Here is a 72,089-nt window from a genome sequence, read left to right on the forward strand (position 1 = left end):
GTGTTCTGGATTATCAGATGAGTGTGGAGAAGTGTATAATATTTGTTTTTATTTTTGAGAATGAAGACGCCATCCCTTTTAAATGTTCTATCTATATGTGACATGGGTTTTTAATGTAAATGTGTAATGTAGAAATACTTCATCATATACAGTATGTACAAGACAGGATACGAGGCACCAGGTAAATTATCCAGAAACCACTCTCACCTTCTCATTCATCTCAAGGAGCGGAGCAGGAGGTGTTCGCTGAGGCTTGTAACCTGGCGAAAGGTAAGCCCGGCCAACATTTACACTGACTCTAGGTACGCTTTTGGCATCACCCACAATTATGGGCCCATTGGTAGTAGGAACTTTATTGGATCATCGGGTAAGCCAATTGAGAGAGTAAGAGAAGACAGAACTGACAACAAGACTGTGTGCAGCCAGGCATCAGTAAATTGGCTTGTCCCTGAATACAATAATGCCACCACTAGGTTTGTAGCAGTCTGTATGATGTGCGCACGGCATGACATAGGTAAAACAGCAAAGGTACCTGTGAAAAGTGCAGCCCGGCCAGATTACCCGTCCCAGCGCCTGCAGAACATACAACTACCCGAGGTAGAAGTGTATGAAAAGGTGCTCGTGTGTGTAGACCTGTTCTCAGGGGGGCCTGAAGCCTGGCCAGTATCTTCCCCACTGCAGAACTTGTGTGTAGTGACAGGAGAACAGTGTTATCCCAAGTATTGAACTGGTGTTTGTACAATGATAAGATGTCAGCAGTTCTCCAGATGTTGTTCCAAAGTTAGTTTGTTTAAAAATGATATTCAAAAAGTGTTGTGGGAATATTAAATACTGAGGTTAAGTTTTATATGAAGTTCTGGATCAGCCTTAGCATTGGACTATTGGAGGTGTCAGTATTATGTTTGTGTAAATGAGAACTTCTCACTGCAAGTAGATTCCCATTTTAAAGTATATTTGTTGTGAAAGGAAAATTTTAGAGCAGAGAATTCTGTGCAGTGTATATGTGTATGTATAGATATATATAAAGAGAAGAAGGATCAGTTTGTATGTATCAGTTTTAGTTACTGCCCAGTGTGAACGTTTAACATAAATATGTAATTGTTAATGTTTTTCTTCAACTCAATTATCTGATTAAGATCAATTACTGATTATGCGATGAAAAGCTTGTTCTCCACAGGAAGTGTCCAACTGGGAGCGAAAGGTGTGAGAACCAGATTCTAACAGAATGTGGACGGATAAAGGAAGGTAAACTGGTAGCACCCAAGGCACTCTTGATGGCACTTGCATTGATGGTGTGACCTCACATATGCCCCAAGACTGCAAGGATCGATGTGGTAAGATCTAATTGGTATGTCCCAGGTTTTACAGCTGATGCTGCTAAATTCTGTTAAAGCTGTTTGATTTGCCTACAGAACAGTCCTGGCAGACCGGTGCCAACCTTATCATGACACCCGCCTCCCACAAAGAGAACCGACCTTGAGAGGGCCTTCCTAGGTAAAACAAGTAGGGGGAGAAAAATTGGCTTGAGACACTTGTCAGATAAACATATGGAATCTGTGTATATTTCTGTGAAAAGGAGCTGTTCCAGGTAATCGGCTGAGATCAAGGTACAAATCCTGCTGGAAAGTGTGACACCAAGTGCAAATACAATGTACCCAGTAATTACACATCTTCTAGGTGCCCTGTCCAGTGGAACAGAGACGTTTTTCTTATATAAAGGTGTTTGATGTCGTTTAAGGGCCTGTCATTATTATTGTATGTACTTAGAACAACGTTTATAGTGTATGCGGATGATGTTATCACCAGATTAGCATTTATTTTAACAATTGACAAGGTTTGGGTCCCCGGCAAGTGCCAATCAACATGAATTAGAAGACTTTTAATATGATGAACTTCATCACTGAGATGCGGCAGGTGCAGCCTGAGCCAGTACAACGCGTTTTTTATGAACTGACGGCAGTGTCACAATTCTAAGCAGCCGCCCAGACAAGTAACTTACCGGAGGAAGAGGACAGATGCGGAGGGTTTGCGGTAGTCACAATAAAACTCCACTACTGCATCTACGTGGGATCTCACCCCAGGCTCACAGCATGAGGTGCTATGTACAGCCCGGTGACGTATACTAAAAGAGACGGTGTCTGAAAGATGAGAAGGACCAAACCAAGTCCTGATGACATCAGCAAAGTGAACTAAAGACCAAAGACCTGAGTGAATCCGTCAGCAGTATTAAGTGTTTTAATAAGTAAGTGACCAGGTGGAGGATAGTAATAAATCCCCCACTGGACACCAATGTGCAGTCTGACTCGACAGAAGACAGAAGAAGAAGAGGACGATGATATACAGGACTTGCAATGAACTGATGGGACCCAAAACCTGAGGGTGATAGCATGAGATTGGTGATAGCATTATATTATTAGTTGAGGCCCTATTGTTTATATTGTCTGAGGTTTATAATTATAATGTGTGTAAATATGCCGCGGCACTGCAAATTACAATCTGAGGAGTTTTATGTGGTGGTGTGAGGTGAAGGTCACTGGTTGTTGTCACTCATATGTAAGAAGTACATGGCAGCAATGAGAGCCCGGAGGTTATGTTACCCGGGTGTCTTTAGGTTTGGGGAAGATGATGCCCATGACCAGTTGTGTCTGCAGGGGTAAAAGTCCAATTAGGACAGTAAGTGACAGTGCGACAATTATTACCATTAATAAAAATGTAGACTGGATTAATTATATATATTACAACCAGCAGCGGTTTGTAGATTATACCAAGACAACCATCCTGTATCCTGAGGAGAATAGGGAAAGTTAGGACCACTCCGAAACCTTGGAAGTCCAGGTACAAAGGGGGGTTACTCATAAGGAGTAGCTCGTCTCAAGCTGGTGAAGAAATCCAAAACTCCTACCCGCCTGGTTCGAGTGGTCAGTAGTAGGTTGCTAGGCAAGACTCAGGGATAGAGTAATAATATTTTTAGGGGGGACTGTCAGGGATCATTACCATGTATATTGTTTGCAAAAATATTATCCTTACATACATATATATATATATATATATATATATATATCAGTATATTACACAAAGAAATCGAACCTATGGAACAATGGAGCCTGTATAAGGAACACGCCTATGGAAGACACCGCCCCTGGAATGCAAGAGGAGTGTACAGATGAACTTACAGCTGAATAGAGCCAATGGGGCTTAAGCACGCCCCACCTTCCTACAGAGAAGATTTTTTGTAACTCTTTGTTCAATAAAAGTTTAGTTCTTACTTCCTACTTCCTACTTCGCTGAGGGAGGATGTGTACCAACATTTGTCTGCTTGGTATAATTCTTCCACGCATGCCCTCAGTTTCCAATTTATAGAGGTGGCTATTCGGTGTGAAATAACAGGGAAAAGGAAGTTTAACCCTGACAGTACCTGCCATCACTCCCTCTTGGGATAGGGCCTTCCATAGTTTGACTACTCTAACTGTAAAATAAAGCTTTCCAATATTGATGTCTGAAATGTCGTTTTTTTCCCACATGCAATGAATGTCCTCTCGTCCTTTGTAAAATCCTTGGAAACAACAGATTATGTGCTAGTTTTTTGTATAGACCACACTTTTTTTTAAGAAGCATATTTATATGCTGCATTTTTTAACTAAGCGGTCTAAAACTACGGTTTGTATTATTCAGGCGGAATTCATGTGTATTTCGTTGCATAATACGAGAGTTTTACTCGTTGAAATACACTTGAAAATATGCAATGTGAACACGGCCTAACCCTTTTTTTTTTTTTTTTATTGAACATTTTTTTAAACAATTAAGTTTGTTGGGAAAACAGAAGGAAAGAAGGGAGGGGGAACAATGCAATACAATCAGTAGTCCAGAGGATCATTGAAATTTCCAGTAAACACAAATTAAACATCATCAAAAGGTTGACCTAACTGGTCAAGCAGGATAAGTAGATGGGGAGGTGGGGAAGGGGAGGAAAAAAGAAAACAAAATAACTTCCATTTTTATCACGCTGTGCTTATGAAGGAAACAATGAAGATAAAACACTCACATTTGTTTTAAATTATAAGCAAGTTCCCCTACCCCATTGAATTTAAAAAAAGAAAAACATAAACATAAATCGGGGATGGAGGCGTCCGCAGAAACCAGCCCACCGCACACCTCCACCCCAACAGAACCCATCGTATCTATGCGGGGACAGGGGAAAAATTAAAAAGACATGAAGAATAAACATGGCTCTCGCCCACACACTAGTAAACCACAAGGATCCTAACCACATCTTACACGGGTACATTCGACCAGGAGCACCTGTTCGTGGAACCAGACCGTTGGTTCAAAGCATTTCCTTATTTGTATTTGAATGTTTTGTGGGAGTAATGCAATGAATGTTTCCCATGTTTCCAAAAATTGTTGGACCTGTAATTCCTTATGGATAGAGGCCTCTACCCAATCCATTTTCAATAGATAGGATAATTTATCCAGGAATAATTTAAAAGGTGGGGGCTGATTAGCAAGCCAGGTTTGTAATATGGCTTCCGTCCCCGCCGCCGCCACGTAATGCAACAATTTGTGTGCCCCGGGGGAACACCCGTGAACTTCAGGGTCTATGTACCCAAACACCGCCCACATCATCGTATCAGGGACAAAATTTGTGAGGTGAGTAGTAGTGAATGTGCGTATGCGAGACAAAAATACACGAATGTGTGAGCATGACCACAAACAATGGTAGAGATTAGCTGCAGGCGCTTGACATTTGAGGCAACACGACGATTTATAGATACCAATTTTATGCCCCACACTTGGGGTCAGATATGACCTGTGGGCTATTTTAAGTCACATTTCCAGAAAGCGAGCAGAGGGAAGAAATTTATGTGCCTGCTTTAAGGCCGCCAGTATTGTGGTAGGAGTTAGAGTCTGATCATCACCGTGCCATTTCGTTAGAGGAGTCCGGGATTGTGAGTAATCAAGGGGAACATGAAGGAATTGGTAGTTTCTAGTTATTTGGCCCTTCGGGGAGTTTGGGCTGGAGAATGTTAGGAGCAAATAAGGATTCCATTCAAGGTCCGGCAGTTGCGGTAAAACTTTGTTTATATAGCTGTTGACTTGAAGAAAACTGAAGTGGTCGATGGGTAACTCGGGATATTTAGAGCAGGGTTCTGAAAGTGTAAGAGTCCTACGGTTTTCCTTATATACAAGCTGTTTTAGGGAAGTGATTCCTAACGTGCGCCATCCGTGGAAAATTTCCCGTGGATTACCATCCTGAAAAAGGTTATTACAGATTAGTGGTAAGTGGAGAGATAACAGAGGAGAAAGCTGGTGATGTCGCCTGATTTTCTGCCATGCTTTCCAAGTGGAGAAAAGTAGTGGGTTAGCTCTAGTCTCAACAGATAAACCCTCAAATGGAAGGTGCAGGAGTCCCGACAAAGCTCGCCCAGAAAATAATCTGGAATCCAGAGTATACGAGGTATAATGAGAGGTGTTCCCAAGCCAGTCCGAGACATAACAGTACAAGGCCGCCAGGTTATACTGTCTAATGCTGGGGAAATTAATGTCCCCATTGGCTCTTGGTTGTTGCAAAATCTGGTAGGCGATGCGGGATCCCTCCCCCCACGAATGTCCTGTATAGGTAGTTAATACGTTTTTCATCTTTTGGGGTGAGTTATATTGGGAGGGTGTGGAAAATATATAGGAGACGAGGGAACTCCGTCATCTTAAGAAGATTGGCCTTCCCTAGGTATGAAAGGGTGAAATATTTCCAATTTGAGAGCATCTTTTCTAATTCCTCTATATAACGTGCTATATTAAGTCTGTAGAGTTTAGCAGGGTGTCTGGAGATTTGGACTCCTAAGTATTTGATCGCCTGAGTGTTCCATCGAAATGGAAAGGCGGCCGCCCAAAGGAGCTTAGAAGGCCCTCTCAACATATAGTAAGGCCCTAAAAAGTTGAGGTTTTGGAACGGTGACGCAGTAAGGGATCTATGGAAAGATTAAATAGAAGGGGGGAAAGGGGGCATCCCTGCTTGGTACCTCTAAAAATATCTATAGGGGTAGAGTTATGCCCATTGACCGCCACACAGGTCGCCGCCCCCACACGTTGGGACTGGAAGAATTGGGTAAAAATAGAACCCACCCCCGTACGGACCAGCACCTTATCCAAAAACGACCGTGCCACCATATCAAACGCTTTCTCAGCATCGAGACTCATTAACATAGTCACCTTGCTTGGAATCCTGCGCCAAGACCGTAGCGGCTATTGCAGATCTGATATTTTTTATACAAGTCCTACCTCATGTAGAACCCGTTTGAGCATCAGACACAAGATCAGGAAGGAAGCATTGCAACCTATTCGCCAGTATTCTGGCCAGCAGCTTGTAGTCGTGGTTAAGTAACGAGATAGGACGGTATGATTGAGTCAGGGAGAGATCTTTGTGCGGTTTGGGTAAAAGCACTGTGCGCTATTCCGTGAAACGGTCAATGGGCATGTTATGCAAAACCGCTTCATTATATAAATTGGTCAAAACGGGGATCAGATGAGGCGCCAAGATTTTATAGTATTCTGATGAGAATCCATCTGGACCCGGAGTCTTCCCATTAGAGTCTGCCGAAATAGCACGCCTCAACTCTTCCTCCTGTATCTCTGCATTCAATAAAGCTTGCTGCTCTACAGAGAGGGAGGGCAATTCAACCGTGTCCAGAAAGGAGTTAATGTCTGAGGGAGAGGCCTATTGCTATTTCTGTTGGGTCAGTAGAGACTATTCCTGTAAGGGGATTATGTAAGGACAAAATAGGTTTGTAGGGAAGCTTTTGTTTTGTGAGGGTCGCGAGTAGATTACCGGTTTTATTCCCCCATCTGTAAAACCTGTTATCCGTGGATTTAACCTGCCAATGTGATTCAGTATGGATAAAAGCGTCTAACAAATGTTTTGCAGTTTCGTAAATCTGTTGGTTGAGTGGGGTAGAATCATCTATGTAGGCTCTTTGGGCCACTAGTAGATCCTTGTATAGGGCATCAAAACGGACTTTCCATATTCTCAGCTTACGAGACAGATATCCTATAATATGCCCTCTCATCACTGCCTTGGACGATGCCCACAGGAGTGGTATATTTTCCACATGGGGGGAGTTATCATCTAGATAGTTGCCCTAGTGCAAGCAGAGATATTGTTTGAATTCCTCGGATTCTGCCAGATTTCTGGGAAATCGCCATATTCTAGTCTTTGGTGAGGAGTGTAAGATTGATAGTGTCATAGTGATCGGGGCATGATCCAATATGGTGATGGGATGAATTCGGGAGGAAGAATGGGAGTCAAACAAGGATGTCGATATTAGAAAATAATCTATGCGCGAGAATGAATAATGAGCAACCGAGTGGCATGTGTATTCACGTGCTCCCTCATCCAGTACCCTCCAGGGATCACATACATTGAGCCAATCCATGAAGAGAGCAAGAGAGGAAGCGGCAGCCTGAGACTGAGGGATAGGGGGGGGGGACCTATCCATACCAGGACATTGCACCAAGTTGAAGTCACCCCCGATAATTAGGCTATGTCTAGTGAGACCCAATAGTAGTTTAAGAATTTCTGGATAAAATGTCTGCTGTTCATGATTTGGAACATAGATATTGACCAACAAATAAGGGACATCAGCTATCTTTACATGTAAAATGAGGTATCTACCCTGTTTGTCACTGATTGAACTTGGCCATCCACATTCCAGGAGAGGAATCGGATGTGGGGAGAAGTGTGGTATGTGTCAAGAATGTGCGTATGTTGGGTACTCATACCGTGTCACGAAGCTGGATCCAGGTCAGATTACGAAACATCCGGCTGCACCCCGCGGTCCCAGCAAGCCGAGTGCCCAGCCTATTCCCAGTGGTGTGTGTATCAACGAGAACCATGTCCTCAGTCGTCTGCAAGAGAAAGGAGTTTAGCACAAGCGAGAATAGTAAATACATAATAAACATGTAAACAGCATCGATGGCGAACCCGGGTTTGGGTAACAACATATTTGCCATCAAAGAGAGAGAACAACCATAAGTAACAATTGTAAACTATAGGAATAGTAAGCACATGTCCATATGCCAGATGTACGAGCATTCCCCTTTCAGAGGTGTGAGTCACTCTGCACCATTCTCTTCCAGGCGAAGTCGTCTTCTGGCCTGTACGGGATCCTCAAAGATAAGTGTTTGGTCACCATCCTGCACCTTCAATTTTGCTGCAAACAGGAGTTGGAACCAAGTATTGCTGTCATACAGTATACGGCAGATTGGGACAAAAGCTTTGCCTTTCTGAGCGACCACTACCGAGTAGTCCTGGAAGATTAGGATCTAAGAGTCATGGATGAGTAAGTCCCTCTGTTGTCTGTGGGCCCGTAGGACTTTCTCCTTTATCGCCCAGTTAAAGTATTTGGCGATCACCGGACAAGGTCTGTTTTCCCCCGCATTTCGCCCAGTTTTTGGAGGGCCCATTCTGTGTGCCCTTTCTATCATGAGCAAGTCACTGCCAAGCTCGATGTTCAGAGCATTAGGGAGGTCTTTACAAAGATAATCCAGCAGTTGTTCACCAGTCACCTTCTCAGGGATGCCCACAAAACGCAAGTTATTACGTCTATCCCGGTTCTCCAGGTCGTCCAGCTTGTTTTTTAGTTCTTGATTAGAGACTTGAATTTGCAGTACATTTTCCTCCATTGCTGACATCGAGGTGTCTGTTGTTACAACCCTCATTTCCAAGTCCGCAATCTTTTGGGAATGCGATGTAATTTGTGCCATAGCTGCATTAATAGAAGTGTGCAATACCTCCAGTCTTTTGTCTCAAAGTGGCAACAACATTTTAGAGACCTCTTGAGATACCAGGATGGCTTGGTGGTTGTCCATCTCGCCGCTGTGCTGTGGACTGTAATTGTGGAGACAACCGTGGTGGTGTAATGTCCCCTCCCGTCGACAATTCTGGTGAGAACTGTGGTCGTGATGAAGAAGCTTTGGCAAACGAGAATTTGGGAGCAGGGTTGTCCCCTTTGGTGCTGCTTTTGGACTTTTGCATGTCTAGAGGATGGGAGAAGTCAGATGACTGAGAAAGCTGAGATCGGGTGTGTCTCCCTTCTGTATGTTTCGTTAGGAATTTGTTCATGACACAATCCCCAAACCGTGGGGAGAAGTGAGTGCATCTAAGGAGCGCTACAGATGCAAGCAGAGGGCTATAATGGGAAAGCAATTCAGTGATGCTTTATATATTCATTGTGGCATTATGAACATAGTGCTGCGGTCCTAAGCATGTAAAATCATGGTGAATACTGGAAGGCCGCACTGGACCCCCAGCGAGTTGTAGTAAGAAAAATAAGCAAACGTGCAACAGCGTCCCATGCTTTTAGACAGTCACAGGACTGTCCAGCCTCCGTGTGTATGTTGCTTTAAATCAAGAGCTTAGAATATCTCAGCACGAATATAGTATGGACCATGAGAAGCAGGCAGAGTTGTAACTTTCTGCAGTACAAGCTGACACAGGGGTGAAATGGCTGGACCCCGCATCCACCATATGTGGCACAAAATGTCCAGAACAAAGAGCGGACCTTCGTCCGGCGCAGTTCCCTCCGCTCTACCACCGCCGGGTTGTCTGAATTTGTTAATGGCTGAGAGGTGTGAAAGCCCAACCACACATGCTGTCCCTAGGTGTCTTCTGTCTCGAAAGACCTGGACAAGGCATCGGCCCTCACATTCTTGTCGGCCGGGGCGATAATGAAGCTCAAACAGAAACCTTGCAAAGAACAGTGACCACCTAGCCTGACGAGGGTTCAGCCGTTGGGCCGTCTGGAGGTAGGTCAGATTCTTGTGGTCCGTAAAAATCAAGATCGGTTGAGCTGCGCCCTCTAGTAGATGTCTCCACTCTTCCAGAGCCAATTTAATGGCCAGTAACTCCCGATCCCCAATCGAGTAGTTGCGTTCTGCGGAAGGGAAGGGCTTAGAGAAGTATCCACATACCCTTGACTTGCCCTTGGGACCTCCCTGGAACAGGAGTGCACCAGCACCGATAGAGGATGTGTCCACCTCCAACGAGAACTGCAGAGAGACATCCGGATGATGGAGGATAGAGGCTGACGTGAAGGCACTCTTCAGGCTGTTGAATGCAGACTCTGCCTCGGGAGTCCACACCTTGGTGTTCATACCCTTCTTAGTAAGGTTAGAGATGGGAGAAGTCAGTGAGGAGAAGTTCGGAATGAACTGCCTGTAAAAGTTAGCAAATCCCAAAAAGCGATATATGGCCCTCAAGCCTTGAGGACGTGGCCACTCCAGGACAGACTTTACCTTCTCAGGGTCCATCTTGAGACCTCGATTTGAGACGATGTAACCCAGGAAAGGTAGAGCATCCTTGTCAAATACGCACTTCTCCAACTTGGCGTACAGACGATTCTCCCTTAACCGTAGCAGAAACTGACGGACATGTTTCTGGTGCGTCACCGGATCTGGGGAGAAAATCAAGATGTCATCAAGGTAGACTACAACACAAACATAGAGGAGGTGACGGAAAATGTAATTCACAAACTCCTGGAAGACCGCGGGAGCATTACATAGGCCGAACGGCATTACTAGATACTCATAGTGTCCATCACGGGTGTTAAATGCAGTCTTCCATTCATCGCCCTGACGAATCCGGATTAGGTTGTAAGCCCCCACGCAGGTCTAGTTTAGAAAAAAAATTTGCACCACGTATTCGATCAAACAGTTCGGAGATCAGGGGCAATGGATATTTATTCTTCACCGTGATCTGGTTAAGACCACGGTAGTCGATGCAAGGACGAAGAGAGCCATCTTTCTATTTGACGAAGAAGAACCTGGCTCCTGCTGGGGAGGAAGATTTTGGTATGAAGCCCCTTTCTAGGTTCTCTTTCACATAGGAGGACATGGACAGAGTCTCTGGCAAGGAGAGAGGATATACCCTACCACAGGGAAGGGATGCACCAGGTATCAGTTCAATAGGGCAGTCATACGCCCGATGTGGAGGCAATGTCTCTGCCTCCCTCTTGCTGAAGACGTCCGAAAATGCAGCATAATGACCCGGCAATCCCGCCAATGTCCGAGGCAGAGAAAGCTGAGCCGAACTAATCCGCACCAGGCATCGACCTTGACACTCAGGGCCCCACTGGAGAACCTCTCCAGAATTCCAGTCCAGAACTGGGGCATGCAGTTGGAGCCACGGCAGACCCAGCAACACAGGGTTAACAGCTTTGGGCAGGATATAGAACGACAGAAGTTTGGAGTGAAGGGCTCCCACTTGGAGCCTCAGCGGCTTGGTCACAGCTATAACAGGGTCTGGCAGGGGTAGTCCATTCACTGAAGCAACTGTCAACGGGCTCTCCAGAGGGGTGTTGGGCAATTCCAGAAGGTCCACCAGGTCTCTACGGATGAAATTAGCCGCGGATGCAGAGTCCAGATACGTAGAGACCTGATGCGTTCTCTACCCGGACACTATGGTCACGGGTATGGACAATCTAGACGGAAGTCTCTCTTTACTCAAGGTCGTCACTCCAAGCAACCCTAGGTTTTTGGATCTTTGGGGGCACAGGCGCACAAGATGGCCATCGAGACCGCAATAAAGACAGAGTCCAGATGTGCTACTGCGTTGTCTCTCTTGAGTGGATAACTTACAATGGTCCGTTATTACTGACTTCTTAGGAGGATCGACATCAGGGGACAGCAGGGGTTGCTGCAAAGTAGGGACCAGACTAGGAAGGACCCTCTCCCATTGAATTTCTTGGAGGCGTTCACGGATCCGTATATAAATCCGGGCAGACAGAAGGATGAGGTCATCCAGGGTAGATGGCAGATCCCGGGCGGCAAGTTCGTCTTTAATTCTGGAATACAGTCCATGCCAGAATGCAGCCACCAGAGCTTCATTGTTCCATAAGAGCTCTCCCGCCAGGGTGCAGAAGTGGATGGCGTACTTACTCACAGAGATGTCTCCTTGGCATAGGTTAATCAAAGAGGCCGCTGCAGATGAGACCCGTCGAGGCTCCTCAAACACCATGCAAAAAGTCCGGAGGAAGGCAGGGAAGTCACGTGTCTCTGGTCCTTGTGTGTCCCAGATAGGGTTCGCCCATGCAAGAGCCTTGCCGGTGAGGAGAGAAATTATGAAAGCGACCCTGGCACCATCAGACGAAAAAGTCCTAGCATACAGGCTGAAATGGATCTGGCATTGATTAAGAAAACCACGACAGGTATTTGCTTTTCCACCATAGCGGTCAGGAAGTGGCAAAGAAACACTAGGATCAATACATCCAAGAGGTGTAGACTGAGGATACACATTGCCAGGAGATGTAGTAGGAGGAACGGCAGCTTGTGCCTCCTGCCGACGTGCAAGAATGTTCAACGCCTCGAGGAATTGGTCCTGTCGAGACCGGAGGTCCAGCATATCCGCTCGCATCTCCTGTGTCGTCGTCATAGTCTTGAACCGACCAGCGGGGTCCATGGCCTGAGCGTACTGTCACGAAGGGTCTGTGGACCCACTGGGCCGTACTTCCGTGGCGGTAAGGCAGCTGGCCAACAGGGAGCAGGTGACTGTCTATAGTTCTATAGGTACCTGTGGCAGCTCAGACAGCGGCAGGGCAGGCTCGGCTGGGACTTAGGTAGCAGGCGGACGTGAGGCGAGATGAAGCAGGTCAAATGTGGATATAGCATAGCACGACTTTGGCACAGCACAGTGTTCGACCAGGAAGGTATGGATTGCTAGTAACAGGAACTGGAAACAAGTATAGGTACAGGGACAAGTACAGGGATGGGGACTGGAAGAGGGACCGAAACAGGAAACAACTAGGAGGCCATCACATAGACAAACTTAGGGAACACAACAACGCTCAGGCATAGAACGAGGGGGCTGAACTCCTCTTATAGTCCAGGGTACTCACGGGTCAAAGGTCGTCCATGAGGTCCGGTGCACGCGCTGCCCCTTTAAGAGCGGGGACGAGCGTGCGCTCTCACCCTATGGGATCCGGCAGAGGTGAGGGGATGCGAGCGCTGGCGTCTCCTGAGGAGGAGGCTGGGGCTAGCGCTTGCCGACTCGTGGCTGCGGCTGTCAGGGGGAGGTTGGAGATGACAGCCCGCAGCCACGGACATTACAGCAGCATTGCCAAATCTTTGACTTCTTCACTAGTCCCATGTGCATCACAGACCCCACAATGTCATAGTTTCCGCTGCATTTACAGGGTCTACCAGTGGGGGTGCCGCCATGAGGTGATGAAGTGGGGTTTTAGGTGAAGAACTGCTGCACCTATAAATTAGTCTGGGAAGTCGTTTTGCATTAATGCTTTCCCAGAGTGATAACTTTTTATTTTTCCGTTGACAAGCAGTGTGAGTGCTTGATTTTCATGGAAAGAGCTGTAGTTTTTTTATAGTATCATTTTGGGGTACATGTGATATTTTGATCAGTTTTTATTACATTTTTTGGGAGGTGAGGATACTAAAAACCAGAAGTTCTCTCATTGGATTTAAAAAAAACTAATGTAGTTCTCTGTGCAGTATAAACAACATGTTTACTTTATTCTGCGGTTCGATGCGATTATGCCAATACCAAAATTTATATTGTTTTTAATTGTTTTACTACTTTTACACAATAAAAACACTTATTTCTAAATAAAATAATGTTTTAGTGTCACAAACCTGTAAAAAAACGGCCCGTCGGAACAGAACGCTGTTTTTCCCATTGCAATCAATGGGCAGATGTTTGAAAGCCTCCGATTTTTCGGCCGTTTACGGCCTGAAAAATGGCCGAAAATAAGCCGTGTGAACATACCCTGACTGTCATTTTACAACTTGGACAGGACCTAATAGGCTTCCTGGTAGCCATAGCAACCATCAGCACCCCACGATTTTTGTGTCAATCACTTAAATGCCGCTGTCGCAATTCACCGCCGTTTAAGTTAAACGGCGGTGATCGGAGATAACTGTGATCGCCGCTGTTGCAGCGGGATGTCAGCTGTATATTACAGCCGACACCCGCTGAAGATGAAGCGCGTACAGCTCCTGTGCCCGCTAAATCCTCATGGCGTTACTGTATGCCCATTTGCAGGAACGCACCGCTAAAAAGGACATACAGTAACGCCCATTTGCGGGAAGGGGTTAAAAGTTCACTTACCATTTAGCAAACCATTCAAAATAGAGTCATGGAGTCACATTTCATGGAACTGGTCAATGAGATAAATCCTCCCACCATGAAGCTATGGGTATGTTCATACGCTGAGTCAAAAACGTCTGAAAATACGGAGCTGTTTTCAAGGGAAAACAGTTCCTGATTTTCAGACGTTTTTAAGCCTCTCGCGATTTTCGCGGTGCTTTTTATGTCCGTTTTGGAGCTGTTTTCAATAGAGTCTATGAAAAACGGCTCCAAAAACGTCCCAAGAAGTGACCGGCACTTCTTTTTTCGCGGCCGTTTTTTTACGTGCCCGTTTTTCAAAACGGCCGCTTTAAAAAACGGCATTTTGGAACAGTACGCCGTTTTTTCCATTGCATTAAATGGGCAGATCTTTGGAGGCGTTCTGCTTCCGATTTTTTGGGCGTTTACGGAAAAAATAGGTTGTGTGAACATACCCTTAGGGTATGTTCACACGCAGTGTTTTCAGATGTAATTTGGGCGTTTTACACCTCCAATTACGCCTGAAAAAACGCCCCTAATATGCCTACAAACATCTGCCCATTGCTTGCAATGGGTTTTACGGTGTTCTGTTCCCACGAGGTGTAAATTTATGCGTCGCTGTCAAAATACGGCGTGTAAAAAGACGCCCGCGAAAAAGAAGTGCATGTCACTTCTTGGGACGTTTTTGGAGCTATTTTTCATTGACTCCATTGAAAAAAAGCTCCAATAACGGCCGTAAAACACGCCGCGAAAAACGTGAGTTGCTACAAAAACGTCTGAAAATCGTATTTTCGTAGCTCCGGATTTTCAGACGTTTTTGGTCACTGCGTGTGAACATACCCTTAGAATTAGCTGTGTAAATTCAGTAGCATAAAAATGTACCGCCATTACTGCTATTTATAGAGCCGAATAGCATTTACTTATCCCAAATAAAGATTTACATGTATTGTAACTGCATTATGGGACACACAGCACCATGAATAGTTTCATGAGGTGAATAAGGTTATGTTACAAGCCAATTCACTTTTCCCTAATGTCACTTATGAAGTGTAGCAGTATTTCATACCAGCAGGTGTCTCTTTCAACACCGCTCAAAAAAGTAATTGCACAAAGCATATGAATACATTTCACAGCACTTACAGTAAAGCACTTCAATGATTTCTCCATATGCACATCTTTTATAGTGGGTTCTCAATTACTAAATATATATGTATTTAGCATTCTTTGCAGTGTGATTTGTGATATTACAGAAGGGAAATATTTTGTGTAAGTTGAAATCATTCCAGATTGTATTGCTTTTATGGTTTTAATTGCCTGGTACTGAATCTCAAAACAAGTCATGATACTGATGTCAGAACTTGGTTTGGATCCATAAGTTTTACTGTGACAAAACCATTAGAGTGATTTATGTTATCTTAGGTTGACAGTGGAGTTTAGCAAGAGAGTAGATTGAAAATTGTATCGGTAAAAGGTGATGTGGAACCTGGGGTGATATCTCTCTGTGGACACCTGTATCATTATTACACTATGCAAATGTAACATTAATATATTACAGATTGGTCATACTGTGTTGTGTTTAGTGAGCTTAAAGAGGCTCTGTCACCAGATTTTCAAACCCCTATCTCGTATTGCAGCAGATCGGCGCTGCAATGTAGATTACAGTAACGTATTTTTTTTCAAAAACGAGCATTTTTGGCCAAGTTATGAGCATTTTTATATTTATGCAAATGAGCCTTTCTTAAGTACAACTGGGCGTGTTTAAAGTTAAGTCCAAGTGGGCGTGTATTGTGTGTGTACAGCTGGGCGTTTTTACTTGTTTTACTAGCTGGGCGTTGTGAATAGAAGTGTATGATGCTGACGAATCAGCATCATCCACTTCTCTTCGTTAACACCCAGCTTCTGGCAGTGCACAGACACACAGCGTGTTCTCGAGAGATCACGCTGTGACGTCACTTCCTGCCCCAGGTCCTGCATCGTGTCGGACGAGCGAGGACACATCGGCACCAGGCGACAGAGGCTACAGTTGATTCTGCAGCAGCATCGGCGTGTAGAGGTGTGGAAATGCCCTTTCCAGAGGGAAATTGAGCAAGCTGCATTTGGGAAAACACAAAACTAATGGTGGATTCTCCTGTTGCTACAGAACTGAGACTTCTGATAGGCCAGGTTAGCTATTGGTGCCAGGGGAACGGGGGTGCAAACAAACCACTGTTCCTTTGCCAGGGTATTTAGATACAGGGCTAGGGTGGTGAACTGAATCTTTGCTCTGAGTGAAGGAATACCTCACTATGACTCTGCTTACAAAAATGTTAGAAATACATAATAATCCAATGACTCTTTAGGTATGTGTACAAACTTAGTATGTTACTTGTAAATACTGAAGTAGACCTCAGTGGACTTGGGAAATTAATAGGCATATCTAGGCAACATACAGATTATTTATTTTATACAACAAATGCACAAATAGCTTTAATTGCTACTTACGAGCATCTGATTTTGATAACAAAATTGCAGCATTTACCAGGAAATGCAACTTTGAATTAGATGTAGACTACCAGTGGTAAAAGAAATATGTTTTATTTTGTAGACAAAATCTAATCTGATAAGAAGATGGAGAGGCAAATTCTTTGCCTGTGTTCTTTGATTTGTGAATGGACATTTTCCATATAATAAAATTGTTTCATTCTGCATCATCTTCTCTGATGTTTCTATTCTTGGGTTCATGCCACTACTTTTAAAGTGTACCTACCTTTTCAGTAAATCTGTTGACTGTATATGCCCTTTTGTTCAGAAGAACTGGCTGTTCCTCCTGGTTTCCTGCTCCACGGTGTGTAAATCTCCATGGTACCCTTACTCCATTTCTTTAGTTTCCATATTCACTGTGAGCTCTTTTTGGCACTTATTGAAAAAAGAAACCGGTCCATCAAGTTTAACCTTTTACAACCAATTACACCTCTTTCATTGCTCAATTAGTTTTAACCCTCAATGCCAGTAGTCAGTAAATAAACATCTAGCCATTTTATAACTGCTAAAATACAGGTCCTTCTCAATGAATTAGAATATCATCAAAAAGTAAATTTATTTCAGTAATTCAATTCAAAAAGTGAAACTCATATTATATAGATTCATTAAACATAGAGTGATCTATTTCCAGCATTTTTTTTCTTTTAATGTTGAAGATTATGGCTAACAGTTAATGAAAACCCACAATTTAGTCTCTCAGAACATTTGAATATTGGGTAAAAATTGAAATTGTAGACTCATGGTGTGACACTCAGCTAAACAAAAATGGTCCAACAGTCTGGTTCAGTAGGCTACACAATCATGGGGAAGACTGCTTACTTGACAGTTGTCCAGAAGACAGTCAGTGACACCCTCCACAAGGAGGGTAAGCCACAAAAGGACATTGCTAAAGAAGCTGGCTGTTCACAGAGTTCTGTATCCAAGCATATTAATGGAAAGTTGAGAGGAAGGAAAAAGTGTGGTAGAAAAAGATTCACAAGCAACAGGGATAACCGCAGCCTTGAAAGAATTGTCAAGAAAAGGCCATTCAAGAATCTGGGGGAGATTCACAAGGAATTGGACTGTGGCTAGAGTCAGTGCTTCAAGAGCCACCACACACAGACGTACCCAGGACATGGGCTACAACCGTCGTATTCCTTGTGTCAAGCCACTCATTTCCCAGAGACAAGATCAGAAGCATCTTACCTGGGCTAAGGAGAAAAAGGACTGGTCTGTTACTCAGTGGTCCAAAGTCCTGTTTTCAGATGAAAGTAAATTTTGCCTTTCATCTGGAAATCAAGGTCCCAGATTCTGGAGGAAGAGTGGAGAAACACGCAATTGAAGTTGCTTGTGGTGCAGTGTGAAGTTTCCACAGTTAGTCATGGTTTGGGGAGCCATGTCACCTGCCGGTGTTGGTCCACTGTGTTAGTCCAGAGTCAACGCAGCCATCTACCAGGAAATTTTAGATCACTCATGCTTCCCTCTGCTGACAAGCTTTATGGAGATGCTGATTTCATTTTCCAGCAGGACTTGGCACCTGCCCACACTGCCAAAAGTACCAATACCTGGTTTAATAACCACAGTATCACTGTGCTTCATTGGCCAGCAAACTCGCCTGACCGAAACCACCTAGAGAATCTATAGGGAATTGTCAAGAGGAAGATGAGAGACACCAGACCTAATAATGCAGACGAGCTGATGGCCGCTATCAAAGCAACCTGGGCTTCCATAACACCTCAGCAGTGCCACAGGCTGATCGCCTCCATACCACGTCGCACTGATGCATAAATTCATGCAAAAGGAGCCCTGACCAAGTATTGAGTGCATATACTAGACATACTTTTCAGTAGGCCATATATAATATAAAAATTTTCTGAGAGACTAAATTTTGGGTTTTCATTAACTGTTAGCCATAATCTTCAACATTAAAAGAAAAAAAAATGCTGGAAATAGATCACTCTGTGTATAATGAATCTATATAATATATGAGTTTCACTTTTTGTATTGAATTACTGAAATATATTTTTGATGATATTCTAATTCATTGAGAAGGACCTGTAGTATCTGCCATTACGTCCTCGTGGGGTGGGTTATTTCATAGTTTGACTACTCTAACTGTAAAGAACCCTTTCCTATATTAATGACTGAAGCATCTCTCTTCCACACACAATAAATATCCCCTGGTCCTTTGCAAATTCCTTAGAAAGAAAAAATGATGTGCTAGTTCTTTGTATTGACAAAACATATACATGTTAAAGAAGACCTCCAGTGGTAACACAAATTTGCACGTCGGATATCCCCACCTGACTGTATACCACACTCGACACTTCTTTTATGTATTCTGTACTTCTGCTGCATTGTCTGTGCTTAGAAAAAGCCTCCATCTTGATTTTTAGATTTCCCCAGCTTTCTCTTCCTCTGTGTTTTGCTATCAATCCCATGATTCTTCAGCACAGCATCACATGACCACCTAAAGACCATACCATTTCTTCATGCTGGGGAACACTTTGATTATCATTATCTCTATATTCTCCTAAATAAGCTGAGAAACCATAAATATACAGGCAGGGAGGCTGCACTATATTCTTCTACATTATACATGTGTGATAAGAACCTGTCTAAGTATCAGTGGCAGCTGATTATAGAAGTTTTTGTTCCCCCCTGTGAAAACTAGTGTGTTACAGGAACTGCTGAAGCCTGTGATGGGTGACATATAGATCTCCATAGACTCAAGTAGAGAAAGTGTGTCACCGAGCCTAATTCACACTGCTGCTAAGCAACCATCCCAGTCTGATATATAGAGATAGAAGCAGCTCGAAAAATAGCAGGTGAGAGACTGAGACATGGAATACTATAATGGTACACATGGGAAAGTTTAGTTTTGGCCAGAGTGTCCCTTTAATAAGATGACCTCTAAGGCGTCTTTTTTCCAAGCTGGACAAGCTAAATTTTAATAGCCTTCATTGTCAGAGAGACTTCCCTTCCCATTTAATAATCTAGTCGCCTGCCTTTGAACCCTCTACAGCTCGCCTATATCTTTTTCACAATGTGGAGCCCAAAACTGAATTCCATATTCAAGATGTGGCCTTACAAGGAATTTATAGAGGGGTAATATTACATTTGAATCACAGGTTTTTATGTCTCTTTTTTTTAAATCTTATTTGCTTTTGCAGCTGCTGCTTGACATTAAGTAGTCAAAGTTTACTTGTAATCAGAATACCCATGTCCTTCTCTTATTCTGTTATCGCCAGTTTTATTCCATTCAATATACAGTGGAGGAAATAAGTATTTGATCCCTTGCTGATTTTGTAAGTTTGCCCACTGTCAAAGACATGAACAGTCTAGAATTTTTAGGCTAGGTTAATTTTACCAGTGAGAGATAGATTATATAAAAAAAAAATAAAAAAATCACATAGTCAAAATTATATATATTTATTTGCATTGTGCACAGAGAAATAAGTATTTGATCCCCTACCAACCATTAAGAGTTCAGCCTCCTCCAGACCAGTTACACGCTCCAAATCAACTTGGTGCCTGCATTAAAGACAGCTGTCTTAAATGGTCACCTGTATAAAAGTCTCCTGTCCACAGACTCAATTAATCAGTCTGACTCTAACCTTTACAACATGGGCAAGACCAAAGAGCTTTCTAAGGATGTCAGGGACAAGATCATAGACCTGCACAAGGCTGGAATGGGCTACAAAACCATAAGTAAGACGCTGGGTGAGAAGGAGACAACTGTTGGTGCAATAGTAAGAAAATGGAAGACATACAAAATGACTGTCAATCGACATCGATCTGGGGCTCCATGCAAAAGCTCACCTCGTGGGGTATCCTTGATCCTGAGGAAGGTGAGAGCTCAGCCGAAAACTACACGGGGGGAACTTGTTAATGATCTCAAGGCAGCTGGGACCACAGTCAGCAAGAAAACCATTGGTAACACATTACGCCGTAATGAATTAAAATCCTGCAGTGCCCGCAAGGTCCCCCTGCTCAAGAAGGCACATGTACAGGCCCGTCTGAAGTTTATAAATGCACATCTGGATGATTCTGAGAGTGATTGGGAGAAGGTGCTGTGGTCAGATGAGACTAAAATTGAGCTCTTTGGCATTAACTCAACTCGCCGTGTTTGGAGGAAGAGAAATGCTGCCTATGACCCAAAGAACACCGTCCCCACTGTCAAGCATGGAGGTGGAAACATTATGTTTTGGGGGTGTTTCTCTGCTAAGGGCACAGGACCACTTCACCGCATCAATGGGAGAATGGATGGAGCCATGTACCGTCAAATCCTGAGTGACAACCTCCTTCCCTCCACCAGGACATTAAAAATGGCTCGTGGCTGGGTCTTCCAGCACGACAATGACTCGAAACATACAGCCAAGGCAACAAAGGAGTGGCTCAAAAAGAAGCACATTAAGGTCATGGAGAGGCCTAGCCAGTCTCCAGACCTTAATCCCATCGAAAACTTATGGAGGGAGCTGAAGATCTGAGTTGCCAAGCGACAGCCTCGAAATCTTAATGATTTACAGATGATCTGCAAAGAGGAGTGGTCCAAAATTCCATCTAACATGTGTGCAAACCTCATCATCAACTACAAAAACCGTCTGACTGCTGTGCTTGCCAACAAGGGTTTTGCCACCAAGTATTAAGTCTTGTTTGCCAAAGGGATCAAATACTTATTTCTCTGTGCACAATGCAAATATATATATATATATAATTTTGACAATGTGATGTTCTGTTTTTTTTTTAAATATAATCTATCTCTCACTGGTAAAATTAACCTAGCCTAAAAATTCTAGACTGTTCATGTCTTTGACAGTGGGCAAACTTACAAAATCAGCAAGGGATCAAATACTTATTTCCTTCACTGTATATGCATTATTACTATTTCTGTGGCCTAGGTGCATTACTTTACATTTATCAACATGAAAGCGGACTGCCATGTTTTTGCCCATACTGCCAGCTTATTTAGGTCTTTCTATAATGTTTTACAATCTAGGTGAGTTAGGTTTCCTACAAGGTGTTGTATAGTTAGCAAAAACTGACAGTTTACGATCAATCCCATCTACAAGTCCAATAAAAAGAGAGATTAACCCCTTGTTGACATTTGACATAGGGTTACATTATAGCCAGGATGTGGTAATATGAATCGGGCTCACGCGCTGAGCCTACTCCATACGAGTAAGTGTCAGCTGCATGTTAGAGCCAACACTTTACTGCAACAACCGGGAATCGGAGAGAACTCCAATTCCAGTCATTTAACCACTTAGTTATGAACTTAGATGTTTGCCAAGTGTTCGGCAGCGACAAACACAATGAAGCACTACTCTCTCACCTGGTGATCAGCACCACCAAAGCGCATAATAAAGCGCCTCTCTCTCCCCCTGTGTTCGGCGCCACCAAGCACACAACGGCGCTGGACAATAGGATAGGGAAGTGTGCCTGGCAAACCATATCCAACGTGCCAGATGTGGCACTGTTGACACAGGTTGCTGACCTCTGGTGTACATAGTCTTTGAGAGGGCCAATATTATTAGATTTTTTTTTCTTTTAAGTATTTATATATTTATAAAGGTTTTTGAGATTCATTTTAATGTTCTTAGCAATAGGATGCTTATCATAAGTATAGCTCACGGTAAATTCAGATACTGAGGTAGCTGATAAGATGATCAGTAACGACACAGACATGTAAATTTCATAAATGATACATTAGTAATACAAAACAGAAAATTATATTGAGCTCATCCGGCTTCAGCAGTTTCGGATCCAGACCTCTATTAAAAAAAAAAAGTGGTTCTACTGAGTGCTGACTTTTCTTCTTCATTGAAGAGCTTAAAGAAGTATACAGCAGATTTGCAATACACTTTCTATAGCTATGTTCCCTTACTCCCCCATAGACATGCATTCTGGTATGAAGTTAAAATCAATCTAGCTGTTCCTTTTCTGTCCCAACGAGACACTTCCGGCAACTCTTAGGCTGTGCTCGTATTCAAAACACTCTATGTGGATTCATGGCACCTTTGCAGAAGGAAGGCATGATATAGCCGGAGGACCTAATGGAAGTTTGGTGGATGGGGGGGGGTCTGATCAGCAGGTCAGATAGATGCTAAATTTTATCTGAAGTGGGAAGTAGACTAGTGGAATTCCATTCCTACTAACTTAGCATCAGCAGGGTGCTGTTTGTGCAGATTCTTTTAATAAAATCAAATACGTGCACGACTATTATGGCCTGCATTAGGACCATTGTGAACAACACATTTGGTAATACCTGCTTTTTTACAGCAAATAGTGGAAACAGCAAATTGACATGGAGGTTTCATATATTTAATATGGCATAAATCATTATTGAACTATCCATCTAAAGTTAAAAACTGTGACCTAGTATTTCCAAAAGGAAAACTGCTTCTGTCCCAGCCCTTCCACTACAACCCCTTTGTGTATTGAGTAACATCCTCATGTCACATGGCTTGCATTCTTTTAAAATGTAGCTAAAAAAAATAACACCCAGACACTCTGTTATAGAATGTACTGGTACAATGAAGAATTCATCATTCCCTAAAACTTGGAAGGCATCCATCTACTCAGGCTGCAAAGCAGCAGCAAACCATACACATCCTCAACCTCCATGCTTTAAAGTTAGAATGAGGCTGTTTTGTTGGAATTCCGCATTCCCTTCTTTGCCACATAAAACAATTCTTATTTATATTAACATGTACTACTTTCAGCTAACATGTTCAAAGTACATTCTCCTAGTAACATTGTGAACACTCTAACTTTTGTTTGACTAAAGTAGAAACGACCTATACATTCTTTGGGAGATAGTGACCTCTGAGATCATGCTATTGCTGACAGCAGGGGTAAACCTAGCCCCTCTGCTGCCTGAGGCGAACTATAAAAAGACGCCACCCCCCCCCCCAATCTATCCGAGTTTTTCTCAAAACTAGATTTACACAACAGACATATATACAATTTTTTAAATAGGAAAACATTTGTTGTTTATTTGTAAAGTGCTGTTTAATGTATAGAAAAGATTTAAGAATTCTACTTACTGTATTACTTTAGTATCGTAGATCAACAACGCAGCATTAACACTGAAAAGGGTTTAACACATCTTCTATGCCCCCTTTTTATTACTAAATTGACTTATGATTTTTAACTGAGTTCAGTGGCCCGGTGTGGACGGCATGATGCAGGGACGTCATCGTGCCGGGCAGTTGACATCATCAGCGTGCTCCCGATCTCTTGTAGGCCTCAGGCCTAAACCAGGCTGTGGGCTACAAGAGCAAACGGCGGAGCAGGGAGCCAATGGGCAGGAGTTGGCTGGCAAATTTTAGTCTGGGGGCAAGCACACAGCCCTGGCCCAAGAGTAGCGGCCCATTCTGGGGGCACTGGGCAATCGGCGAGTTTGCCCCCCTAACACTGCTACGGAAGAACTCTGCTACCTGTCAATGGAAAAATCATCCGCCAGGAGGAAAAGCGTTTCTTGAGTACAAGAAAGCCTCACCTGAGAATTAGACTTTCTTGTACGCCGCCATGGAGAAACATTTTTTCCCTCTGGCAGATGACTTTTCAGTTGATAGGTAACAGAGTTACATGAAGGGGAATTATTTTTCCTTGACCACTAGTTTCTATTGTGGCAAATTTTTACAATTTTTATACTGCTAACTTTTTTGGGGAGGTTTCGCTGGACCGTTTGGACTACGTCGTAGATTCATTAGACTACTTTGATGATCTACTTTTTAAAAAAAAATATAAAATGTGAAAGAGGGTTGCATGGGGGAGTTTTCAGCTCAATCATTTTTTTTTCTTATGTCTGTTTTTTTAATACTTTATTATGGCCTTAGTAATGGCTGCTGTTTGATTGACAGCGTTCAATTACTAAGGCTGGGGGATAGGGAACGTGATACAGACTCCCTGTAGGTAACGCCATACAGTCCCCCTGTAGATAACGCCAGACAGCCCCCTCTGTAGGGAATGCCATACAGCCCCCCCGTAGATAACGCCATACAGTCCCCCCTCTAGATAACGCCATACAGCCCCCCCTGTAGGGAACGCCATACAGCCCCCCCGTAGATAACGCCATACAGTCCCCCCTCTAGATAACGCCATACAGTCCCCTCTGTAGATAGCGCCATACAGTCCCCCTGTAGATAGCGCCATACAGCCCCCTTGTAGATAGCGCCATACAGCCCCATTGTAGATAGCGCCATACAGCTCCCCTGTAGATAGCGCCATACAGCCCCCCTGTAGATAGTGCCATACAGCCCCCCCACTGTAGGGAACGCCATACAGCCCCCCGTAGATAACGCCATACAGTCCCCCCTCTAGATAACGCCATACAGCCCCCCCTGTAGGGAACGCCATACAGCTCCCCCGTAGATAACGCCATACAGTCCCCCTCTAGATAACGCCATACAGCCCCCCCTGTAGGGAACGCCATACAGTCCCCCCGTAGATAACGCCATACAGCCCCCCTGTAGATAACGCCATACAGCCCCCTCTGTAGATAGCGCCATACAGCCCCCTCTGTAGATATCTACAAAGGGGGCTGTATGGCGTTATCTACAGGGGGGCTGTATGGCGTTATCAAAAGGGGGGGTTTGTAAAAAAGGCACTATCTACAAGGGGGGGGTTGTGTGACACCCGGGGGAGGGGGGGCCCCAGTCAAAAGTTTGCTATGGGGCCCAGTCTTTCCTAGTTACGCCCCTGTCAGCAGCCTCTTCTCTCTATCACTGCTGGATAGAGAGAAGGGGCTGCCGATTAGTGCAGTGCAATATAGCAGAGAAAACGGGTCCGTAAATACGGGTGGAATACGGGTGACAAAGGACCTGTATTTACGCCAGTATTTACGGGAGGGAGAAAATATGGTCGTGTGCATGGGGCCTTAAAGAGAACCTTTCACCTGCCCATACGTGTGCAGAATGTAATGGGCAGGGCTGCACAAACTCTGGGGCACTTACATTTTTTTTCCTATCCTCCTTCGTTGTTTAGATATCGGTGCTGTAATATTTGGCGCCCGATATTTAAATAAACCCCTGAACGATCTATGGGGAGGTAATTGGCAAGGGGGCCGTGTAACATCGCTGGGACACTGTCCAATCAGCTACGGACAGTGTCACAGCAAGAGCTGGAGAGAGGAGAGCGTGTGTGCGCGAGAGCGCAGCTCCGCCACCACTACGGAACAGAAGAGGAGAAGAAGAGTGTGAATTCTTCTGTTTCATGGCATTGGAACTGTGCACGCACGCACACTCTCACTCTTTAGCTCTCGGCAGACAAGGACGACAAGACTGATCTCTCACGAGAGATTACATAGTCTTGTACTTGCCTGCCGAGAGCTGAAGAGTGAGAGTGTGCACGCTCACATGCTCTCCTCTCCCCAGCTCTTGCTGTTGACACTGTCCGTAGCTGATTGGACAGTGTCAAAGCGATGTTACACGCCCCCTTGCCAATTACTGCTCCATTGACAATTCATGGGGTTATTTAAATATCAGGCGCCAAATATTACGGCACCGATATCTAAATAAGGAAAGTGCCCCAGAGTTTGTGCAGCCCTGACCATTACATGCTGCACTCAAATGCACATTGTCACGGACACAGAGTTTGTGGACCCACTAGGCCGCTCCGCCGTAGCGGAGAGGCAGCTGACCAGGTCACAGTCTAAGCAGAAGTAAATGGCAGACAGTAATGCTTGGGTACCTGAAATAGTCCGGGCGGTGGTTGTGGCTTCAGCACGGATGGGGGCAGGTGCGGCAAGTGGCGCCAGACGTGGCGGGCAGTATCCGGTGAAGCGGTAGACACTTGACGTGGCAGATGGCACTTGACGTGGCAGATGGCACTTGATGTGGCAGATGACACTTGACGTGGCAGATGGCACTTGACGTGGCAGATGGCACTTGACGTGGCAGAAGACACTTGACGTGGCAGATGGCACTTGACGTGGCAGATGGCACTTGACGTGGCAGACGACACTTGAACGCGGGTAGGCACAGGAACAATACGGAATACAGGAACGGTAACAGGGCACGGGTAACAGCTGGAACGGGAGACACTAAGGAACCATTTGCGAGACAGACTGGGAAAGACTAACAACGCTCAGGCAAGGATTAGAAGGCCAGGGGCCTTCTTATAGACCAGGAAATCGTGGCAGTTGATGGTGATGACGATTTCCTAATTGCGCGCGCTGGCCCTTTAAGGCCGGGCGCGAGCGTGCGCGCGCACCCTACGGGACCCAGCCGAACGGAGTGGAAGTGAGCGCTGGCATCTCCTAGGAGGGAGACGGAGGCCAGCACTCACAGATCCATGGCTGCGGGCGTCGGGAGGTGAGTATCCCCCAGTATCCCCCCTCTTACGCCCCCTCTTCTTGGGGCCAGAGTGAGAGAGGAACTTTTTAATAAGAGATGGGGCACTGAGGTTCTCTTCTGGCTCCCAGCACCTTTCCTCAGGACCAAACCCTTTCCAGTCCACCAAATAGAAAGTCCTTCCTCCTACCCTCTTGCGGTCCAGAATCTCCTTTACCTCGAACACATCAGAAGGACCGCTGGGAGCAACTGTGGAACTAGAGGGCTTGCTGTAGCGGTTCAGGACCACTGGTTTCAGGAGGGACACATGGAAGGAGTTAGGGATTCTGAGGGTAGGGGGCAGCCGCAGCTTATAGGAAACAGGGTTAATTTGTTGCAGGATCTCGAAAGGACCAAGGAACCTGGGAGCAAACTTGTATGAAGGCATCCTCAAGCGAATGTTCCGAGAGGACAGCCAGACTTTAGTCCCCGGGAGATACTGAGGCGGCTCTCTTCTCTTGGTATCTGCCTTTCGCTTCATGCAATCGACCGCCAGCAAAATAGAGGACCGGGTCTGTTGCCAGATTTGCAGTAAGTCCCCATATGCAGAGTCAGCAGCGGGTACCTGAGATGAAGTTGATACAGGAAGAGGAACTCTGGGATGTTGACTGTACACGATGTGAAACGGAGTGGAAGTGGTGGACTCACTTGTGTGGTTGTTGTATGAAAACTCGGCCCATGGAAGAAGCTGTACCCAGTTATCGTGCTATGAAAAGATGAAGTGGCGGAGATAATTTTCCATGATCTGGTTGATCTTCTCAACTTGCCCATTGGACTGGGGGTGATAGGCAGAGGAAAAGTCCAAACTCACATCCAGGAGTTTACAGAGGGCTCTCCAGAACTTAGAGGTAAACTGAACCCCCCGGTCGGACACAATGTGAAGAGGCAAGCCATGCAAGCGGAAGATGTGCTGAATGAAGAGACTTGCCAGTCGAGGAGCAGAGGGTAGGCCGGTCAGCGGGATAAAATGTGCCATCTTAGAGAACCTGTCCACCACCACCCAGATGGTGTTGCATCCTGCTGAGAGATGAAGGTCCGTGACGAAATCCATAGCGATGTGCTGCCAGGGGCACTGGGTACAGGCAGGGGTTGAAGCAGGCCGGCAGGCTTGCTGTGAGTCACTTTGTTAGAGGCACACGCCGTGCAAGCAGAGACAAAGTTTAGAACATCCTTAGGTAGCGTGGGCCACCAGAAGTGATGAGCGATCAGGTCTTGGGCTTTACGGACACCGGCGTGCCCAGCCAGTTTTGAACTGTGTCCCCAGCGGAGAATTCTTTTTCTGTCTGCCAACCGAACAAAAGTTCTCCCCGGAGGGATATTTCTAAGCTGCAGAGGATTGGCGGTGACAACGCATGATGGGTCTATGATCGTCTGAAGGGACTCCACCGTGGCTTCCGTCTCAAATGATCTGGACAGGCCCTCACATTCTTCGCAGCGGGACGGTAGTGGAGCAGAAATTGGAAACGGGTGAAGAACAGTGACCACCTGGCTTGACGAGGATTCAGTCTTTGAGCGGACTGAAGGTAAGTAAGATTCTTGTGGTCGGTGAAGATCAGGATGGGGAGAGCAGCGCCCTCCAGAAGATGTCTCCACTCCTCCAGGGCCAATTTGATAGCCAGTAGCTCCCGATCTCCAATGGAATAATTGCGCTCAGCAGAGGAAAACAGTCTTGAGTAGTAGCCACATACTACTGCCTTTCCTTTGGAGCTCCTCTGGAACAGAAGTGCGCCTGCACCAACAGAGGAAGCGTCCACTTCCAGTGAGAACTGCCGAGATACGTCAGGGTGATGGAGGATCGAAGCTGAAGTGAAGGCTTTCTTGAGGCTAATGAATGCGGACTCTGCCTCTGGATTCCATACCTTGGCGTTCACACCCTTCTTGGTAAGGATAGAGATGGGGGCCGTCAGAGAAGAAAAGTTCGGAATAAACTGCCGGTAGAAATTGGCGAAACCCAGGAATCGCTGTATGGCCCTTAGGCCTTGAGGACGTGGCCATTCCAGGACAGACTTTAACTTCTCAGGGTCCATCTTAAGGCCTTGATCCGAGATGACATAGCCCAGGAAGGGCAAAGACCTCTTTTCAAAGGTGCATTTCTCTAACTTGGCATACAAGCGATTCTCTCTTAGTCGCAGAAGAACTTGACGAACATGCCTCTTATGGGTCATCAGATCTGGGGAGAAGATTAGAATATCATCGAGATAAAATACAACACACATATAGAGGAGGTCTCGGAAGATGTCATTAACGAACTCCTGAATTACTGAGGGAGCGTTACACAGTCCGAAGGGCATCACTAGGTATTCGTAGTGCCCATCGCGGGTGTTAAATGCCGTCTTCCATTCGTCACTCCGGCGAATCCGGATTAGATTCTAGTCCCCCTGCAGATCTAGCTTGGAAAAAATTTGGGCTCCTCGTATGCGATCAAACAGCTCGGAAATGAGTGGCAACGGGTATTTGTTCTTGACCGTGATCTGATTGAGACCACGGTAGTCAATGCAGGGTCAGAGAGATCCATCTCTGTTTTTAACAAAGAAGAATCCTGCCCCGGCCGGGGAGGAAGATTTTCGAATAAAACCCCTCTCCAAGTTCTCCTTGATATAGGCTGACATCGATAAAGTCTCTGGCAAAGAGAGAGGATATACTCGTCCACGGGGAAGAGAAGCATTGGGAACCAGTTCAATGGGACAGTCATAATTCCGATGTGGAGGCAACGTCTCAGCCTCTCGTTTGCAAAAGACATCCGCAAAACTGGCATACCGAGAAGGTAGATCGGAGAGTGACTGAGGCAGAGGGGGCACAACAGGACGGACTTGTGACAGGCAATGGCTATGACATCTGGAACCCCATTGAAGAACTTCTCCAGAACTCCAGTCGAGTGTCGGGGCGTGTAGACGGAGCCATGGTAGACCCAGCAGGATATGATTGATAGCCTTGGGTAGTACCAGGAAGGAGATCTGTTCTGAGTGAAGAGCTCCGACCCGTAATGTCAACGGCTCAGTGATGAGCATGATCGGATCAGGCAACGGTAGACCGTTCACAGAAGCAACTGCCAGGGGTCTCTCCAGACGGACTGTGGGTAGTTGAAACCGATCCACTAGATCCTGGTGGATAAAATTAGCAGCCGCTCCAGAGTCAAGATAGGCGGAGGAAGGATGTGATGTCTGTCCGGTGACGATGGCCACAGGTATCGATAATTTGGAAGAGGTTTTAACGTTTGGAGACGTTCCACCCAGAGTTGCCTCTCCAACCAACCCTAGGTACTGGAGTTTCCCGGTTTCTGTGGGCATTGGCGCACAAAATGACCCTTGAGGCCACAATACATAAAAAGTCCAGAGGAGCGTCTGCGCTGCTTCTCCTGTTCAGATAACCGGACTCTGTCTACCTGCATGGGATCCTCAGGTAGCGCACTAGGAGTGGACAATAGTGGTCTCTGGGCAGAGGGCGCTGGTCTGTTGGCCCGGCTCTCCTGACGAACCTCTAGAGAGCGCTCCCGGATTCTCATATCAACCCGGGTGGCTAACAGGATGAGGGCATCCAAGGTAGAAGGAAGGTCGCGGGCTGCCAGTTCGTCCTTGTTGTGAGAGGATAGTCCCTGCCAGTAGGTCGCCAACAGTGCCTCATTGTTTCATGCCAGCTCGGTTGCTAGGGTACGGAAGGAGATAGCATACTCCCCTACTGTGGAGCCTTCTTGCTTGAGGGTCAACAGAGTGGCTGCGGCAGAGGATGTTCGACCCGGCTCCTCGAACACGGCACGAAACGACTGCAGGAACAAGGCTAGGTCCGCGGATACAGGTCCTTGTTGCTCCAAGATTGGGTTCGCCCATGCGAGGGCCTTGCCAGCGAGGAGGGAGATAATAAATGCCACTTTGGCCTCCTCGGAGGGGAAGAGATGAGGCCGTAGCCTAAAATGCACCGTGCATTGATTGAGAAATCCTCTACATGCTCTGGGGTCACTGTCGTAGCGAGGAGGAAGAGGCAGAGGAACTGAGGATCCGGAACAAACAGGGGGAGCAACAGGCAGTGGCACAGCAACAGCTTCAGGAGGAAGAACCGGGGGTGGAACAGCGAGTAGATCCAGGCGGACCATAATAGAATTCACCACCTCAAGGAGTGTATCCTGACGTGTGCGTAGGTCATGCATCTCTTGTCTGAATCTTCTGTACTGGGGTCTTGGGCTGGTCAGCGGGTTCCATGGCCTGAGCGTTCTGTCACGGACACAGTGTTTGTGGACCCACTAGGCCACTCCGCCATAGCGGGGAGGCAGCTGACCAGGTCACAGTCTAAGCAGAAGTAAATGGCAGACAGTAATGCTTGGGTACCTGAAATAGTCCGGGCGGTGGTTGTGGCTTCAGCACGGATGGGGGCAGGTGCGGCATGTGGCGCCAGACGTGGCGGGCAGTATCCGGTGAAGCGGTAGACACTTGACGTGGCAGATGGCACTTGACGTGGCAGATGGCACTTGATGTGGCAGATGACACTTGACGTGGCAGATGGCACTTGACGTGGCAGATGGCACTTGACGTGGCAGAAGAGACTTGATGTGGCAGATGGCACTTGACGTGGCAGATGGCACTTGACGTGGCAGAAGACACTTGAACGCGGGTAGGCACAGGAACAATACTGAATACAGGAATGGTAACAGGGCACGGGTAACAGCTGGAACGGGAGACACTAAGGGACCATTTGCGAGACAGACTGGGAAAGACTAACAACGCTCAGGCAAGGATTAGAAGGCCAGGGGCCTTCTTATAGACCAGGAAATCGTGGCAGTTGATGGTGATGACGATTTCCTAATTGCGCGCGCTGGCCCTTTAAGGCCGGGCGTGAGCGTGCGTGCGCACCCTACGGGACCCAGCCGAACGGAGCGGAAGTGAGTGCTGGCATCTCCTAGGAGGGAGACGGAGGCCAGCGCTCACAGATCCATGGTTGCGGGCGTCGGGAGGTGAGTAAACACACATCTATGGGCAGGCGAAAAGTTCTCTTTAAAGTGTAACAACTTTTTAAAAAACTTTTGACATGTCAGAAGATTTGATTAGTGGGGTCCGAATACTGAGATCCCCCAGTAGTCGCTACAACAAAGCAGCAGAAGTGCTCGGCTGGAAGTCGATCATAAATTAAGTGGCACAGCGCTCACCCGAGCACTTCTGCTGCTTCGTTTTAGCGAGCAGTGGGGGTCTCAGTGTTCGGTTCCCCACCGATGAAAACTTCTGACATGTCACTATGACATGATAAAAGTTTAGTTACAGTTTAAAGACTATGTACACCTTTAAGAAGTTTTTATATATACACTACCGTTCAAAAGTTTAGGGTCACTTAGAAATTTCCTTATTTTTGCAAGAAAAGCACAGTTTTTTTCAATGAAGATAACATTAAATTAATCAGAAATACACTCTATACATTGTTAATGTGCTAAATGACTATTCTAGCTGCAAACGTCTGGTTTTTAATGCAATATCTACATAGGTGTATAGAGGCCCATTTCAAGCAACCATCACTCCAGTGTTCTAATGGTACATTGTGTTTGCTAACTGTGTTAGAAGGCTAATGGATGATTAGAAAACACTTGAAAACCCTTGTGCAATTATGTTAGCACCGCTGTAAACAGTTTGCTGTTTAGAGGAGCTATAAAACTGACCTTCCTTTGAGCTAGATGAGAATCTGGAGCATTACATTTGTGGGTTCGATTAAACTCTCAAAATGGCTAGAAAAAGAGAGCTTTCATGTGAAACTCGACAGTCTATTCTTGTTCTTAGAAATGAAGGCTATTCCATGCGAGAAATTGCCAAGAAATTGAAGATTTCCTACAACGGTGTGTACTACTCCCTTCAGAGGACAGCACAAACAGGCTCTAACCAGAGTAGAAAGAGAAGTGGGAGGCCCCGCTGCACAACTGAGCAACAAGACAAGTACATTAGAGTCTCTAGTTTGAGAAATAGACGCCTCACAGGTCCTCAACTGGCAGCTTCATTAAATAGTACCCGCCAAACGCCAGTGTCAACGTCTACAGTGAAGAGTGACTCCAGGAGGTTGGTCTTCAGGGCAGAGTGGCAAAGAAAAAGCCATATCTGAGACTGGCTAATAAAAGGAAAAGATTAATATGGGCAAAAGCACACAGACATTGGACAGAGGAAGATTGGAAAAAAGTGTTATGGACAGATGAATCGAAGTTTGAGGTGTTTGGATCACACAGAAGAACATTTGTGAGATGCAGAACAACTGAAAAGATGCTGGAAGATTTCCTGACGCCATCTGTCAAGCATGGTGGAGGTAATGTGATGGTCTGGGGTTGCTTTGGTGCTGATAAAGTGGGAGATTTGTACAAGGTAAAAGGGATTTTGAATAAGGAAGGCTATCACTCCATTTTGCAACGCCATGCCATACCCTGTGGACAGCGCTTGATTGGAGCCAATTTCATCCTACAACAGGACAATGACCCAAAGCACACCTCCAAATGATGCAAGAACTATTTAGGGAAGAAGCAGGCAGCTGGTATTCTATCTGTAATAGAGTGGCCAGCGCAGTCACCAGATCTCAACCCCATAGAGCTGTTGTGGGAGCAGCTTGACCGTATGGTACGCAAGAAGTGCCCATCAAGCCAATCCAACTTGTGGGAGGGCCTTCTGGAAGCATGGGGTGAAATTTCTCCCGATTACCTCAGCAAATTAACAGCTAGAATGCCAAAGGTCTGCAATGCTGTAATTGCTGCAAATGGAGCATTCTTTGACGAAAGCAAAGTCTGAAGGACAAAATTATTATTTGGAATAAAAATCATTATTTCTAACCTTGTCAATGTCTTGACTATATGCTCTAGTCATTTTGCAACTCATTTGATAAATATAAGTGTGAGTTTTCATGGAAAACACAATATTGTCTGGGTGACGCCAAACTTTTGAACGGTAGTATATATATATATATATATATATATATATATATATATATATATATATATATAAATATATATATATATATATATAAAAATATATCTATCATTTCGATTGGTGCAAGTTTAAATTACTCTTTATTGAAGATTATTGTTACTTTTTGAGCTACAGCTGCTTTGTATCTTGAATACAGAGCAGCTATATATAGCGATGGGACCTGAATCCATTAGGTCGCCTATTATCGATCACATCTAAGTTGTGAACTTAGATGTGATCGGTAACAGCTCGATCCTGCAGGACCCGTTGACACTGAATCAGTCAGTCCCGCTGACCTGACGGATACAGGACTCAGCGCTATATACATCTGCTCTGTATACAGGATACAAAGCAGCTGTATCTCAAAAAGTAACAATACATCTTAATAAAAAGTAATTAGAAAGTTGCACCAATCACACTGAAACCCCCCCCCCCCCTTGCAGTATAATAACTACTGAGGGTGCTTTGGGGGGATTACACTGCAAGGTGGGTACTGACTCTGACTGTTGTGGGGGGAGCTATACTGCGCTCAGCTTCCTTCCCCCACTAATTTAAGTGATGGGGGGGTTGTCTGAGCATCTTACTGACAGCTGAGGGCTCTATGAAGCTGAATTATCCCCCCATAGAGCCCTCACTAATTACTATACTGCAAGGTGGGGGTCTGGGCGTCTAACTGAATGCTAAGGGCTCTAAGGGGGCGTGTTCCCCTTAGAGTCCTCAGCAGTCAGTCTGACGCTCAGAGCCCACTAAGCTTGCAGTATGGTAGCTAGTGAGGACCCTATGGGGAAGATTATTCCCCCCTATAGAGCTGTCAGTAAGATGCTCAGACCGCCCCTTGTAAAATCCCCCGCCCTTCAGCGTAGACCGATCACTTTTGAATTAGCGGGCGCAGATTTATGGGGAAGGATTATACTGCGCTCAGCTTCTTGCCCCTACTAATTTAAAAGGGGTCGGCCAATGCTGGGGGGCCGGGAGTAAACTGCAAGTATATGTTCGTATATGGGCGTTTTACTGACATCAGAGGGCTCTATAGGGGGGAATTATCCCCCTATAGAGCCCTGACTATTTACTATACTGCAAGGTTAGGGGGGTCTGAACATCTGACTGACTGTTCTATAGGGGGGGCCGAATCCCTCCCTATAGAGCCCTCTGCAGTAAGTCAGACGCTTAGAATCCTCGCCCTATCCTTCCATTATAGTGATGTGAGCGCTCTATGGGGTGGATTATTCCAGCCCTATAGAGCCCTTCGCTGTCAGTAAAATGCCCAGACCCCCCATGCAGTATACTCCCGGGTCCCGGTCCCAGCAGCTTCGGCCGACTGAGTTAAGGCAGGAACGTACCCCGTGTGTCTCGTCACTTCTCCTCTTTGCTCGACGGCTCCTCCTGCAGACCTGCTCTTCTCTGGCGGCGCGTGCTGCGTACAGCATCAGAGAGGAGGAGTGTTACAGATGTGCCCATCATGCGGCACGTCTGCTAAGTCTGCATGCCCCCTCCCCCCGGTCCAGTCCATCCCTGGCTGAAAATGCTGCCCCCCATTTTCGGGTAGGTGGTGCCACCTGAGGCTGTTGGCTCACCGCTCCTCATGGCAGGGGCGGCACTGGCTGACAGTACCAATATTTGCCATCTTCATTTTACATGACAATTCCACTTAAGGAACCTAAAACCTACCAATAGGTCCACTTAAAACATTTTTTTTAAATTATTATTATAATACATAATAGTGTATATAATGATGCGTTTTAGGTGATACACACTTTTTCAAAACAATTTAACCTGTGCTTCTAAGAAAAGATCCCTACATCCTGCTTGTTATGTCATTGACATGAAGAGCCATAGCTGGTGATTTGAAATAACTTTGGACTGTTTTACAGGATTTCTTCCAACGTCATATAAGTTTATCATGCAGTAGTATTGTAAGACTCTGTACCAATATTTTAGCCTGACATGTAATTTACAATCTAATGAAATTAAGATCCTCTTGTCTGCGCTGTTTTACCAGCTGTCATTTCTCACTTGACTGTACATTTTAACCTCTCATCTGTAACGTTCCCTTCATCTTTTTAGCATGCTCTTGTCACCCTAATTTTCAAGAAGCCCACTCTTTATTGCTCTGTTTGTAACCTTCCCTTTGCTTCTACACTTCTAGACCATGATATATACTCACCTGGTAAATCTTTGCTCTAACTACACTTTGATGGACCCCTTATCAAGTAATTTATGATTTCTTGTGAGCAAAATCCAATGATTAATACTTTTAATCCTTTTAAATCTAGTTGCTGCATTTGACAAGGTAGATAACCCAAAACTCATTTCACTCTCCGCTCCTTTAGCTTAAAGCATAGTGCCCTGTCCTGGATGTACCTCCTATCTCTTTGATTGCACTTTCAGTGTTTCTTTTGCTTGCTTTACTTCCGCTCCCTTCTACAGTCCTGACGCAGATGTGAACAAAACTTAAGTTAAAAAAAAGGTATATCACAGCCCTCCTAACATCCGACAAGGACAATTCTTTGCTGTAAATCTTTTATTGTGGCTACGCATTTAGACGTTGGACCAACGTTTTCATCAGGCTTTTAGTTAATGAACATTAACTCCTATGCGCACCACAATGTAATAGCACATCATGGTGCAGGGGGGAGGTTTGGAGCGGGCTCACTCACTGAGACAGCTCCATACACAGCGGGTGTTAGCTGTATATTAGAGCTGACACCCGGGACTAATGGGCAGAAATAGCGATCGCTCTATTCCTGGGCATTTAAGCCATTAGGTGCTGCGATCTTGATTGATCGCAGCATCTAAGATGTTAGAAAGAGGGGAGCGCTACCCACTGACAGCTCATTGCCCCCCCCCCGCGACGATATCGGGGAGCGCCGATGGTTGTCAACTACGCTATTGCTTCCATCAAAACTATGGAACCCTTGCACAACGGATACAAACTGAAACCATTTGCACTGGGTTTCAGTCAGGGCTCCAGTCTGACGGAAAGCTCAGACAGAACGCCAGAACTAAACCCTGACACAGATGTGAACGAAGCCTTAGACCTTATTCACACGACAGTGAAAAAAAATGTCCATTTAAAACTGATCAACTGTCAGTTTTTCATGGCCATTTTGCATCAGTGTGTCTCTAAATTTTCATCCATTTCAAGTCCGTCTGTCCGTTTTTAATGGCCGTTTGACATCCATTTTGCATCAGTTTTTCATGGCCGTTAAAAAAACTGATGAATTTCATTGGTCAGGCTTTTTTTGTCCCAACCCCCTGAAAACAACCAAAGTAAGGTCACATGTTCACCTAGACACTATTTACAGCCTCCCTGTAGATGATGCCACACGCCCCCTGTATATGATGCCACACACCTCCCTGTATATGATGCCACACGCCTCCCTGTAGATGATGCCACACGCCTCCATGTATATGATGCCACACGCCTCCCTGTAGATGATGCCACACGCCTCCCTGTAGATGATGCCACACGCCTCCCTGTAGATGATGCCACACGCCTCCCTGTAGATGATGACACACGCCTCCCTGTATATGATGCCACACGCCTCCCTGTATATGATGCCACACGCCTCCCTGTAGATGATGCCACACGCCTCCCTATAGATGATGCCACACGCCTCCTTGTATATGCCACACACCTCCCTGTAGATGATGCCACACCAGCCTCCATGTAGATCGTGCCACACCAGCCTCCCTGTAGATCGTGCCACACCAGCCTCCCTGTAGATCGTGCCACACCAGCCTCCCTGTAGATCGTGCCACACCAGCCTCCCTGTAGATCGTGCCACACCAGCCTCCCTGTAGATGCCACACCAGCCTCCTTGTAGATGCCACACCAGCCTCCCTGTAGATGCCACACCAGCCTCCCTGTAGATGCCACACCAGCCTCCCTGTAGATGCCACACCAGCCTCCCTGTAGATGCCACACCAGCCTCCCTGTAGATGCCACACCAGCCTCCCTGTAGATGCCACACCAACCTGCCTGTAGATGCCACACCAGCCTGCCTGTAGATGCCACACCAGCCAGCCTGTAGATGCCACACCAGCCTGCCGGTAGATGCCACACCAGCCTCCCTGTAGATGCCACACCAGCCTCCCTGTAGATGCCACACCAGCCTCCCTGTAGATGCCACACCAGCCTCCCTGTAGATGCCACACCAGCCTCCCTGTAGATGCCACACCAGCCTGCCTATAGATCATGCAACATACTCACGAGAGCAGCGCCGTCTCTCCTCTTCTTCAGGTATGGTCACTCGTCTGCATGGGATCTGGCAAGGCAGCGCGACGGGGCGATGACGTCATCGAGGCGCCTTCAAACCCGAGTGACCACAGACGAGTGACCACACCTGAAGAAGCGCCGCAAACGTGAGTATGCCAACGATAGCCAGCAAGGGAACTAGTAGTTCCCTTGCCAATCCCCATGTGACAGATCCGTTTTTAACGGTTGTTACATGTATTGACAGCCGTTAAAAACGGATCCATTGACTTCTATGGGGGCCGTCAGGCCGTTAAAACGGCCAAAAATAGGACATGTCCTATTTTTTGACGGCCATTATTCACGGGCCGTTAAAAAAACGGCCGTGTGAATGCAACCATAGAATATCATTGTTCTGAAAACGGCCATGTGAAAGCCGTTAAAAGGACGGCCATCACATGGCCGTTTTTCACTGTCGTGTGAAAGAGGCCTTAGTCATTCATTTGTAAACCCACCTGAAGAAGCAGCCTGTGTGCTCTGAAAGCTTGCATATATAATTTTTATGGTTAGCCAATACCTACAATACTTTTGTCTTTTTTTACACAAAAGGTTTTAACAATGCATATTTCCTAATTCGCCGGACTTGAACCCAATTTAGCATCTGTGGGACCACCTCTTGTTCTCTCTGTGGATCCTCACCCACGCACCCTCCATAAAATGTGGGATGCACTGCAGTCAGCATGGCTCCAGTTACCTGAGACAACCCACCAGCATCTTTTTGCGTCACTGCCAGCCCGTCTAGTTGCTGTCCGTGTACGGCGGTAACTCTGGATATCAGCTGCTGGTCATAATAATGTGAATCGACTGTGTGTGTGTGTGTATGTGTGTGTGTGTGTATATATACTGTATGTATATATATATATATATATATATATATATATATATACACTACCGTTCAAAAGTTTAGGGTCACTTAGAAATTTCCTTATTTTTGCAAGAAAAGCACAGTTTTTTTCAATGAAGATAGCATTAAATTAATCAGAAATACACTCTATACATTGTTAATGTGCTAAATGACTATTCTAGCTGCAAACGTCTGGTTTTTAATGAAATATCTACATAGGTGTATAGAGGCCCATTTCAAGCAACCATCACTCCAGTGTTCTAATGGTACATTGTGTTTGCTAACTGTGTTAGAAGGCTAATGGATGATTAGAAAACACTTGAAAACCCTTGTGCAATTATGTTAGCACCGCTGTAAACAGTTTGCTGTTTAGAGGAGCTATAAAACTGACCTTCCTTTGAGCTAGTTGAGAATCTGGAGCATTACATTTGTGGGTTCGATTAAACTCTCAAAATGGCTAGAAAAAGAGAGCTTTCATGTGAAACTCGACAGTCTATTCTTGTTCTTAGAAATGAAGGCTATTCCATGCGAGAAATTGCCAAGAAACTGAAGATTTCCTACAACGGTGTGTACTACTCCCTTCAGAGGACAGCACAAACAGGCTCTAACCAGAGTAGAAAGAGAAATGGGAGGCCCGATGCACAACTGAGCAACAAGACAAGTACATTAGAGTCTCTAGTTTGAGAAATAGAAGCCTCACAGGTCCTCAACTGGCAGCTTCATTAAATAGTACCTGCAAAACGCCAGTGTCAACGTCTACAGTGAAGAGGCGACTCAGGGATGCTGGCCTTCAGGGCAGAGTGGCAAAGAAAAAGCCATATCTGAGACTGGCTAATAAAAGGAAAAGATTAATATGGGCAAAAGCACACAGACATTGGACAGAGGAAGATTGGAAAAAAGTGTTATGGACAGACGAATCGAAGTTTGAGGTGTTTGGATCACACAGAAGAACATTTGTGAGATGCAGAACAACTGAAAAGATGCTGGAAGAGTGCCTGACGCCATCTGTCAAGCATGGTGGAGGTAATGTGATGGTCTGGGGTTGCTTTGGTGCTGGTAAAGTGGGAGATTTGTACAAGGTAAAAGGGATTTTGAATAAGGAAGGCTATCACTCCATTTTGCAACGCCATGCTATACCCTGTGGACAGCGCTTGATTGGAGCCAATTTCATCCTACAACAGGACAATGACCCAAAGCACACCTCGAAATGATGCAAGAACTATTTAGGGAAGAAGCAGGCAGCTAGTATTCTATCTGTAATGGCGTCGCCAGCGCAGTCACCAGATCTCAACCCCATAGAGCTGTTGTGGGTGCAGCTTGACCGTATGGTATGCATGAAGTGCCCATCAAGCCAATCCAACTTGTGGGAGGGGCTTCTGGAAGCATGGGATGAAATTTCTCCCGATTACCTTCAGCAAATTAACAGCTAGAATGCCAAATGTCTGCAATGCTGTAATTGCTGCAAATGGAGCATTCTTTGACGAAAGCAAAGTTTGAAAGAGAAAATTATTATTTCAAATAAAAATCATTATTTCTAACCTTGTCAATGTCTTGACTATATTTTCCAGTCATTTTGCAACTCATTTGACAAATATAAGTGTGAGTTTTCATGGAAAACACAAAATTGTCTGGGTGACCCCAAACTTTTGAACGGTAGTGTATATACATATATATATATATATATATATATATTTCCATTTGTCTCCGTTTCCATTTTATATATATATATATATATATATATATATATATATATATATATATACATACACAAATAATAAATAAATAAGTGACCGGAACAACTGGTTGTTTGCTTACCCAAAGATAGAGGTGCTATATGAATGCTGAAACAGAAGCAGTATGTTAATAAAGATTTATTATGTCATGAAGACCACCTGGCTGCAAGCAAGATAATTTACATATCCAGTAGTTTTCACATTGTTTAATAAAGCGTACATAACTTTTTAGAGGTCTTTCAGTGTAAGCTGTCACGTGTGTGTATATGAGGAATAATGCTCTTTCTGGCCATTATATGACTTGTATTCTGCATTTTTAAGCAGTTTTCCCCTCTGCAGGCTCTATCTCCAATTCTCAGTTGTCTCTGAGCTAGTGGGCGGAGCCTAACAGGTATTATGTCTTCTATACACTGCACACATAGAAGAGGAGAATCCTGCTCTTCTATCCCTATCACATATATATAGAAGCTTCAGCAGCACGGAGGTCATTATACAGCAGTAATGAGCAGTGTAGCTAAGAATCCAGCACTGGGTTGGGATGTAACTTACCAGGAAGCTGATGCAGCACGTCCGTGTCTTCACTCTGCTCCCTCCTCCTGCAACCCCTCTTCTCTCCATAGACTTGTATTGTCAGCGTGTCTGTTTCTGACTTACTCTCTGTCTGCTCCCTGCACCCCCTCCCCTATACATAGACATGTATAGGCAGGCAGTGAATTGACAGCCCCCCCCCACATTCTGCAGTCCGTCATTTTTTCTCTGCAACCAGGGACGGATTTTGCTTGACAACAGAAGGTGGACAGCAGAGTACAGGAAGGGAGACACCTAGTGGCAGTAACTTCACACAGAATTTGCATGGATAAAACAACTGCATTGAAACAAGTTTGTAAATTACAAGGTTGAGAAATATCAGGTAAACTATTAGATTAGCATAAGTTGTTTGAAAAGTTTAAATGGGCACTAACTTTTCAAACAATTTATGCTAATCTAATAGTATCCACCCCTGTTGCGAAGCAAAAGCCGTCCCTAGTTAAAGACGTCCTGCAGATACGGGGGTAGCTTTTCACTGAAACAGGAATAGGGAGAAGAGAGAGAAAGAGACACAGACGCTTTGTCAATACAAGTCTATGGAGAGGGTAAGGGGGAGAAGGAGAAGGGAGCAGAAAGAGACAGAGACATGCTGCCTACAATTTATGGAGAGGGGAGGGTTGAGCAGCAGGAGGGAGCAAAGAGAGAACGAGACACAGAGATGCTGCCTTTACATGTCTTCGGAGAAGGGATGGGCAGGAGGAGGGAGCAGAGAGAGTAAGAGATACAGACATGCTGCCAATACAAGTCTATGAAGAGGGAAGGGGTAAGCATGAGGAGGGAGCAGAGAGAGAAAAAGACACACTGCCCATACAAGTCTCCGGAGAGCAGAGGCGGAGCAGAAGAATGCAGCACAAAGAGACAGAGAAATTCTGCCTATACAAGTCTATGGAGAGGGTAGGGCTGAGCAGGAGGTGGAAGCAGTGTGAGAAAGAGACATAGACACGCTGTCCATACAAGTCTATGGAGAGGGGAGTTGGGAGTGAGAAATGAAAGTGCTTTTTCTTGGATTCTCAGCTACACTGCTCATTACTGTTGTATAACCTCTTGTTGCTGTTGCTTCTAAATATATGTGATATATAAAGGAGAACAGGATTCTCCTCTTCTATGTGTGCTGTGTATGTGAGACATAATAGTAGTTAGGCTCTGCCCACTAGCTCAGAAAAAAACTGAGAATTAGAGAGAGAGAGCCTGCAAAGAGGAAAACTGTTAAAAAAAGACAGAATAGAATCATACAATAGCCAGAAATAGTGTTATTCCTCATGTACACACATATGATAGTTTATTCTGAAAAGTAATTAACCCCTTCCCGCAAATGGGCGTTACTGTACGTCTTTTTTAGCGGCTCGTTCCCGCAAATGGGCATACAGTAATGCCCTGAGGATGAAGCAGGCACAGGAGCTGTGCGCGCTTCATCCTCAGTGGGTGTCGGCTGTAATATACAGCTGACATCCCGCTGCAACGGCGGCGATCACTGTTATGTCCGATCGCCGCAATTTAACCCCTCAAATGCCGCTGTCAATAGCGACAGCGGCATTTAAAGAGGCTCTGTCACCAGATTTTGCAACCCCTATCTGCTATTGCAGCAGATAGGCGCTACAATGTAGATTACAGTAACGTTTTTATTTTTAAAAAACCAGCATTTTTGGCCAAGTTATGGCCATTTTTGTATTTATGCAAATGAGGCTTGCAAAAGTACAACTGGGCGTGTTGAAAAGTAAAAGTACAACTGGGCGTGTATTATGTGCGTACATCGGGGCGTGTTTACTACTTTTACTAGCTGGGCTTTCTGACGAGAAGTATCATCCACTTCTCTTCAGAACGCCCAGCTTCTGGCAGTGCAGACACAGCCGTGTTCTCGAGAGATCACGCTGTGACGTCACTTCCCCAGGTCCTGCATCGTGTCAGACGAGCCGGCACCAGAGGCTACAGATGATTCTGCAGCAGCATCGGCGTTTGCATGTAAATCGATGTAGCTACTTACCTGCAAACGCTGATGCTGCTGCAGAATCAACTGTAGCCTCTGGTGCCGATGTGGCCGCACGATGCAGGACCTGTGAGTGACGTCACAGATCTGCACTGCCAGAAGCTGGGCGTTCTGAAGAGAAGTGGATGATACTTCTCATCAGAACGCCCAGCTAGTAAAAGTAGTAAACACGCCCCGATGTACGCACATAATACACGCCCCGATGTACGCACATAATACACGCCCAGTTGTACTTTTACTTTTCAACACGCCCAGTTGTACTTTTGCAAGCCTCATTTGCATAAATACAAAAATGGCCATAACTTGGCCAAAAATGCTCGTTTTTTAATAATAAAAACGTTACTGTAATCTACATTGCAGCGCCGATCTGCTGCAATGGCAGATAGGGGTTGCAAAATCTGGTGACAGAGCCTCTTTAAGTGATTGATACAGAGGGAGGGGGCTCCCTCTGTACCCCGTTGGCCCCCCGCGAAAAATCGCGGGGTTCTGATGGTTGCAATGGCAACCAGGAAGCCTAGCAATGGCTTCCTGGTTGCCAGGTACGGGTGCCTATTAGGTCCTACCCGAGGCAGGACGTAATAGGCTCAACTGTCAGTTATAAAATGACAGTTATAATACACTGCACTACACAAGTAGTGCAGTGTATTGTACAGGGGATCAGAAGATCAGATCTTCCAGTCCCCTAGTATGTGTAAAATAAAAAGTAAAAAAAAGGTTAAAAAAAGTTTTAGATAAATAAATAAATAAAAGTTTTATGTAATAAAAACAATAATCATCTTGTGTCCCTGATCAAGTCCTTTATAATTAGAAAAAAAAGACAAAAACTAGACATAATAGGTATCGCCGCGTTCGTATCGGCGTGACCTATAAAAATATAATATTATTTATCCCGCATGGTGAACACCGTAAAAAAAATCCAATAAAAAACAATGCCAGAATTTCCTTTTTTGGTCACGTTGTTTCCAATAAAATGGAATAAAAAGTGATCAAAAAGCCGCATGTACCCAAACATGGTACCAATAAAAACTACAGTGTGTAACGCAAAAAACAAGCCCTCACAAAGCTCCGTCGACATAAAAATACAGAAGTTACGGGTCTCAGGACATGGTGACACAAAGATTTTATTTATAAAAAGGGTTTTTATTGTGTAAAAGTAGTAAAACATATAAAAACTATATAAATTTGGTATTGCCATAATCGTATCAAACCGCAGAATAAAGCAAACATGTTGTTTATGCTGCACAGAGAACGCTGTTAAAAATTGATTTAAAAAAAACAGCGAGAGAATTTCTGTTTTTTGGTCTCCTAACCCCCCAAAAAATTGAATAAAAACTGATCACATTATCACATTTACCCCAAAATGATACTAATAAAAACTACAGCTCATCACATGAAAATCAAGCACTCACAGAGCTCGTCAATGGAAAAATAAAAAGTTATGATTCTTGGAACGCAATAATGCAAAACGACGGCCCAGACTCATTTATATGTGCAGCAGTTCTTCACCTAAAACCCCACGTCATCATTTGCAGCCCCCATTTGTAGACCCTGTAAATGCAGCGAAAACTATGACATTTTGGGGTCTGTGCTACATATGGGGCTAGTGAAGTCAAAGATTAGACAATGCTGGAGTGCGGATATTTTGTATAATACCACGGACACCCTTTAGAAGTGCGACTCCTACACCCAAAAATCCAGCCTAAGCATGAAGGATTGGTTGAAAGCATACGTCACTATCCAGGGATCATTAATTTTATTATTAATTCTCCCCATTATTACATCATCCTATTATGACCTGTTGCATTCCGCCCAGCTTACATATACCCTGATGTACTCCACATAGCTTACATATACCCTGATTTACTCCGCACAGCTTACATATACCCTGATGTACTCCACATAGCTTACATATACCCTGATTTACTCCGCCCAGCTTACATATACCCTGATGTACTCCACACAGCTTACATATATCCTGATGTACTCCGCACAGCTTACATACACCCTCATGTACTCCGCACAGCTTACATATATCCTGATGCACTCTGCACAGCTTACATATACCCTGAAGTACTCCTCACATATTACATATACCCTGATGTACTTCTCACATCTTACATATACCCTAATGTACTCCTCACAGCTTACATATACCCTGATGTACTCTGCCCAGCTTAAATATACCCTGATGTACTCCGCACAGCTTACAAATACCCTGATGTACTCCCCACAGCTTACATATACCCTGATGTACTCCGCCCAGTTTACATATATCCTGATGTACCCCTCACATATTACATATACCCTGATGTACTCCTCACAGCTTACATATATCCTGATGTACTCCCCACAGCTTACATATACCCTGATGTACTCCCCACAGCTTACATATACCCTGATGTACTCCGCCCAGTTTGCATATATCCTGATGTACTCCGCTCAGCTTACATATACCCTGATGTACTCCGCCCAGCTTACATTTACCCTGATGTACTCCTCACATATTACATATACCCTGATGTACTCCGCCCAGATTACATATACCCTGATGCACTCCGCCCAGCTTACATATACCCTGATACACTCCACCCAGCTAACATATACCCTGATGCACTCCGCCCAGCTTACATATGCCCCCAAATTATAAGCTGAAACACCAGTAAAACACTAAACAAAACTACTACCAAGCAAAATCTGCGCTCCAAAAGCCAAATGGAGCTCCTTCTTGGCCTTGCAGTGTGCCCAAACAGCAGTTAATGACCACATATGGGGTATTACTGTACTCTGGAGAACCACTTAACAATAATTTATGGGGTGTGTGTCTACGGTGGTACAAGCTGGGCACAACACATTGGGCACTGAAATAGCATATATGTGGAAAATGGCAATTTTAAATCTGCAACATCCACTGTGCACTAATTTCTACATAACCTTTGGGGTTAAAATGCTCACTACACTTCTAGATGAATTCCTTGAGGGGTGTAGTTTCCCAAATGGGGTCACTTTTCGGGGGTTTTCACTGTACTGGTACCTCAGCGGAATGCAACATGGAGTAAAAAACTAATTTTGTAAAATCTCCACTCCAAAAACGAAATTGCGCTTTTTCCCTTTAGACTCTTGCTGTATGTCCAAATAGCAGTTTACAACCACATATGGGGTACTTCCCTATTCAGGAGAAATTTTGTCACACATTTTGGGGTGTCTTTTCTCCTGTATTGCTTGTGTAAATGAAAAATTATGTGCTAAATCTATAGGTTATTGGAAAAAATATTTTTTTCATTTTCACGGCCCAATTCTAATAAAATCGGTAAAACACCTGAGGGATCAAAATGCTCAATACACCTCTAATTTAATTCTTTGATAGGTATAGTCTCCAAAATGGGATCACACCTGGGGAATTTCTACTATACTGGTACTTCAGGGGCTCTGCAAATGTGACATGGCCCCCAGAAACCAATTCAGCAAAATCTGAGCTGAAAAATCCAAATGGTGCTCCGTCCCCTCTGAGCCCTACCGTGGGACCAAACAGCAGTTTATTACCACATATGGGGTATTGCCGTAATCAGGAGAAATTGCTTTACAAATGTTGAGGTGCTTTTTCTCCTTTATTCCTTATAAAAATTAGAAAATTCTATGTTTTTTCAGAAAAAAAGTCTATTTTCATCTTCACAGACTAATTCTAATAAACTCAGCAAAAAACCTGTGGGGTCAAAATGCCAACTATACCACTAGAAAAATTCCTTGAGGGGCATAGTTTCCAAAATTCAGTCACTTTTGGGGGGTTTCCCCCTGTTTAGGTCCCTCCAGGGCATTCCAAACACGACACGGCACCGAAAAATATTCCAGTAAAATCAGTGCTCCAAAATCCAAATGGCGCTCCTTCCCTTCTGAGCACTGCCGTGGGTCCAAGCAGCAGTTTATTACCACATGTGGGGTATTTCCGTAATCGGGAGAAGTAGCTTTACAAGTTTTTGGGTGCTTTTTCTCCTTTATTCCTTGCAAAAATTCGAAAATTCTAAGATTTTCCACAATAAAAGTAGATTTTCATTTTCACAGACTAATTCGAATAAATTTAGCAGAAAACCTGTGGGGTCAAAATGCTAACTATACCACTAGATAAATTCCCTGACGGGTGTAGTTTCAAAAATGGGGTCACTTTTGGGGTCTTCCACTGTTTTGGCACCACAAGACCTCTTCAAACCTGACATGGTGCCTAAAATATATTCTAAAAAATGGAGGCCCCAAAATCCTCTAGGTGCTCCTTTGCTTCTGAGGCCTGTGTTTCAGTCCATTAGCGCACTAGGGCCACATGCGGGACATTTCTAAAAACTGCAGAATCTGGGCAATAAATATTGAGTTGCATTTCTCAGGTAAAACCTAAAAAATGTATTACAAATGAATTTTGTAAAAAAAAATGAAATTTGTAAATTTCACCTCTACTTTCCTTCAATTCCTGTGAAACGCCTAAAGGGTTGAAACACTTTATGAATGCTGTTTTGAATACTTTGAGGGGTGCAGTTTTCAAAATGGGGTGTTTTATGGGGGTTTCTAATATATAAGGCCCTCAAAACCACTTCAGAACTGAACTCGTCTCTGAAAAAAATAGCCTTTTGAAATGTTCTTAAAAATATGAGAAATTGCTGCTAAAGTTCTAAGTCTTGTAACGTCCTTGAAAAATAAAAGGATGTTCAAAAAACGATGCAAACATAAAGTAGACATATGGGAAATGTTAATTAGTAACTATTTTGTGTGGTATTACTATCTGTTTTACAAGCAGATACATTTAAAATTAGAAAAATTATAATTTCTTCAAATTTTCTCTAAATTTTGGTGTTTTTCACAAATAAGCAATAAATTTATCGACCAAATTTTTTCACTAACCTAAAGTACAATATGTCACGAGAAAACAATCTCATAATCGCTTGGATAGGTAAAAGCATTCCAGAGTTATTACCACATAAAGTGACACATGTCAGATTTGAAAAAATGGGTCTGGTCCTGAAGGCCAAAAATAGCTTGGTCTTGAAGGGGTTAAATTGTTTTTCCCATGAAGGACATTTATGACATATCCACAAGATATGTCATAAATGTCAGATAGATGCGGATCCCACCTCTAGGTCCCGCACCAATCTCTATAACGGGGCCCCCTAAACACTGTTCTAACTTTTTGTGCTCCAGGCCACTTCCTGACTTTATGATCAGGACATTTTCGTAACTCCTATACTAGTGAATAGCAGTTACGGAAGCAGCTTAGCATGCAAGCTACACTGTTTCCCTAATTACCATTCAGTTTTATGGGACTTATGGAAACAGCGTAGCTCAGCGAGTTACGATGTTTGCGTAAGTCCCGACCATAAAGTCAGGAAGGGGCCGGGAGACCGCATTAGCACCAAAAGCTAGAATGGGGTTTAAGGGGCCCCGTTCTAGAGATAGGTGTGGGTCCCAGAGGTGGGACCCGCATCTATCTGACATTTATGACATATCCTGTGGATATGTCATAAATGTCCTACATGGGAAAACCCCTTAAAAAAAGATACTCTTTAAAGATAAAGACGCCGCTATCTGTTCTATAGGGGTCACTATAATACAATGAAATAGACAATTGTGGGTTGAGGCAACATTTCTGGATACACTCTGTCTTAAGTAGCCCATACTTGTGTATTAGACCTATGTTTATTGACTCTAATACGTAATGGCTGAATGGTACAACCCACATATTGTAGGTTGCAGGACCATTTAATAAATAAATGTCATAGTCGCTGCTGCAGTAGAGAAAGACCTTAATGGGAAAAGATTCAAGCGTTACTGCAGATGTAAAACTGATGGTGCCGTGTGTGATGTTACTAGTACAACAGCAAAAGCATCTGGTCTTACCACATCGAAAAAAAGAGTCAGATACCAATGGAAACATTTTAGGTGTGTTGAATTTTTTTTCCACGGAGCCTACTATGGCCAAAAGGTTATGTAATTTTAGAGATCTCCTATACGTCACTTGAGGTCTTTCTGGGAGGGCATCTTTTAGGTATGGGTCATTCAAGAGAAAATGGCAATGGCGTGATAGTATTTTGATTATGTCCTTATTACCTGTATTAAAAGTAGTTACAAAATTGTGTTTGATGCTGGCGGAGGTGTCATGCCTGTTACTTCCCTTTTGTTGTAAGCAATCTCTGTGTGTGAGTGTGGACACTTGCACCCAGAGAAGAGTCCATCTGCAGCCAGTTGTCTTACAAACTCCGACAGGTTGCCATGGCAGCCGGGGGCTTAACAGCCCTGACTATATGCCTATTAGGCCGTGCCAGAGGCCTGGCCTAATAGATTGCCTGTCAGTTTTACCCTGACAGGCAATAATGCTTTGGTATACTGAGTACACCAAAACATTATATCAGTGATCAGAAGATCGCATTGTGAAGTCCCCTAGTGGGACTAAAAAAAATAAAATTAACACAGTTAAATAAAGTTTGAAAAAAAAAAAAAAAGATTACAGTAAAAATGAAAAAAAAAAAATGTTTTTATTTTATTTATTAGAAATGTAAGTAACCCAAAACCTACACATATATAGTGTCGCCGCGATTGCAACGACCCAAATAATAAAGGTAACGCATTCATTAAACCGCCGGGTGAATGCCGTAAAAAAAAATAGCACAGGAACATTGAAAATGCTTTTAGTTTTCAATTCCCCCCACCAAAAAATAAAATAAAAGTTCATCGATAATGCCTATGTACTCCAAAATGACACCAATGAAAACTACATCTCATCCCGCAAAAAACAAGCCTACATTTGGCTACATTCACTGACAAAATGAAAAGTTACGGCTCTTGGAAACAGCGATGCAAAAAACAAATAATTTTTGTTTAAATTGTTTTAATTGTGCAAAAGTAGTAAAACATAATAAACTATGCATATTTGATATCGCCAAAATAGCACTAACCTATAAAATACATTACAGTTTGAAACGCGAAAATCAATGTTGGAATGGCTGTTATTTTTCAATTCCTTCCCTAAAAAATCTTATAAAAATTAACCAATATAATATATACACCCAAAATTTGTGCAATTGAAAAACACAACTCGTCCCGCAAAAATCAAGCCCTCATATGGCTATCTCAATATAAAAATGAAAAGGTTCTGACTCTTAGATGGCGGGGAGGAAAGAATGAAACTTGGTCATTAAGGCCTGGGCCTTAAGGGATTAAAGGGCCATTGCTCAACTCCCAGATCCCCGTCGTTCCAACACCGCCACTCCGGTCCTCCTTGCGGCTGTGTATTTGACATTACTGTAGCGATGATGTGCTTGTATACCCACATGATCGCTGCAGCCAATCACTGGTCTCAGTGGGTGTATGGCGCACGTCATCGCTGCAGCTTTGTCAACAAACAGTTGAGAAGAGGAACGGAGCGACGGTGCTGGAACGACGGGGATCTGTGAGGTAAGTAATGGTCTTTTTTCTTTTTTTTTCCATCCCTCCTACCTTGGCCAATTTTTTAAATAACTCAGAAAACGTCTTTAACGACAACCATTATGCATTCTGTTCTATTTTTAAGTGTTTTCAGTGACATTTTCAGAGAATCGGTAGAGATATATAAAGTATGTGTCATATTGTAGTTGAACATAAAATTTACTTTCTGCAAGCGGCTTGCTGAACTACATGCTAAAATGCAAAGCTTTGATAACAGTGAGAATTTTGATCATTCTTTTTTAGCCTAACTGTATCCTTAAGCACTATTTTTAGAAATGTTTGGACTTTGTGTAAATCATATCAGGGGTGTACGCAGGACTTTGTCAAGAAGGTGGGGCATGGGTGTGGTTATGCATTTGTGATACACACACTTGACAGATTAGTGCCCTCCCTAGTGGCTTTGTAAACACACAGGATCCAGCCAATATCAATCACATCTAAGTTCATAACTGAGAGACACACAGGGCGCCCTGGAAATGGATGAGACAGAATGATACAGTTTCTATGTATACAGAATGCATAGAAGCTATATCTTGAGACTGAATGTACACGATGCGTATTACATGAGGTTTTGCCCGCATATTTTCGGGAGGCAAATCCGCAGCGTAATACAGTAGCAGCATAGTCAATGAGATTTCAGGAAATCTCATGTCCACGCTGCAGTATTTTTTGGGACGGAAATTTACCTGCGGTGCGTAGTTTATAATCCGCAGCATGTCAATTTATTTTGCTTTTCCGCTTGCGAATTGTATCTGCCTAGTGCTGAGCAAAATCGCACACCAAAACCCGCAGCATGAAGACTCGTCGAATAACGCAGCAAAACGTAAAAATGCACCAAAAAACACGCGATCTGGTGCGGTTTTTACCTGCAAATTTCCTGCGTATTGCTGCGGTTTCGGTGCGTATTTTCCGCAGCAAAATATGCAACATGTTCATGTAGCCTAAAAGATTAAAAAGTGAACAAAGTCACCATACAATGTACATAGACATTGCTGCTATACTCTACACATAATTAATGCCACCATACGGTGCACATAAATAACTCTGCCATACTGTACAAATAAATAATTACACTATACAGTTCACAAATAGTACACCCATATAATGACAGTCAGAGTGCCTGACACAGGGGACCATGGATAGTAAGACTGTCTCATGGCCTTTGAGAATGGTATGAACCCACTGTGTCACCTAGGGATATGATGCAGAGCTAATCTGGGGAGCGGAGCCTAAGGGATGACTAGGTTTTCACCCTTCAAAGCTTCAGACAGAGATGTAGTCTAGGCCGCTAGTATCCCCAGGTCACTGCCCCCAGTGTAGTCTTGCTTGGTGACAGCTGATGTTCACAGGAGTGGTGCAAAAATAGCAGACAATATGCAGGGTTAAGTCACGGTTAGCAAAGCCAAAGGTCAGGGAAAGTGGCAGAGGATCATCACTGGTAACAGGCAAGAGGTCAGGGCAGATGGCAGGTAGGGTTGGTCAAAGTACAGGCAGCGGTCAATCATAGATAATCCAAACTAACGATAATGCAGGGTTTCACTTGCAAGCTACGAGAACCCTAATTGCTCAGGCAAGATTTGTAAACAGAAGTACCTTTTTATACCCTGTAAAAGCTGGGTATAATTTGGTGCGCACTGGCCTTTAAGAGAAGAAGGGTCAGCATGCGCGAGCACTATGGAGTCACGAGGTGCAGGAGGAGAGGCCGTAACCAGAGGAGAGTAAAGAAGGAATGCAGTGCCGGCCTGGAGCCAGAGGACACCGTGGAGAAGTATGTATGCAGCGGTGGGGAGCAGAGCAAGTCAGCCACAAAGTGGCAGATGCCGCAAAGTTACAGAGGGGGTTGCCAAATGCAGAGTCTCTAATGCTCTGCTGACTCAATAACTGCAGAGTGCCAAACCTCCTCTGGCATTAATATTCACACAAAAACTGTGTGCCGAGAGCTTTATGGCATGGGTTTCCATAGCCGAGCAGCTGCATAAAGCATAACATCACCAAGCACAATGCCAAGCATTGGATGGAATAGTGCAAAGCACACCCCTGGAGCAATGGAAACATGTTCTGTGGAGTGACAAATCAAGCTTCCCTGTCTGGCAGTCTGATGGACGAGTCTGGGTTTGGCAAATGAAAGGAGAATATTACCTGCCTGACTGCATTGTGCTTGGTGGAGAAGGGATAAAGCTGTGGTTGTTTTTCAGGGTTAGGCCTAGGCCCCTTAGCTCCAGTGAATGGAAATCTTAATGCTTTAGCATACCAAGACAATTTGAACAATTGTATGCTTCCAACTTTGTGGGAACAGTTTGGGGGAAGGCCCTTTTCTGTTCCAGCATGACTGTGCCCCAGTACACAAAGCAAGGTTCATAAAGACATGGTTGGGTGAGTTTGGAGTGGAAGAACTGGATTGCCCAGCACAGTGCCCTGTGCTCAGTCCTATAGAACACTTTTCGAATGAACTAGAATGGAGATTGCGAGCCAGGCCCTCTCGTCTGGAATCAGTATCTGACCTCATAAATGGTTTTCTGGATTAATGGGCAAAAATTCCCACAGACACACTCCAATATCTCGTAGAAAGACTTCTAAGAAGAGTGGAAGCAGTTTTAGCTGCAAAGGGGGAACCAACTCCATATTAATGCCTATGTACTTAAAATGGGATGTAATAAAGTTCCTCTAGGTGTATTGTCATGAATTTTTTAGGATTATAGTCAGGTGTATGATTAACCAATTATACACAGTCATTAACTGTAACAGAAACAGCTGTGTAGGTGGCTTAAAATTGGGTGAGGAACAGCCAAACTCTGTTAGAAAGGTAAGTTTGTGAAAGGCAGTTTCATGTCAGAGGTCCACCATGGCAAGACTGAGCACAGCAACAAGGCACAAGGTAGTTATACTGCATCAGCAAGGTCTCTCCCAGGCAAAGATTTCAAAGCAGACTGGGCTTTCAAGATGTGCTGTTCAAGCTCTTTTGAAGAAGCACAAAGAAACTGTGGCTGTGTAGCGCTATATACAAGAGGAGGAGGGGTGCTGCGTAGCGCTATATACAGGGGGAAGGGGGCTGTGTAGCGCTATATACAAAGGGAGAGGGGGGCTGTGTAGCACTATATACAAGGGAAGATGGGGGGCTGTGTAGTGCTATATACAAGGGGAGATGGGGGCTGTGTAGCGCTATATATATAAGGGGAGAGGGGGGCTGTGTAGCACTATATACAAAGGAAGATGGGGGGCTGTGTAGGGCTATATACAAGGGGAGAGGGGGGCTGTGTAGTGCTATATACAAGGGGAGGAGGGGGCTGTGTAGCACTATATACAAAGGGAAAGGGGGGCTGTGTAGCGCTATATACAAGGGGAGAGGGGGCTTTGTAGCACTATATACAATGGGAGAGGGGGGTTGCGTAGCACTTTATACAAGAGTAGGGGGCTGTGTAGTACTATATACAGGGGGGCTGTGTGGCACTATCTACAGGGGGCTGTGTGGCAGCATCTACATGGGTCGGTGTGGCAGTATCTACAGGGGTCTGTGTGGCACTATCTACAGGGGTCTGTGTGGCACTATCTACGGGGGGGGGGGGGGGTCTGTGTGGAACTATCTACAGGGGGGTCAGTGTGTCACGATCTACAGGGGGTCTGTGTGGCACTATCTACAGGGGGGTCTGTGTGGCATGATCTACAGGGGGGTCTGTGTGGCACTATCTACAGGAGTCTGTCTGGCACTATCTACAGGGGGGTTCTGCGTGTGGTGCTATCTGCAGGGGGCTGCGTGTGGCGCTATCTGCAGGGGGATGTGAGTGACACTATCTACAGGGGGCCTGTGTGTGTCGCTATCTATAGGGGGCTGTGTGTGACGCTATCTACAGGGGGGCTGTATGCAGAGGCTTAGCTAGGTTCTCCACGACCCAGGGCAAACATTCAGTTTGCCCCCCCCCCCGAACCACTTTCCCGACATTACCTTGCCCCTCGCCAGGATTGCTTTCTCTACCAATCAATGACATGTAATTGTTTTTTCATCTTTTTTTTATGTAACTCGAGCATAAAACAATTTGTACATTTTATAAGCGATACAGTTATATAAAGTAGTTAACATAACAATAAATTAAAAGAACATAAATAAAGATGTTAGTGCCTGACTAAACAGATTGTAAAACTAAGGCTAATGAGAATATATATGGTGAAATAATGAACAGCCTGCTCTTGTAGATAGTGCCATACACCCCCCCTTATAGATAGTGCCACACAGCCCCCTGTAGATAGTGCTACACCTCCCCTTGTAGATAGTGCCACACACCCCCTGTAGATAGTGCCATACATCCCCACTGTAGATAGCGCCACACACCTCCCATTGCAGATAGTGCTACGCAGCCCCCGTGTAGATAGTCCTCACTCCCCCCTTGTAGATAGTGCCACACCCCCTGTAGATAGTGCCACATACAGCCCCTTATAGATAGCGCCATACACACCCCTGTAGATAATGCCACACAACCCCCCTGTAGATAGTGCCACACTCCCCCCTTGTAAACAGTGGCACACCCACCCCTTGTAGATAGTGCCACACACACACCGTCCTCTAAATAGTGCTGCACCCCCCCCCCGCCTCCCTGTACATAGTGCCATTGGGGCTTCCTAGAGGTGCCCCTCACGTCACTGTCCATACATGGATAGTGGCATCAGGGGCTTCTCCAGGAGTGGAATCACCAGGAAGAGTGTCTGCAACACTTTGACTGGGGACTCCTCCATACCTCCCAACGTTCAAGTATGACAAAGAGGAAAAACTGATGCGGCGCGCGTAGCAACACTGTATAATACCCTCTAGCTGCCCCCACACAGTATAATACCCCCATAGCTGCCACCACACAGTATAATGCCCCCATAGCTGTCACCATATAGCATAATGCCCCCATAGATGCTCCTATACAGTATAAAGCCCACATAGATGCCCCCATACAGTATAATGCCCACACAAATTCTGCCATGCAGTATAATTCCCACACAGATGCCCCTATACAATACAATGCCCACACATATGCCCCCATGTAGTATAATATATGCAAAGACTCGAGTCAGTAACTATACGTCATCGTAGGAAGTTAATTCCCGCACGAGGACCTATGGTTACTGAATTGGTTCCGGTGCACACTGTCGCCGACAGTGTGCACCGGGAACCGGGAAGTCAGCTGTCGCCGACAGCTGATACTCCACTCTTGCCGGCCAGCGTTCCTTTGCCGCTGATTTAGGTGAATGACCCCCTTAAATTCGGCGATGGCCGCATTTTAGGGGTTTCTAGCATATCGGCAGACCCCGGTCTGAAATTGCGGGGTTTGCCGTTAGTTAGCATGGAAAACGGAAGCCAAACAATGGCCGCCGTGTCTGCCATAGACGGAAGCCCATCAGGACCAATCTCCGGCTGGTCCTGATAGGCTTCCTTTCAGAGTGACAGGAAGTCACTATGTCGTTCCCGAGGCATAATTTTGGGAGTTGCTGATGCTTGTGATGGCACTCGGAGGCCAGACAACGGCCTCCTGGTCTGCCATGTACAGAAGCCTCTGGCTGGTCCTCGTAGATTTAGGGTATGTTCACACGACCTATTTTCAGACGTAATTCAGGCGTTTTACGCCTCGAATTATGCCTGAAAATACGGCTGCATTATGCCTGCAAACATCTGCCCATTGCTTGCAATGGGTCTTACGATGTCCTGTGCAGACGAGCTGTCATTTTACGCGTCGCTGTCAAAATACGGTGCATAAAATGACGTCAAAAGAAGTGCAGGACACTTCTTGGGACGTTTTTGGAGCCGTTTTCTCATAGATTCTATTGAAAACAGCTCCAAAGACGGCCGTAAAAATGCTGCGAAAACGCCTCGAAAAACGCAGCGAGTTGCTCAAAAAAACATCTGAAAATCAGGGGCTGTTTTCCCTTGAAAACAGCTCCGTATTTTGAGACCTTTTTTACTCTGCGTGTGAACATATCCTTAACTGTCAGAGTGACTGTGACGCCACACTGACAGTTGGAATACATTACACTGACAGTTGGAATACATTACACTACCTAGGTAGTGTAATGTATTCTAGCAGCGATTAGAGCTGCAGGTAAAAAAAAAAAAATGTAAAATGTAAAAAAAAAAAGTTAAGAAAAGTTATTAAAAAGGTTTTATAAAAATGTAAACATAAAAGGTTTTTTTTCCTATAATAAGTAATTTATTATAGGAAAAAAATGAAAACGTTAAAAAAAAATACACATATTTGGTATCACCGCATTCGTAACTACCCAAACTATGAAACTATAATGTTATTTTTCCCGCACGGTGAGCGCTGCAAACAAAATAAACGAATAACTATGCCAGCATCGTTGTTTTTTGGTCACCACCCCTCCCAAGATATAGAATAAAAAGTGATCAAAAAGTCGCATGTACCCCAAAATAGTCGCAAAAAACAAGACCTCCCACAGCTTTTTTGACTAAAAAATAAAAAAGTTACGGCTCTCGGAATATGGTGTCTCAGAAAATAAATGATTTTATGGAAAAGTAATTTTATTGTGCAAAAGCTGCAAAACATAAAAAAAACTATATACATATGGTATCACCATAATCATACCGACCCGCAGAATAAAATAACATTTAATCTATTGCGCACGGTGAACGTCGTAAGAAATAAAGAATTTAAAACGCCAAAATCGCAGTTTTTTGGTCACCTTAGTTCTAAAAAATATGTAATAAAAAGTGATCAAGAAGTTGTATGTACTAGAAAATGGTACCAGTAAAAGCTACAGCTCATCTTGCCAAAAATAAGCCCTCACACTGCTCAATCAACCAAAAAATAAAAAGTTCTGGCTCTCAGAAATGTGATGATACAAAACAATTTTATTTTTTTTAACAAATAGTCTTTTCTTTGTAAAAGTAGTAAAATATAAAAAAAACTACATAAATTTGGTATCACCGTAATCGTATTGAGATGCAGAATAAAACTAAAGCTGTCGTTTTTACCGCACGGTGAAAGACGTAAAAACAAAACCCCCAAAAAAATGGAGGAATCACAGTTTTTTCCAATTTCAGCCCGCAAATTATTATCTTTTAATTGTATGGTACTTTAAAATGTGTTAATAGAAACTACAACTCTTCTCTGCAAAAAATAAGCCCTCACACCACTCTATTGAAAAATAATAAAAAAGTTATGGCTCTTAGAAGGCGGGGAGTGAAAAACGAAAATGGAAAAGCAAAAAAGGATCAGCCCTGAAAGGTTTAATTAATTTCTAATAAAAAAAAAACATTTATGACCACATGTGGGGTATTTCCAAACTTGGGAGAAATTGCTTTACAAATGTTGGGGTGCTTTTCACGGCCTAATTCCACTAAATTCTACAAAAAACCTGTGGGGTCAAAATGCTCTCTATACCCCTAGAAAAATTCCTTGAGGGGTTAAGTTTCCAAAATAGGGTCACTTTTGGGGGGTTTCCACTGTTTCGGTCCCTCCAGGGCGTTGCAAACCCGACATGGCACTGAAAACCAATCCAGCAAAATCTCCAAAGCTCCAAAATCCAAAAGGCTCTCCTTCCTTTCTGAGCACTGTTGTGAGTCCAAACATCAGTTTCTGATGACATATGGGGTATTGCCGTAATTCGGAGAAATTGCTTTACAAATATTTGGGTGCTTTTTCTCCTTTATTCCTTGTAAAAATGAAAAAAATTACATGTTTTCGTAGAAAAAAAAGGTGATTTTCATCTTCACAAACGAATTCCACTAAATTCTGCAAAAAACTGTGGGGTCAAAATGCTAACTATACCCCTATAAAAATGCCTTGAGGGGTGTAGTTTCCAAAATGTTGTCACTTTTGGGGGATTTCAACTGTTTAGGTACCACAAGACCTCTTCAAACCTGACATGGTGCCTAAAATATATTCCTAAAAAAAGGAGGCCCCAAAATCCACTAGGTGCTCCTTTGCTTCTTAGGCTGGTGCTTCAGTCTATCAGCACACTAAAGCCACATGTAGGATATTTCTAAGGCCTCATGCACATTTCCTTCACCATTTTATCGGCCATTTTTGACAGATCTTTGTGCCCGTTTTGTTATCTGTGTGGTTTCCGTGTGCACACCCGTGTGCACTCCGTGTTTCCGTTTCCGAGCGCCGAGCATGCTACTGTCCAGGGTGCTGAAAGAGCATGGTGGTTCAGCGCTAGCCACTGTACAGGGTGCTGAAAGAGTTAATGAACTGCACTGATCGGCGGTAACTCTTTCAGCACCCTGGACAGTGACTAGCGCTGAAGAATGACCATGCTCGGCGCTTGCAAAATACAATTCTAATTAAATTTTAAAAAAAATCAGTTCATACTCACCCAGAACTCCCTGCTTTTTCCTCCTGTCCGGGCTCCTGGGATGACGTTTCATCCCATGTCACCGCTGCAGCCAATCACAGGCTGTAGTGGCGGTCACATGGGATAATAGTCATAGCAGAGGGCCGGACTGGATGACGTCAGAAGGCCGGCCTCCTGGGATGACGCTTCATCCCATGTGACCGCCTCTGCTGCCAATCACAGGATGCAGCGGCCACATGGACTGCCGAGTAATACAGGAAGGTCGGACTGGAGGAAGAAGAGGGATTGGTCACCAAGACAACGACCGGGGTACGTACGAACTGCTTTTTGTTTTATTTTTATCAGCAGCCTCTTCTCTCTATCAGTGCTGGATAGAGAGAAGTGGCTGCCGATTAGTGTAATATCTTTCATGTACTTCTGCCCGCCCGGCAGTTGCTAGGCAATGGCTCTGTCACACATGGACGGCACACGGATGCCTTCCTTGTGCCTTCAGTTTTTTTGACGGCCCCATTGACTTGCATGGTCCTCACGGTCATGGAATCTCGGACCAAAGTAGGACATGCTCTACTTTTGTCTGAACAGAGCAACGGGACCGTCAAAAAAGCTGAAGTGTGCATAGCCGCATTGAAATTAATTGATCAGGGTGCTAGCCGTCAGAAAAACGGCTAGCACCCTGAAGGAAAAGACTGAAGTGGGCATGAAGCCTTAAACCTGCAGAATCGGGGCAATAAATATTGAGTTGCATTTCTCTGGTAAAATCTTCTGTGTTACAGAAAAAAAAATGTATTACAAATGAATTTCAGCAAAAAAAAAAATTATTTGTACATTTCACCTCTACTTTGCCTTAATTCCTGTGAAACCTCCAAAGGGTTAAAAAAAAACTTTCTGAATGCTGTTTTGAATACTTTGAGGGGTGCAATTTTCAAAATGGGGTGATTTATGGGGACTTTCTAATATATAAGGCCCTCAAAGCCAGTTCAGAACTGAACTGGTCCCTGAAAAAATAGCCTTTTGAAACCTTCTTGAAAATATGGGGAATTGCTGCTAAAGTTCTAAGCCTTGTAACGTCCTAGAAAAATAAAAGTACATGAAAAAAACGATGCAAACATAAAGTAGACGTATGGGGGATGTTAACTAGTAACTATTTTGTGTGGTATTACTATCTGTTTTACATTTAAATTTAGAAAAATGTTTTTCACAAATGAATATTGAATTTATTGACCAAATTTTTTCACTAGCATAAAGTACAATATGCCATGAAAATACGATCTCAGAATCGCTTGGATAGGTAAAAGCACTCCAAAGTTATTACCACATAAAGGGACACGTCAGATTTGAAAAAATCATCTGTGTCTACGAAGTCAAAACGGACTGTGTCCTGAAGGGGTTAATAGGTCAGCAGTGATGGTTGCGTGGAGTTCAGTAGTCAGGAGGAGGAGGAGGGGAAGAGAGCCTGCAGATACAGTGCTGCCCCTAGAGGAGGTCAGGAAGAGTGCACACCAGGCTCTGTTATTAGCTTATGGCTGTTATCAGTGCTTCAGCCGATGTGACAGGAGGAGAGCCTGATGTAAACTTCCCTAATCTGCTTTCTGCCTGTACTGTACTGTCTCTGCAGACTTCCTCCCTCTCCCTCATGCTCGTCCCTGACTGCTGACTGACTGTTGACTGCTAATGATAGAACAGCTGGTGCAGAGAAGGGGACATGCAGGGTGGAGAAACAAATCCTGTGTGATGCAGCAAGAGAGGTTCCTAGCACACTGGTCTAATATTTACAGCGTCTCTGTGGTGGCCTCCCATTTGCTGCCCCCACACAATGCTGAAAGCTACCGCCTGAAGCCAGCAGCTCAAACTGACTCATGGTAGGTGCGGCCCTGTGCTCCCGACACGGCACCCCCCCACCTTCTCTCTTAGTTGCGCCCAGGGCACATGCCCCGCCTGCCCCCCATAGCTATGCCCCTGCTGTATGTGTCGCTATCTACAGGGGGGGTGAAGCTATCTACAGGGGGATGTGTGTGGCGCTATCTACAGGGGGTCTGTGTGGTACTATCTACAGGGGCTGTGTGGTGCTCTCTACATGGTGTGTGTGTGCATCGCTATCTACAGGGGGTCTGTGTGGAGCTATCTACAGGGACAGTGGTGTAATGAGGGATTCTTTCATTGATGTCTATAATTGGTGTTTGTAACAGTCTATTTTACTGGTGGACTTGCAATATTATAGTATTTAAAAAAGTAATTTAAAACTAATTTAAAATAAGTTTTCTTATTCTCCTATTTAGTCGCTATATTAGCGTTTACTGGGGGTATTACTTTTGGTCATCAGATCGCCCACCATTGATGGAGACTTGCCCTGCTCCCTACCTGCCCCGCTCAGGAGATGCCAAGACTTAGAGGGAACATTGCTGATGAGTCAAAATTTGGCTGTAACAGAAGGCAGTTTGTTTGCCGAAGGGCTAGAAAGCGATAGAGTAATGAGTGTCAGCAGACTACAGTGAAGCATGGTGGAGGTTCGTTGCTAGTTTGGGAATGCATTTCAGAAAATGGAGTTGGGGATTTAGTCAGGATTAATGGTGTCCTCAATGCTGAAAAATTCAAGTAGATGCATATCCATCATGCAATACCATCAGGAAGGCTTCTGATTGGCATCAAATTTATTCTGCAGCAGGACAACGACCCCAAACATACAGCCAATATCATTAAGAACTATCTTCAGCGTAAAGAAGAAGGAGCCCTGGAAGTGATGATATAAACTCCATAGTGTCCTGATCCCAACACCATCGAGCCTGTCTGGGATTACATGAAGAGACAGAAGGATTGGATGATGCCTACATCCACAGAAGATATGTAGTTAGGTCTCCAAGATGTTTGGAACAACCTCCCTGCCGAGTTCCTTCAAAAACTGTGTGCAAGTGTACCTAGAAGAATTTATGCTGTTTTGAAGGCAAATGGAGGTCACAGCAAATACTGATTTGTTTAGATTTCTCTTCTGTTCATTCACTTTGCATTTTGTTAATTTATATAAAAAAACACACTATTAACACTTCCAGGGGCGTAGCTAAAGGCTCATGGGCCCTGATGCAAGAATTCAGCTTGGGCCCCCCTACCCCTCCCCAACACCACCAGACCTCTGCGAGTGCCTATGCCCAGCTGCCCTGACCAACAGCCCCATGGATGCTCCCACAGTACAATGCCCTCCATAGCTGCTTCCCACACAGTATAATGCCCCGATCGCTGCCCCCACACAATATAATGCTCCCATAGCTGCCCCTACAGTATAATCCCTCCATAGCTGCCTGCACACAGTATAATGTCCCCATACAGAACAATGCTCTTCATAGATGCCCCCATACTATATAAAGCCCCACATAGCTGCCGCCATACAGTATAATGCCCCCATAGATGCCCCATACAGTAAAATGCCCCCCATAGCTGCCCCCAGACAGTATAATGCTCCCCATATCAGCCCCCACTGTATAATTCCCTCATACCAGCTCCCTATACAGTATAATGCACCATATCAGCTCCCCATACAGTATAATGCCCCCATATAAGCTCCCCATACAGTATAATGCATCTTCATATCAGCATCCCATACAGTATAATGCCTGCATATATATCACTCCCTATACAGTATAATGCCCCCATATCAGCCCCCATACAGTAAAATGCCCCCCATATCAGCCCCCATACAGTATAATGCCCCCATATCAGCCCCCATACAGTATAAATCCCCTCATATCAGCCCCCATAGAGTATAATGCCCCCCATATCAGACCCCCATACAGTATAATGCCCCCCATATCAGCCCCACATACAGTATAATGCCCACCATACAGTATAATGCCACCCCCGCCATATCAGCCACTATACAGTATAATGCCGCCCCCACCAAGAAAAGCCCCCATACAGTATAATGCCGCCCCCGCCATATCAGCCCCCTATACAGTATAATGATCCCCCATATCAGCTCCCCATACAGTATAATGCCCCCGGCACATATCAGCCCCCCCATACAGTATAATACAACCATATGTGCATAATAGAAAATTTCAAATATTACTTACCTATCCCCGTTTCAATGCCGGGTGGAGGATCCTTCTCCTCCTTTGGTCTGTGCTATGAGTGACTGGGGCATCGAGCCGCTCAGGGCACAGTGAATGCTGGAGCAAGGAGCCGTCAGCTCCTTGCTCCAGCATTGAATGGAACCGGGACCTCGGTGAGTGACTCGCGACCCCCTGGAGGTCTTTACACGACCCCCCAGGGGGTCATGACCCACAATTTGTAATGTATTGCATTGTGCAGTTTGCGGTGGAGAGAGGGGGCTGTAATTTAACGGCCCCCTCTCCACTGCAAACACAGACAAATCAAATACAATAGATTACGGCCCCCTCTGCAGCTCACCTGCAGGATCTTCCGCACCGGAGAATTTTTTTAATCATCAGCACGCTGTGTGGCAGTGGGGGCCCTGTGGCAACTGCGACCGCTGCGACCTCTGTAGCTGCACCACTGAATACTTCTATTTTTGAAAGCATTCTTACTTTACAGCATTTTTACCAAACTGCCTACAACTTTTGCACACTACTGTATTTATTACACACATTTTATATATATATATATATATATATATAAATATATATATATATATATATATATATATATATATATATACATAAAAGTATATATATATATATATACACTGCGTTCCAAATTATTATGCAAATGTTATTTTTCGCTGATTTTCCTAAATAGTCGATGCAAATGACAGTCAGTATAATCTTCAAGCCATCCACCGTTGGAGTATAATGCGAATTTTGTTGAACAAATCTAATGATAATTCACTGAATTTTGACGATATATATTGTGCTCCCACAAATATGAACAATTGGAAATTCACTGAAGTGATAATGAGTAAAATGTATAACTTTTATTTCATAGCTATCTAAAAACAGGGGTACAATCACCACTGTGAAAAGCCCAACCGTGTATTTAAAAACGTATTAAACAAAATACTCCAAGTCCTAGTTCGTTTGCGAACCCTTTATGACTGGGTATATAACAGAGATATCAAATTGTGGAATCAGCGTTTAAACATTGGTGTAGCAGTGGTTTAGACCCTCGTACATACAGGAGCCTGCGTTAACCGCGCCTAGATCTCCCAATGTACAGATGCACAACAATGCCACTGCCCCCTACACAAAATTCCCTCACTTCACCCGACCCTACGCGTTTCTATACTTATCATCAGGGGTCTGTCAGTCTGGCCAGGATGCCAGCGATATTTTCTTCAGCAGCAGGTATTCTACTGCACAACATGGAAGCATGCACGCATAGATGTCAGCGGCATGCTTCACTACGGGACTCAGAGTAACTATAAACTAAATACTCCTCCCCCTGGTCTCGGCGGCATACTTCGAACCAGCCACTCACACCAGCCCACCACATCCGTGACGCTCAACCATGTGACTCCCGGCCGTCAGCTGACATACCCGGAAGCCACACTGTAAACACCACAGAGCGTGCAGACTGAATGGGAGGCTGTAGAAGTATCTGCTTGCCGCACAGAGCCTCCTATTATTCAAGGATGGAGTATAACAATGTTAGGTTGGATACATATTGCGGATCAGCTCAAGACCGCAATTGGACTACCACGATAGGAACACCTACCCTGGAAATACATACTGTACGAATGGAAAGACGATGTTAATGTCAACCACACTTAGGACATTTGAACCACTCCTGGACTAAATTGCCATGCCTGTTACTTTTGAATGATATATTGCAAGTAACTGTGCTTGGACTAGGATTAAATTGCCATACCCCCAACCAGGGGACCGACAAAACCCTGTAACTTGGTCTGAATTGTACTTTAAATAAAACAGGTATAATTTGTTTGCTCGTTTAAGCCTTCAGGATGTACGCAAGCCAGTCTGTAAATCCATTGGGCCTCTTTACGCAAAATGAGGTTATCCCAATCCCCATCCCGTTTAGGAGCACGTACCAATTCAATTGCCTGAAATGTCAAACATTCTGCCCTGCCTTTATGTTTTGCATGTACATGTTTTGATATGGAAGTGTCTCTTAAATTTGTAACATCTCCAACATGTTCCCTAATACGGCGCTGAAACTGCCGTATCGTTTTGACCACATAGTTCAGTGGGCACGGACATGTAATTAAATAGACTACACCAGCCGTTTTGCAGTTCACAAAATCTCGGATGTCATACTCAGCCTTGGTGGTAACACTTTTGAATTTTTTCCCACTTTGAATAAAATCTCAGGCTCTACAACTACCACATCTGTATGTGCCTGGTATCTGCCTGTCTAACCAAGTACCCTTATGGATTAAAGGATCAAAACAACTCTGCATCACCCTGTCCCTAATGTTTTTACCTCTGCGGAACGTGACTGAAGGCCATTGTGTTATCTGATCCGCCAAGTCCGCATCGGCACCTAGGATACGCCAGTACCTCTTGAGTATTTCCATGATCTCAGATTGTTTGGAGTCAAAAGTACCTATGAGCCTAGTGACCCTTTCCTCTTTTCGTTGTCTAGGGACTAAATGACTCTGCCTATCTGCATCCCTCGCTCCCTCATAGGCCTTTCTAATTACCCCCTTGGGGAAGCCTCTCTCCTTCAATCTGTTTGTGAGGTCATGTGCCTGTGATTCAAAATCGTCCATTGAACTACAATTTCGGCGTACTCTCATAAATTGGCCCCTGGGAATCCCTCGTTTGAGGGGATAAGGGTGACAACTACTCCATTGAAGGAAACTATTGGTTGCTGTCTCCTTGCGGTGTACTTTAGTACGTATTGTGCCTTCCTTAGTTTTAATTATCTTAAGATCTAAAAAAGATAGTTCCTGATCACTGATTTCACATGTGAACCTGAGCCCTAGATCGTTCATATTGAGGGCTGCCACAAAGTTATTGAATTCCTCCACTGTGGAATTCCAGAGCAACAACACGTCATCAATATATCTGATCCAGATACCTATTGATGAAGTCCATTTGACAAATTTATCTCCAAAGACAACTGTCTCTTCCCACCAGCCAAGAAACAAGTTTGCATAAGTGGGAGCAGTGGGACTCCCCATTGCTGTACCACGTTGCTGATGAAAGATGCGGTCTTCAAAGATAAAAACATTCCTTTCTAACACAAAGTGTAGTAATTGCAAAACAAGCTGATTATGAGCCACATATTGAGTGCCCCTGGATTTTAGAAAATATTCCACTGCTTCACAGCCAAGTCTATGTGGAATGGAGGAGTACAAAGCCTCTACATCTAAACTCGCCAGAAATGTATTTTGTTCCAATGTGATACCCTCAATTTGTTTTAAAACATCCATAGTATCACGTACATATGATGTGAGACCTAGTACGAACGGATGCAGCACCTGGTCTATATATGTACTCACATTCTGGGTTAGATTATTAATACCTGATACAATGGGTCTACCACGTAGGGGAGGATAGCCTTTGTGGATTTTTGGCAGGCTATAAAAGCATGCCATGATAGGAAATTGTGGAAATAAAAAGTTGAATTCACTAGCACTGATCAAAGACCTGCTCTTTGCATCCCGTAGGATACCTAAAAGCTCCTTCTTGAACACTGCTGTGGGGTTATCTTTTAGAATGGTGTAACAGTCAGGATTGAGCAAAATGTCCTCACACATTTTCTTATAGTCTTCTCGACTCATAACCACAATGTTCCCACCCTTATCGGATGCTTTTAGAATGATATTTCGTCTTTTTTCCAAAGTGGTAAGAGCTACACGTTCAGACCAAGACAGATTGTTATCAATGCCCCTCATATCCTGACTCAAAGCTTTGATCTCTTCACCCACCAAATCTACGAACAGATCTACGTTGGTAAAATCTCCCAATGGCGGCAACTTCCTACTTCTAGTTTTTAAATTAGTAAAAAGGACCCAGTCCTGGGGCTCTACTCGATTCTTCAAGCAACCCTTCCAGAGCTTCTAGGCCTTCTAAATCAGATTCCTCTAGACCCATTTCCAAGCATTTTTTTCTGTTGTGATGTTTAAAAAACTTAATCCATTTTAATTTTCTAGCAAACAAATTCAAATCCTTAATCCAAGTGAATGAATCAAATTTCACTGTGGGGACAAATGAAAGTCCCTTCTCTAGAAGCATGATCTCAGATGGACTCAGATTATGTTCTGATAAATTAATTATTTGTAACTTATCCATTCCTATTCCCTTTATAAATCCTTTTGTCCCCTCAGCATGTAGCGGGAAATGGGGGGATTGTTGGATAAAAAATTACTGCCACTGTTGGAAGAAGCTCTAGCCCGGCCTCTATTCCTACCTCTGGCACCTCCCCTATATTTCTGTCTACCACCACCAGTCCCAAAGAATGGGCCTACTCTTTCAGAGTCTGTTGTTTCACTCTCAGATGTAGATGGGTCAGATTCTCTTTGACCCCTATTTAACTGCTGATGCTGTTGTTGCTGTTTTAACTGCTGATGCTTTGTACTCCTCCATTCCACATAGACTTGGCTGTGAAGCAGTGGAATATTTTCTAAAATCCAGGGGCACTCAATACGTGGCTCATAATCAGCTTGTTTTGCAATTACTACACTTTGTGTTAGAAAGGAATGTTTTTATCTTTGAAGACCGCATCTTTCATCAGCAACGTGGTACAGCAATGGGGAGTCCCACTGCTCCCACTTATGCAAACTTGTTTCTTGGCTGGTGGGAAGAGACAGTTGTCTTTGGAGATAAATTTGTCAAATGGACTTCATCAATAGGTATCTGGATCAGATATATTGATGACGTGTTGTTGCTCTGGAATTCCACAGTGGAGGAATTCAATAACTTTGTGGCAGCCCTCAATATGAACGATCTAGGGCTCAGGTTCACATGTGAAATCAGTGATCAGGAACTATCTTTTTTAGATCTTAAGATAATTAAAACTAAGGAAGGCACAATACGTACTAAAGTACACCGCAAGGAGACAGCAACCAATAGTTTCCTTCAATGGAATAGTTGTCACCCTTATCCCCTCAAACGAGGGATTCCCAGAGGCCAATTTATGAGAGTACACCGGAATTGTAGTTCAATGGACGATTTTGAATCACAGGCACATGACCTCACAAACAGATTGAAGGAGAGAGGCTTCCCCAAGGGGGTAATTAGAAAGGCCTATGAGGGAGCGAGGGATGCAGATAGGCAGAGTCTTTTAGTCCCTAGACAATGAAAAGAGGAAAGGGTCACTAGGCTCATAGGTACTTTTGACTCCAAACAATCTGAGATCATGGAAATACTCAAGAGGTACTGGCGTATCCTAGGTGCCGATGCGGACTTGGCGGATCAGATAACACAATGGCCTTCAGTCATGTTCCGCAGAGGTAAAAACATTAGGGACATAGTGATGCAGAGTTGTTTTGATCCTTTAATCCATAAGGGTACTTGGTTAGACAGGCAGATACCAGGCACATACAGATGTGGTAGTTGTAGAGCCTGAGATTTTATTCAAAGTGGGAAAAAATTCAAAAGTGTTACCACCAAGGCTGAGTATGACATCCGAGATTTTGTGAACTGCAAAACGGCTGGTGTAGTCTATTTAATTACATGTCCGTGCCCACTGAACTATGTGGGCAAAACGATACGGCAGTTTCGGCGCCGTATTAGGGAACATGTTGGAGATGTTACAAATTTAAGAGACACTTCCATATCAAAACATGTACATGCAAAACATCAAGGCAGGGCAGAATGTTTGAAATTTCAGGCAATTGAATTGGTACGTGCTCCTAAACGGGGAGGGGATTGGGATAACCTTATTTTGCGTAAAGAGGCCCAATGGATTTACAGACTGGCTTGCGTACATCCTGAAGGCTTAAACGAGCAAACAAATTATACCTGTTTTATTTAAAGTACAATTCAGACCAAGTTACAGGGTTTTGTCGGTCCCCTGGTTGGGGGTATGGCAATTTAATCCTAGTCCAAGCACAGTTACTTGCAATATATCATTCAAAAGTAACAGGCATGGCGATTTAGTCCAGGAGTGGTTCAAATGTCCTAAGTGTGATTGACATTAACATCGTCTTTCCATTCGTACAGTATGTATTTCCAGGGTAGGTGTTCCTATCGTGGTAGTCCAATTGCGGTCTTGAGCTGATCCGCAATATGTATCCAACCTAACATTGTTATACTCCATCCTTGAATAATAGGAGGCTCTGTGCGGCAAGCAGATACTTCTACAGCCTCCCATTCAGTCTGCACGCTCTGTGGTGTTTACAGTGTGACTTCCGGGTATGTCAGCTGACGGCCGGGAGTCACATGGTTGAGCGTCACGGATGTGGTGGGCTGGTGTGATTGGCTGGTTCGAAGTATGCCGCCGAGACCAGGGGGAGGAGTATTTAGTTTATAGTTACTCTGAGTCCCGTAGTGAAGCATGCCGCTGACATCTATGCGTGCATGCTTCCGTGTTGTGCAGTAGAATACCTGCTGCTGAAGAAAATATCGCTGGCATCCTGGCCAGACTGACAGACCCCTGATGATAAGTATAGAAACGCGTAGGGTCGGGTGAAGTGAGGGAATTTTGCGTAGGGGGCAGTGGCATTGTTGTGCATCTGTATATTGGGAGATCTAGGCGCGGTTAACGCAGGCTCCTGTATGTACGAGGGTCTAAACCACTGCTACTTCAATGTTTAAACGCTGATTCCACAATTTGATATCTCTGTTATATACCCAGTCATAAAGGGTTCGCAAACGAACTAGGACTTGGAGTATTTTGTTTAATACGTTTTTAAATACACGGTTGGGCTTTTCACAGTGGTGATTGTACCCCTGTTTTTAGATAGCTATGAAATAAAAGTTATACATTTTACTCATTATCACTTCAGTGAATTAACAAATCTAATGATCTAATTTTTTTTTAGAAGTAAAAAACTCAAAATGCACTGTTTCAAATTATTATGCACAACAGAGATCAAAACATTTTAAAGGTTGTAAAGTGAACTAAAATGGTAATTTGTTGAATTTGCAGCATCAGGAGGTCATATTTACAGAACTCAAAAGCTCTTTCAATAAAAAAAAAACTTAGGATCCCTTCTTTGATATCACCTTCACAATTCTTGCATCCATTGAATTTGTGAGTATTTGGACAGTTTCTGCTTGAATATCTTTGCAGGATGTCAGAATAGCCTCTCAGAGCTTCTGTTTTGATGTGAACTGCCTCCCACCCTCATAGATATTTTGCTTGAAGATGCTCCAAAGGCTCTCAATAGGGTTGAGTTCAGGGGAACATGGGGGCCACACCATGAGTTTCTCTCCTTTTATGCCCAGAGCAGCCAATGACACAGAGGTATTCTTTGCAGCATGAGATGGTGCATTGTCATGCATGAAGATAATTTTGCTACGGAAGGCAGGGTTCTTCTTTTTGTACCACGGAAGAAAGTGGTCAGTCATAAACTCTACATACTTTACAGAGGTCATTTTCACACCGTCAGGGACCCTACCTACCAGCTCTCTCCCCATGATTCCAGCCCAAAACATGACTCCGCCACCTCCTTGCTGAAGTCGCAGCCCTGTTGGGACATGGTGGCCATTCACCAACCATCCACTACTCCATCCATCCGGACCATCCATGGTTGCACGGCACTCATCAGTAAACAACACGGTTCGAAAATTAGTCTTCATGTATTTCTGAGCCCACTGCAACCGTTTCTGCTTGTGAGCATTGTTTAGGGGTGGCCGAATAATAGCATCATGCACAATTGAAAACCTCTGGAGGATCCTACACCTTGTGGTTCGCGGGACTCCAGAGGGACCCGTGGCTTCAAATACCTGTTTGCTGCTTTGCAATGGCATTTTAGCAGCTGCTCTCCTAATCCTATTAATTTGTCTGGCAGAAACCTTCCTCATTATGCCTTTATCTGAACGAACCCGTCTGTGCTCTGAATCAGCCACAAATCTTTTCACAGTACGATGATCACGCTTAAGTTTTCTTGAAATATCCAATGTTTTCATACCTTGTCCAAGGTATTGCACTATTTCACGCTTTTCGGCAGCAGAGAGATCCTTTTTCTTTCCCATATTGCTTGAAACCTGTGGCCTGCTTAATAATGTGGAACGTCCTTCTTAAGTAGTTTTCCTTTGATTGGGCACTCCTGGTAAACTAGTTATCACAGGTGTCTGAGATTGATTACAATGATCCAAAGAGCCCTAAGACACAGTACCATCCATGAGTTTAATTGAAAAACTAATAATTAAATGTTTATGACACTTAAATCCAATGTGCATAATAATTTGGAACACGGTGTATATATACACACTAGTATATATACACTAGTATATATACACACACACACACACACACACACACACAAATATTTGTGGACACCTGACGATCACACCTATTGGAGCTTGTTTGGCATCTCATGTCAAAACCATGGTGGTTAGTATGGTCCCCTTTTGCAGCTATAACGGCCTCCGCTATTCTCGGAAGGCTTTCCACAAGATTTAGGAGTGTGTCTGTGGGAATTTGTTCCCATTCAATCAAAAGAACATTTTGAGGTCAGGCACTGATGTTGGACAAAAAGGTCTGGCTCGCAATCCGCTTCCCAACTCATCCAAAAGGTGTTTGTGGGGTTGAGGTCAGGACTCTGTGCAGGCCAGCTTCTCTACACCAAACTTGTCAAACCATGTCTTTATGAATCTTGCTTTGTTCACAGGGTCACAGTCATTTTGGAACAGGAAGGGGCCTTCCCCAAACTGACCACAATGTTGAAAGCATACAATTGTTTAAAATATCTTTGCATGCTGTAGCATTAACACTGCTGCTCACTAGAAATAAAGGGCCTTGCCAAAACCCTGGAAAACAGCCCATTATTCCTCTTCCAACAAATTTTACAGTAGGCACTAAGTATTCCGGAAGGTAGCGTTCTCAGGGCATCTGCGTACCCAGATTCATTCATCAGACTGCTATATAATGAAATGTGATTTTGTTCAGTGGCCATGTGATTTTCACCACTCTAGCCGACGCTTGGCGTTGCGCATTGTGAACTTAGGCTTGTGTGCAGCTGCTAGACCGCGGAAATTTATTTAATGAAATTCAT

Source organism: Rhinoderma darwinii, chromosome 4, assembly GCF_050947455.1.
Source record: "Rhinoderma darwinii isolate aRhiDar2 chromosome 4, aRhiDar2.hap1, whole genome shotgun sequence".
Taxonomy (NCBI): Eukaryota; Metazoa; Chordata; class Amphibia; order Anura; family Rhinodermatidae; genus Rhinoderma; species Rhinoderma darwinii.